The 60,948-nt window shown below is 38.0% G+C and overlaps 2 protein-coding genes across 6 annotated transcripts; both read right to left on the reverse strand.

Moving 5' to 3' along the window:
• Positions 1 to 15,845: 15,845 nt before the first annotated feature.
• tfeb (transcription factor EB) lies at positions 15,846 to 53,052 on the reverse strand. 5 transcript variants are annotated; one of them, XM_032550156.1, is made up of 12 exons: positions 52,807 to 53,052; positions 39,470 to 39,539; positions 33,140 to 33,244; positions 31,814 to 31,981; positions 28,667 to 28,765; positions 27,271 to 27,459; positions 26,436 to 26,525; positions 22,394 to 22,511; positions 22,183 to 22,239; positions 21,844 to 21,919; positions 19,755 to 19,902; positions 15,846 to 19,673 (listed from the first exon to the last, which is right to left on the reverse strand). In XM_032550156.1, the coding sequence occupies exons 3-12, from the start codon at positions 33,167 to 33,169 to the stop codon at positions 19,107 to 19,109; spliced, it is 1,542 nt and encodes a 513-aa protein (XP_032406047.1). In that variant the 5' UTR covers positions 33,170 to 33,244; positions 39,470 to 39,539; positions 52,807 to 53,052; the 3' UTR covers positions 15,846 to 19,106. The 5 variants fall into 5 exon arrangements, with proteins under 5 accessions (XP_032406047.1, XP_032406048.1, XP_032406046.1 ...); XM_032550157.1 differs by lacking the exon at positions 52,807 to 53,052 and adding an exon at positions 42,350 to 42,591; XM_032550155.1 differs by lacking the exon at positions 39,470 to 39,539.
• A 2,010-nt stretch (positions 53,053 to 55,062) lies between these two features.
• Positions 55,063 to 60,651, reverse strand: tmem183a (transmembrane protein 183A). The gene is made up of 8 exons (XM_032550305.1): positions 60,432 to 60,651; positions 60,135 to 60,224; positions 59,882 to 60,049; positions 59,631 to 59,790; positions 57,855 to 58,035; positions 57,454 to 57,534; positions 57,175 to 57,327; positions 55,063 to 56,193 (listed from the first exon to the last, which is right to left on the reverse strand). Exons 1-8 carry the CDS (start codon positions 60,493 to 60,495, stop codon positions 56,008 to 56,010), a joined length of 1,083 nt encoding a protein of 360 aa, XP_032406196.1. The 5' UTR covers positions 60,496 to 60,651; the 3' UTR covers positions 55,063 to 56,007.
• Positions 60,652 to 60,948: the final 297 nt, after the last annotated feature.

Here is a 60,948-nt window from a genome sequence, read left to right on the forward strand (position 1 = left end):
CAGTAATGGTTCTAATTCCAATAAAGAGAAAATCCAAGGTCACACTGTGAACTTCCTCCCCATCAGAAGACCACAAAGACTGGCTGCGAGAGTGCATAATATCCTCACAGCTATTTTTACCCTCAAATTAAAATCTATGACATGTTGAAATGACTGCAGTGTGCAAGAGGGGTATTCAAAGCAGACACTAATGACGCTTATTAATGGCGTGAATGAAGTCTTGACAGGTCGTGTGTCATTCTGCAGGCAATGCTCCACTGGCATAATGGCTAATGTAAGTGGGGATAATTATATATATTATACCCTGTCTTATGGTATTTTGGCAGGAGTATGAGGAGCCAGGCAGTTAGAAAGGAGAGTGAAAGCGCTTGCTCTTTTCGAGACAGAGATGTGCACGTGCGTATTTGTGTGCGCACACACGCACGGATGTGTTCACCCCCATCCTCGGCATCGGTCAGGCTACGAAAGCAATAGTAGCTAGACAACAGCACCAAACAGTGGCTGAACAACACTGCTGCACAAATAACGAGACAAGCCGCCAGCATGGCAGCAACAGTTTCTCTTTAGACATTTTATTCCCCTTGAGCGACTAAAACCTGTCTGACCGAGAGAGGAAAACAATCAAGCTGACTTTGACTGAAAAAATGAAGGGCACGTTGGGGGCATGATGGAGTGCTTTCATGTACATGATGTATTGTGGTTGATTTGCCTTGTCTTTGTAACACAAACTTGTAGATACAATTGAGCTGGTTTTGAGGCAGCAACATTCAAGGAAGAGCTGAAAAATATGTGAACATTGGAATGTTTTTTTTTTGTGTGTGTCTTGTTGCCATTCCCAGTTTCAAGCCTTTGCACAGTATTCTATTCACAGCTGTAGAGGTTTAGTACAAAAAACTTACTTTTATTGTCTATATTATTCCTCTAATTATGATGTTTCTACTGATGGCAGAAAAACATTTTGTATCTACAGCCATGTAATTCTTACATTATTAGAATTAATATTTACCTTTAGGGTGGAAAAGAGGAGAACGTAATTATTATTGATTTATTAATTTTGTGATTTTATTCATTATTTACTTTATTTCAGACACGTAAGCAATTTGTATTTGCAACCAAAGTTCTAAAAAAGAGGGGGAAATACAAAATGAAGCCAAACAAATGCAACAAAATTTTGAACAAGATTGCATCAACTTTATTGATTTAGTTCAGAGAAATTAAGTTCAAAACCATACTTCCATTAATTATTAGACTCTGTGTTATGCTTAAAATACTAGAATACTAAATCTGAGTAAACATAAAATGGTGACTACTGTAAGAAGCATTCAGGCTTCTAGACATATTCCACTTATTTGTATTTTATGAAGATATTTTATTTCAAACTCTTTTTGAACTGCTTTAGATTTGGACATGCTTCAGCTCCATGTTTACAATAATCACAGTTTAACTTCACAGTCAGAAAAATGTAAACCATTGTAGCAGTCTGTATATTAGCAGTTTTGAAACTGCAAACAAGTTTTAAATCCTACAAAGAAAAATTATTACTACCAGATTTTGGTCTGAAGAGCAATTGTGCTGCTTGAAATTTTAGAAAAATCGCAAAATCCCATCTATATCAGCTTAGTATGTTTTTTAAGAATACATTTTCTTCAATATCTTGAGTAGTCTATTTCTTGTGAACCACATTATATGTTTATTCACTTCAAGTAAAGAAGACAGACATAAAAATAAATAAGTGCATCAAATCTTCACTAGAGCAAAAGGTACTTGTGTCATCAGCATAAAAGGAAGAAGTTTTAAATATTTTGAGGTCTTGGAGTCTATGTCCCAACCCTCATCCCTGGGGGATGCTACAAACAAAGTAAAATAATGCATAACGCTACTACCCCTTCAGACTTGTTTTAGTCATGTGTTAAACTGGCTATGAACAAAATGTTATTTAAAAAATATTAATAGTGCGCCTGCTAATTCACAGTCACTTAAAGTTGGCATCTCAATGCAGTGGATTGCTAGGTTGATTTTCTGTAAAGGTACGTCTAAGAGAACTTTTTGAAAGTTGCTAACACAGATTCATGAAGCCTTTTCAAAGGAAAAAGTGTGGTTGCCTTTAGTTATGCTGTGATTAAAAATATTAAACATAAAATAAAAGTCACTTTTGAATTATTCTTTCATCTGTAGGAATATTTGACATATTTCACAGTGTCTGAAAAGACATCATGAAATCATGTAACTTAACCATAAAAAGAAATCCACCTTAAATGATTTATTTGTTTGTTTTTTCATGAACAGTGTTTTGATTTTTATCATTTCAATTCACCTTCTTTTCCTTTACACATTTTGAATGTGCAACATAGGCTGTGTGTTAGGGGCAGCGGTGAGAGGATGGGGTTCAGGCAACGGGTTTGAAGGTTCTGGCTGTATAGATCTAAATGGATTTCTACTTTCTGTGATGTTGTTGGGAGAGAGTTGGCTAATTGGAGGCCCAGTGGTTAAAAAAATGTAAAAGAAAAAAAAGGGGCTCATTAATGCTCCTGCCTCTTGTTCCCCTTGCTCAAACACCTTGCCTCATTTATCTTTGTATTTACCCACTTACCCCCTTCCAGCACTAAAACAGAGGACCTCAGAATAAACCCAGGGTTCAAGCTGGAACAAGGAGAGAAAGGGAAGGAGGGGAAAAAAGGAAGAAGAGACACGGAGAGACGAAGGGAGAGAGTAACTTATGCTCAGTGGGAATTAACAAAGCACTTAGTAATTAAATCTAAATTGACATTCTGGTAATTAGCCTCTTGATTAGGAGCAATAACACAATTAGCCAACCAGTCTTTGCTAATTGTTAATTAGTATAAGCAAAGTTATTGTATGTGTGGCAGAGGGAGGCATGTAAAAGAACAAATGTTAATCTGTCTTTCTTTCAACAGCCGCGTCCCCACTCTTTCTTCTTGCTGGCTCTCTATTGAGCTACCAGGCAGGTTCATTGCCTTTCTCTGCACTCAAGCCGCATTCAGAAGCAGCAGCCGGTAATTAGCTGAAAGTGTTATCGAGAACATCATTGGAGAACAGGCTGAGCCGGGGCTGCACCGGCACACCTCCATGTCCGTCTACCTTTGGTGGAACATTCCTCGGCTCCCAAACATGTCAAACGTGAACTATTTGTTCCCAACGAAGGTGTGACATGGATTAAATGTAATCATTACAGTCAGAGAAGAATCTCAGGGAGATGCAGTTCATCTAAAAAAGTTTGGCTTGACGAGGAAGAGGGATGGAACAGCTTATTAAAGTTGTGGAGAGAAGAGAGGAAGGGGCATAAACGATGAACGGGGAATAAAGATGTGCCAGAATGTGGGATTTACATTGGGCAGAGGTGAAACATGCACTCCTTTTAATTAGCATGGAAATCTGAAGTATATGCTTCACTCACAGTCCAAACTAAGGAGAGGTTACAAGTGTAATTTTTTAAAAGACTGAATAAACCAAGAGTCTCTCCACTCATCAGCTACACTTCAAAAGTAAATATGAAGACCTTGGTACTTTTAAACATCTACAAAAATGGTCAAATACAACTTTTCTGTGAAAACCTCAGAGGTTTGTTGGACAACATTAATGGACAAACAGCATCATGAAATGCAAGAAAGACAAGGAAGAGATTCTGGAAAAGTATCACCCATAAATGGAAAGAACACTAAACTCTACCAAGACATGATCGCACGCTTGTGCCTCTCATAGAGAACAATAATCAAATAATCAGACAAATAAGCAAGAGGCCCATAGTAGCTCTGGAGGAGCTGCAACAAACCACAGCTCAAGTGGGTGCATCTGTTGATGAGACAATGATTGCTTCCTCTACTTTTCTATTTATCCAGAAATACAAAGAATATAAGCTCTGCTTAAGGTTTTCCATGAGCCACATAGAAGACCCAGCGAACATTTGGAAGAAGGTGGTCTGGTCAGATGAGACCCAAAACGAACATACTAACTATAGCGGTGGCAGCATCATGCTGTGGGGATGCAACTTTGCAGCAGAACTGGAGAACCTGGTCAATGTTGATGGAAAGGGGAATGGAGATAAACAAGAGACAATCCTGCAACTAAACCTGATAGAGGCATGGCCATCTATTAAAATGGCCCAGTCAAAGTCCAGACTTAAATCAAATGGACAATGAGAAAACTTAAATACTGGCGTGGACATTAGGCTGAAGACAAATACATAACACATTTTTAGATCATGTTTTTGTCCTTTCACTGCACAGCTATATGAACCTTTTGTGGTCTGTCAAAGAAAATTCCTACAAATATGTCGGGGATCATTCAGAAAATGTGAAAAAGTTCAAGAGACACGAACACTTTTGCAAGGTGTTATACCCAAGTTCACCAAAAAAGCCCCTGTTGTTTACTGAAAGCTCTCGCTCTCTTTTTGTCCCATGTCAGGAGCATGTATATAGAACCGTGGGCCCAGCTCCAGATTAAGCTGCTCTCCCAACACAAATATTTGGCAGCAGGATGAGCTGCCTGAGAGCGCACCGAAACATGAAATTAGTCAGGAAAGGTGAACCACCCCGCCGAGAGGAGAGGAGAGGAGAGGCACACTTGACGTAAAAGGTGAAGAGGCATGTGCTCCAAACCATCTGGGGCCTCTGCAAAAACAGGAAGAATCTTTCAAAGTAAGCTTTGCGAGCAGGAAATTTACACTTTTTATATTTTCCGTAATTAAATATTCAAAGACAAAAAATAAAAAAAAGATCCAAAGAGAAAGTGTGTTAGTGGGTTTTGAATGTGCATAAGAGTAAAAGGTGTCACCGGCTCTGTCTTTGCCACACTTCCTGCAGTGTCCCACCCACTGTGGCTCTAATTGGATCCTTATTACTGAGCCAGCCTCTATCCCAGGAATGATGGATTCATACCACACAGAATTCCATTAATCATTCTTTATTCACAGTCCACTCTGAGAAGAGGGCAAATTCATTTCTTGGCGTGCCGCGCGGCCACACTGATGAATATTCATGAAAGGAAATTTGGGGTCAGGCCTAATAAGGGAGGTAATTTGTAATTTGCGCTGTTCTCGCTCGGGTCTTGTTCGGCAGGTTAACCTATAGAACATGTAGAACAGACAGCGGCACTGTAGGCACACCACAACTCACACTTTAACATGCTGTATTCTTCACTGATTTTAAATATATATATATATATATATATATATATATATATATATATATATATATATATATATATATATATATATATATATATATAAAATGTGTCACTATTGTAAGAAATTGTACATAATGGCTGAAAAGAAATTACTGTTATTGCTCAAAAATACAGACTTGCATCGAATCTCCTCAAACATCACAAAGGAGCAAAAATTGCAAATATTTCCCAAAATCACTTCAACACTAAGGTGAAGTAGTAAGTTTCTCCCTGCCTGCTCTCACAAACATTTTGACATTGACTCTGCACTTATAAACAATTAATGACTGACAAAAGAAAACTTTGAAAGGTGTACTTTTTTGCCCTACATTGTAGGAGAAATCAAAAATAATGTCAAATCAAAGATTTGCAAAAGATGGACACTGATGCATTTCTAGGTCTAACCAAACTCACTGTTTTTGGTGACATTTTAAAAATGTCTCTCAATGAACATTACCAGAATGCGTGGGGCCCTACAGCTGCAGTTAAACAAAGAATGAAAAAAATAGTCCCATTAGTTTTTGTCAAAATGATGCATCCTTTCTTCCTGACCAAATAAGTGCCGTAGACGGTTGAACACTTTGTGAGAGTATCCTTTTTAAATCAAACAGCTGCTTTTAGAGGAAAAAAGAACAAGCTCTTGCTTTCACATCACAGCACTTCCAACCCCAAAAGCATTTTATTACTCCTTCTGAAATTATGCCCACCTGGCATCACTTAAAGTCACTTAATTAATAATTTATCAATACATTTGAAGTGATTAAAATTCATGACCAGAAAGTGTTTTTAAAATAGTGCCCTCGCACCCCGAGGGTGTCCAATCAGTGAGTAGCGTTCGTTAGATCAGGGAGGAATAATTAATTGTACCTGAATGTTTAGTGGGGTCAGGCAGTGGGGGCAGGATGCCTGCGGATGTGTGTGTGTGTGTGTGGGTGGGTGTGTGTGTGTGTGCGGGGGTGTGCGTGTGTGTGTGCGTGGGGGTGTGTGTGTGTGTGTGTGTGTGCGTGGGTGGGTGTAGGTGTGTGTGTGGGCGTGTGTGTGGTTGCATGTGCATAAATTTGTGCATGTATGTTTTGCACAGCAGCACATGTGCAAGCTGAGAAAGGGATACTGTTTGTCACAAGCATTTGCTGGCTTTAGATCACAGTGCAATTAAAAAGTGGTGGAAGCTGCGGCTCACTTTATTCCATATCTGTCTGCTTATTCTACAAAACACACACCGATTTACTCCACCGGCACCATCCCACGATGTTCTCCTGCACCCTGTCATCACCTTCATGTTGTCACTGCCTTTCCTTTTTGTCTCCATTATTATTCGCTCATAGAAGAGTCGTTGAGAAACCACGATTGAGACTTGATGTCAAAGTTGTGCCACTCACCCTGAAGAAGCGAATGCAAGCCTTCAGACATGATTAACAGCTGGTGACCTCGTCATTATGGTGGTATGGCGGTCAGTGCATGGGAGGAGCGCTGTAAATGCTCAGCTTTTTTTTTTGCTTATTTTTTATTTCAGATAGCTGATGGAGTTTTTTCACACCAAGAATATATAGTATAGTACATGCAAAGAAATATGAATAAGTTACTAAAGATAATATGCCCCTCTTTATTGGCAATAAAGATGTGTAAGTCTTAACCCTTAAATGCATAAATTATGATCCTTTGTGTCAGGATTTTTTCCCAATTTTTTATTTTTATTTTCTTAAGGCATAAAAATAGGTAGGAAAAAATGTTTTGTAAAAAAAAAAGTTTTTTTATTTAATTTTTTTTTAGGTGATCAATTGTAGTTTTCTCCAAATACAAAGTTGTTATTTGGAAAATATATCAGTAGTATTGTTCTTTAGGGGTTATCTGATGTCGCAATATTTTTTTTTTTTACCTGCAAGAGTCGTCTACAGTAGAAGGAGGGAAAGGGTCGGTTGGCATGCTTTTTTGTCTGTCGGACATATTGGATTTAACAAAAATAATTTCTTGCATTTGCAGCTGATGGCCAGTAGTTGATAGTATATTTTATGATGCATTACTGTCCACTTCTGTGGTCTGTGTGCATTTATAACATAAAAATCCACAAGAAGCACAAGAAAATGGCTTTTAGACAGCTGTCCACTGTAGTGACCACTATGCATGAAAGGATTAAAATAAATTACTATTTTATTGCAGTGGCAGAAACTCACACTGAAGATTTTTTAGTTTTTGGGGGTTTTTTTCATTTGAATTTAATTTTCCATATTTTCTGCAGTTTCTCTGAAATAAATCGACATTTTCAAATTGGTCAGTGTGTTAAAGAATACTTAAATAGCAATGACTTTCTGATTCCCCGGAGCATAACGTGATTCAAAGGCCAATTTCTTTTAGCCACTCTTCAAAGTGGGAAAGACAAGAAAACTCATCCAAACGTCAGAGCAACAATTAAAACGCTTAAAGCAACTGCAGCTGTCTCCAAGAGTGTTAAGTTAGCAGCTTCAGAAGGGAGGCCCAGACTTCCCTCTTCCAGGCCACTTCTTCCAGCTCTTCCGGGGGAATCCCAAGGCGTTCCCAGGCCAGCCGAGAGACATAGTCCCTCCAGGGTGTCCTGGGTCTTCCCCGGGGCTTCCTCCCGGTGGGACGTGCCCAGAACACCTCACCAGAGAGGCATCCAAGAGGCATCCTGACCAGATGCCCGAGCCACCTCAACTGGCTCCTCTCGACGTGAAGGAGCAGCGGCTCTACTCTGAGTCCCTCCCGGATGACTGAGCTTCTCACCCTATCTCTAAGGGAGAGCCCAGCCACCCTACGGAGAAAACCCATTTCGGCTGCTTGTATCCGCGATCTAGTTCTTTCAGTCATGACCCAAAGCTCATGATAAACTAATGCAATACAAAACAAATACATTTTTTACACATCCTCTTATGACATCCTTATGCCATCAGATAAGCAATGAATATACCTTATTTATATGTTAGTTTTCCTTTAATTTCACAAAGCTACAATATGTTGAACTAATGTTACCAATACATTGATAAGACTAATGAAATGAAAGTCTAGCGGCCTATAAAAATGACATTTATGGCTATATTTTTATGTCAGGTCATTGTCGTTGATCACAGAGCTTTAAAAACTGGATTTGCTTGAGGCCACATGTCCAACTTTAAACAAGGTCAATGGTTAAGCTTAGTCATGATTGAGAAAAAATCTTCTGAACCACATTTGGACTTCAAAATATGTTCTCATGTTGACATTTTTCACCTTCCATGCTTTTCAACATCTATATAGTGCATAGATGAAAGGAAAAGCTGTCTTTTCAACAAAATGTAAAGCACAAAAATGAACATCAAAGGTAAAAAATATATATATATATATATATATATATATATATATATATATATATATATATATATATATATATATATATATATCATAATTGCATTGCAGATAATTACTAGCTTCTGTGTGTATAAGTTTTGTTTCACCTTGGTGACCTGTGCTGTATAAATGCTGCCTACAGGTAGGGCACATCAATAATTAAACACTTGAAAGGGGGAATCGTTCTGCATAATGAGCACTTGCTCTCCTGATAGACAAATATATTTAACTGTTAATGTGCCCATGCTTTTAGGAAGTTTGTTTGTGTTTAGGAAATGTGATTTTTTGGGGGGTGGGGGGGAGTTTTAGTATATTTTAGCTTTCCCAGTGTTGTGTCTGCCTGTTTTTGGACCCACCTGCATTGTTGCAGCTGGGGAAGGTTTTACACACCAGGAAAAATAATGTTGGAAGTAATATTTAATTGGGTCTTAAAAGTATTTATGTTTAAATCAAGGGTAATGTAAAACATGTAACCAGAGTAAATGCAGTATTTTTGGTAAAGAAAATCAAATCAAATCAAATAAATAAATACTTTTCAAACAAACAGAAATTAAATTAGGATTTTGTTTGATTTAGCTGTAATTCATCATGTGTGCACTTTCCTGCAAAGAATTGTGGGGTTATTATGTCCAAATTGCTTAAATTTGATTATTATGTCAACTTGGTACAAGTTCTGAACGGACTATTTACTATTAGCGCTAAAGTCAAACATGCTGAGGCGCTTGTTGCCAGTAAGCAGCACATCTTTGCTGTGGTCGTCATGGAAAAAGTTTACATGCTTTCACTGTAGAGTTTTACTTAGATTGCAACCGGCATTTACTATTTTAGCAATTGTGACAATGCTAAGGTCAAACTTTTATAATAACTGTGCATAGTATTATAAGTAAAGTAAACCATAAAACATTTTTTTTTAAAACATAGAATTTAGAAAACAGTTCAAACAGCTAAAAATCAAACAAATTAAATCAAAATAATTAACCACATCTTCACTAAATATCTGGGGACATAATACTATACTCTAGGCTTAATGTGATTTGAGTACAGGACTGTAGTGTTTTGCTATGCGTGTGCGTGGGTGTGAGGAGGGGTGGGCGTGTGTGTGTGTGTGTGTTTGTGAAAGAGAGAAGTGTTAAAACTTAACATCTATTATTATCATATAATATTGGTGAAACATTGTTTTGCCAAAATGATCATATCTTAAATAGCATTTCTTTTACATCTACTTTCACTTCAAGCTGAGAATTATGACACAGTGAGCGCATCAGTTTTTTACAATTTACAATTCAATGTGCACACATATCCTCTGGTATGCGGTGTACCTTCAAATATCATATAAATAATGATGGTGGGCCAACAGGGTCAAAAATGCCAGGGCCATTTTTTCGTCCCAGTCTTTCTCTGGGTGCAGGTTAGGGATGACCGGAGTGATAAACATCAAGGAGAGAGAGAGACGGCAGAAGAACAACAGAAAAGTTCCTCCACACAGAAAGACAGGTGCAAGCGAAGGTCTACGCGAGGAACGTGCCGTGTCTTGGCACGGAGAGAAGCAGGTTGGTCTGTGTTTCTTTGTCCTTCTCATGTTTAAAACATCTCTCACTGTTTCACCCCAAAGGTTCAGAAGCCCAGGGCCCCAGAGACCGGCACAGTCTTTTAAAGATATGTGCTCACTTAATCACTGAAGAAAAAGGCCCCTAGAGCTAGCCTAATATTATAATTAATTAATTCAACCAAAAAGGGGGTATTAAATTTCCTCCCTCTCAGGGTATCAGCTGAATACATTGACCTTTTGTGGAAATCGCCCTCTAATTCGAATCAGCTTCTACAGCCATTTGCAGACTAAACTTGTTTCTTTTTCTCTCCTGCCGCCTTTTAGCTCCCTCTGTCTTTATGAATTTGTGCAAGAGGCGTCTTTTTTTTTTTTTTTTTAAAGAGTGTAACTTTGTCCATGTTTGTGCCTCCATTTTGTGTCTTCCCACCACTGAGTTTTCTGTGTGAGAGTGTTTAAAAGTGCCCGTGTGAGAGTGTGAGTGATCCCTGGTTATATCTCCCTGCTGTAACACAGAGAAGAACAGAAACTTTTCTTATTACTGCAGTGGTAGAATAGCAGGCAGCTAAGTCTCTGTCTATCTCTGTGTCTCTCTCAGTGGTGTAGCTGACTCCCCAGTGTACCCCGGGTCTTCAGTAACTCTGACTGAAGTTCAGAGGGGTTAGGTAGTATACTCAGGAGGAAGGGGGGAGACAAGAGGAGCTGGAGGCGGAGGGGGAGGGTTAAGTAGGATTGGAACAGTGGGAGTTTTAAAACAGAACTTTAAATCTCCACCTACGAGAAAGAGAGAGAGAGGACAATGGCGTCATGTGGCGTGCCGTTATCTTCAGGTCTCTGAAAGTCAGGAGACGGGAGGATGAGCATGAAAAAGAGCTAGAAGAGGGGCGTACATGTGATAAAAAGCTGTAGGCTGCATAATCTGTGCTGCGTTTAGGAAGAGAATGTAGAAATAAGTCAAATCTTTGCAACCTCCAGATAGGGAAGTTCAACTTGCATCAACACCAAACAAAACGAGGGGAGGATTTGCAAGATGGATGGATGAATGGATGAGTGCATGGCTGGATGGGTTAAAAAACAGAGAAACAAACACAGTAGAAGAACAAATAAACCCCCGCAGCTTAGAGCCGAATGAATCCTGTGTGACGGACCATCAGCTAGTTAACAATCTTTACGGCGCTTTGGACATCAAGGACGAGATGTGAGATCATGCACAAGATAAAAATCTGAAACAACCTGTGATCAAGACATAAAACAGGATTCATCGCTTTCATAGTGCACCCTCCACCCCCCCATCAGCTGCCGAGGAAAACGATGGAGTGGTTAACCTTCAAAACGTGTCAAATTTCTGCGTCAGACGCATTATTTATCTTAATAATGATAAGCCTAATTTACCAGCTCTTCAATCAAGGCACCAACTCCGTGAGGTGTTAAATGAAAACATGTTTGTTCAGTCTTTGATCATTCAGAGAGCAGAACAAAAAGCTGGCCTATTACGTTCCCGGGCAGCCGTCTGCTGGAATTTAAGGAATGACACCATGTCTTAATTTCACAAAGGTTGCAACAGATGTTCTCTCTGTCAGACGATGACATTCACTGCATTACCAAACAACGTATTCATTTCTCAACGCTGGGAAGCCTCAGCTACTAGGCCCTGTTTGTCTCCTCGCCAAGATGTGCGTTGAGCTGTGTGGATCACTAGCTCCCCCAACTGGTGATGTAAAACAAAAAAAAAGAAGAAGAAGAGGCTTTTCAGCATCCAGGGAAGAATAAAAGACCAGCGTACCTTAGCTTCATTTTGGTAAGAAATTAGATTTCTTTAATAAAGAAGTGATGCTTTAATGAATTCTCTGTGTGGCTTTCACAAAATTTCTCTTTCATTTTTATACTAAAACTGCTTCAATTAACTAACACGCAGCCAGTCTATACAGCAAAGTCCCATCCTCGTTTCTTTGTCGCCCGTCCTCTGCAAAAGTTAGAAAGAATGATAAATACCCTCGCCGCCCGGACCTAACCTCTCCTGCAGCTCATCTTCCCCTCCACACACATGAACTGACAGATCCGTCCATGCCACCACGCTAATGGTGGGGACATTATTCATCTCTCCAGCCAATTTGGGCTCTTTTTTTCCCTTTCAGGAACAGAGGCGTGAAGGGTTGAGAGGAGTCAGCGGAGAGTATTAAAAATGCAGAGGAATATGGACAAAAAAGGAGCAGCAGAATAAAGAGGGGCAGGGGAAGTGGGAATGAAGAAGGACAGGAAGTGTGTGGACATATTGTTCAGTCGAAGTCAGAGGGAACGAATGTGTGTAAATGGATGGAGGTACGGGGTGGGGTTGGTTATGTTTTGTGAGCTTTTCCCTCCCAATTCTGTAGAAAGAGAAGAAACTTTAGGTGGAAAAAGTATTAATACCTCTTTGGTCATTTTAGATGCCGTATTCGCGCCCCCTTCATGGCCTGGCAATGATTGTGTTCGCAAGAGAGGCAACTTTGAAACCTGTGGTACCTCTGGAGGAGCTACAGGGACTTACAGCTCTGGTAGGAGAATCTGTAGATGACTATTGTTGTCAGGCATTCTACAAATCTAGCCATGTGGAAGAAGGTGATTTGGTATAATCAGAACTAAAACTGAACTTTTTCTTTTGTTTCAGGCATCACAGAATTATAGTTTAGGTTGGTCTATTTAAAATCTAGATCTTAATCCAAGTGGAAATATGTGGCAAAACTTGAAAAACCCTCTCCATCAAATCTAACTGAACGCCAGGTGTCTTGAAAAGAGCACAAAATTGTCGTATTCATTTGTGCAAAACTGGAACAAATACACTCTAAAGACTTGGTGGTGTGACTACGGGGACAGAGGCTTTGTTGATGCCTTGTTGATGCATTTAGGTGTCACACCTTACATTCTTTTGTTAAAAAAAAACATTACAAAAATTTCACTTCACAAATAGCTGCTGTTTTGTGCCTGTCTATCAGATAAACTCACAATACGATACGCAGAAATTTGAGAATATACAATGGCCTAATGAGAATAAACCTCAAAGGATATGAATACCTTCGCATAAAACTATAAATGTGCAGCGCAAGTTTCACAGATTTTCCTGAACTTAAGGACGAACTGTGGAGTCACTGAATTATGGATCTCTGAGGTGAATCGGTGAATCTGAGAGCTACGACACAATCTTAATTAAACACTTTTTGATCGAAGGCCATGAAGTCTTACAGAAGCTACAAAAAGTGTATCCAATTTATGGCGCGAGCTGCAGTCAGAGTGTCACTCTGAGGATATACAGTACGTTCACCAGCCCCAGTCAGGAGAAATGATACCCAAAGAACGTGATTGAGGGCATCTTAATAGAGGGGGACGGATCAATAAGTATTATGAGCATGTTTTAATTTCTGGCACCTCACATAAACCTTTACCAACTTCACAATGTCACTCTGTGTTCATAAAAGTTTTCTCCTCAGCCGCCTTGGACAAAAAAGAAGATATAAATCCATCAAAAAGTCTTCTCCGTTTTATAGTCCCTCTCTCCCTCCCCTTTCTCTTCCTCCTCATCTCCATTTTGATGTCTGTCTATTAGCAGAGGGTGAGGCCTTTCCTGCTCTCCCATCCAGGGGCTAAATTAGCTCAATCAGCCCTCTTTCACCTCTCTTCCGTGGGCTTCGAGCTGAGTGACACACTGCTCCCAGGAGATATAGAGAGGACTCACACACACACACACACACACACACACACACCAAGCCCAGCAGCAATTCAGGGAGGGGGCTGCTGGAGAGCGACATGTTGGGAAGGAAGAAGAAGGATGAAAAGGAAGGTATTGGTCAGAGCGGAGGATAAAGTTTCATTCTGCCTCCCTCCATTAGAGGTTTCGACTGTGAATGAAGCACCTTGTTCACTCCTTGTTGAACTTTATTTCATCATTTCCCTCTTCCTCATGCCTTTCTAGGGTGGTGAGGTGCTCACTTCAGAAAAGGCTCCTTCCATACAGAAAAGGGAAGCCATGAGTAACTACCCCTCAAAGTGTCTCCTCTCTAGGATCCCCGCACTCTCAGCCAAAGCCAGAGCCTGCTTTCCTGAGCCAACTTTTCTTAAATTGCCCCTTCATGTTTGATTTGTCTCGACCCTTCCCCTCTTTCCCTCCCGCTAAACAGCCAACCAAGTGTTAGTAGAAGTGCAAGGCAGGCATTTCTGTAGCGGCGCATGTGTGTGTGTCTTTGGAGGAGGGAAGATGGGCGAAAAGGTGGCGATCAGAGTGAGCCATAAGATCTACTCTTTGCAGCTCTACAGGGATTTATTAGAGCGGGAAGTACATTAGCATCATAAAGACCCTGGAGAATAGGACTGTGGATGGGCTGCAGACACCATCACTGCACTCCAGCGTGCTCCTCACTATCAGGGAGCGTGTGTGTGTGGGCGTGAGCAAGCGAGTGTGTGGATGAGAGAAAAGATTACCCTGATTTAACTTAAGAAAGGCAGTTAGACGGTATATGGATCATCCTAAAGCAGCGGCGGACTAATACATCAGGAGATGATGGAACGAGCTGCAGGAGAGGTTATAATGGGCGAACTACAGAAGATAGCTCGTATTTAAACTTGACCTGATATGAACACAACATATTTTGTCAAAAACCTTTTTCACTTTCTTGTTTAGATTAGACTGGGGCGTCATGGTGCTTGATTTAAAACAGCAAAATTCAAATACGACTCTTCCGATTCATGGCCTTCTTTCCATTGAGAATATGTAGGAATCTGATTAGTCAATTGAGTGTTACATTAAAAAAAGGTTAATTACACATCAGCTCAGGCCTTTCTGTGGCTGCTGTGGAAGTAGCTGTCAGAAAACACGAGGAGGAAACTGGTTGGTGTTCCTTATTGTAAAGCTCTGATGCCCTCTGTTGGACAAACTAGGTAGCGTCATATGAAGAGAAACTAAGATCTCTAGCAGAAAATATAATGGACACAAATGCTAGGATTTATAGGTGAAACTTGTTCACTTTATTGGTTAAAGATTGCAATGGCCAGTGTGGAACTAAGACTTTTAAAAGTATTTCACCACAAAATTTGAAGAAATGTTCTCATTTATGAGAGTTTTTTTTGGTTGATTTACATTCTTGTATTTTTTTTTTTTAAAGATGTTTGTCATTTTATTTCATGACTCACTCTTTCTTGTCAGTATAACTTACAAATATTTACATGTGTTCCACCCCCTCGTTTTTCTCTTAGAGAAAGGCAAAGGTTCTAAATGAAGATTTCAAAACACAAGATTACTTTGCAGCTACAGTGGAATAATTCATCCATACAGTATGAGCTAGAATGACTCAAATACAACTGAGAGTGGGAATGTGTGAAAAAGAATATTGACAGTTAAGAACATGAGATAGAGCTGTGTAGCAAAGAAGTATGGGCAAAATTTGATTTTGTAGATGCGAAACACTTTCAGCTGTAGTTGCAGCAAATTATTGACTCTGGGAGGAGCTAAGCACATATGCACTTTTTACATCATTAATTATAAAATAATTAAAACCATGTATCATTTTTTTCAAATTTAATATACTACTTTGTGCTTATCTCACAAATTCCCAATTAAATACACTGGTTGATTATTTTTTTCCTTTTTTTAATTCGATGGGTGTGATTACTTTTGCAAGGCACTGTATAAAAGGACAAGGACTGACACGTGTTGGGCTGAAGACACTCCAGCTTTCAATGTTGTGTCTTTTGAATTAAAGGAAGTCTTACAAGTTAAAACAAACAAACAAATCAAAACTCAGAGGATGGATTCTGGAAAAACATTTTATATTTTTAGTAGAACCACGTTTCTCTGCAGAACAATTTAAATCAAATAACAAATGAGGCCCATCAGCTCTTTGGAGTGTGGTCTGGGTGACTGTGCAACATAAGTGTAGAATAAAAAAAAAGTCCTTTTCTGGACAACAGTGGATACATAATCAGTGATAAAGAACCAGAGAGACACAAAGACACTGGCCTCTGGGATTTCATGGAGTCACAGATGTGTGTGTTGGGTTTTTTTTTCAGTTCAACCAGAACCACCCAAAACTTTACATTCATTAAATAAGTCATTAGATTTCAGTCAAATCACAGAATCATGTTTAATCTCTATCTGCCAAAAGTAAAAGTTATAGCAGACCGAAACAAATAATTTGAATCATATAAAAAAAAAATCATGTCCCAAATGTACATAATCTTATCATCTTTAAAATTATTTGAAATTCAGAAGTTTATAAACCGTTTACTTTTTTTTTTTGTGGAACACTTGATGATGTAGTTTCCCAAACTGGCTCTGGGAAGAGCAGGTACTTGGAATAAAATTGAAATAGAGCTAAAACAACAAATACAAATAAAATACATTTAAGTGGCATAGTGGTATATGACATCTGAAATTATTTTTTACAAAGTCTAAACAATAGTAGAGATTCCAGTGCTTCAACAGATAAAATAAATGACAAACTCTAAAATAAAGAACACAGGTCAACATAAAAAAAAAAAATCATTAACAATGTTCTCTTTTTTTATTTTGTGTTTTGTCTAACTTAACCTGGTCTGATCAAAAGAAACAACAAATAAAAGTCAAACCCAAGCAGAGACACAACAGACTCAACCTGCTTCAACCGTTAACATGACGGCTGGAGAGATGGATCAGCTCAGGGTGGCGTGAGGTTCGCCTCTGCAGCCGTCCGTGTCTGTATGAACATGTAAAGACTATACCGCATCATAGTCCTTACACGTTTCTGTAAAGAGTGTGTTTGTGTGCATATGTTCTGATTCTGTGCTTACAAAACTTACAAATGCACGACCAAACTTTCACATTCCTTCTTCATTAAAACCTAACTTTACCTGCCTTTCTTGTTGACCTCATTCACAAACCCTTAAAACTCCATACATAAAATTATGTTTATCCCCTGGACACTGCATAGTTTAGCTGAAGCAGACAGAAGAAAGGCATGGCTGAATGCGATTATAAAATCTTAGCTGCGTATGGCCCAAAATGTATAAAAACATGCTGTAAAAAGAGACGGAAGAGTAAATGAAAAGGCACACAAGGGTGTGGATCATGGCTCTGACACAACTGAGTGATCAAAACAAATGCTGTTTTTTTGCATTCTGCTACAATACCTGAGTATTTTTGACAAATTTCTCATCAGTTAATGTTAAATCCTTCAGATTATCCAAAAAAATTAATTACTTCACTTCACATAACTTGACAATGTCTGAGTGAAGGTCCTAACTGGGGATGTCTGGATCCTATCCCAAGAATTGGATCAGGTTTCCCATCAAGGTATTTGATCAGTACTGAAGTCCTTGACTGGACTTTGCTCCCAATAATGGTCACTGTTACACTGTCTGTCTGTGATTATGGCATTTGCACCTCCAGCAAGATGTGCAGTCAGTTAAAAAAAAAAAAAAGAAAGGATCTGAATCACTGCGTATAAAATTTTATGTTTTATGAAGCTGTAAGTTTCATCTGTACACCATTAACTGAAACCGCATTAGGATATGTTTCAAGTCAAATCAAAACAGCAAGTAAACGTACTAATGGTAGCCACTCACTTTAGCAAGCTGTGCTGAAAGCATGCAGGACCAAGAGTTTATTGAAGACTTCTTCCACCCACCCACTGAGTAATTGTGTTAACTGAATCATAAGATGTGAACTCCTCCAGAGATCCCTCCAATTTATCAGGCCAACTCAGATCTTTATCAACACCTAACATGTGTGGCCAAAGCAAAATGTGGAAAAGCAAAGTGAGGAGAGCAGCTATGTCAGAAGACCGCTTCCCCTTCAGGATGAATTATGTATGCAGGACCATAAAGCTATTTCCATTTTATTAACTATCATACACCGAATCGTTTACGGTTATTAAAAGAGGTGTGCGGGAGGGGATGGGGGGGCAAATAACGTTCACGTGAGACAATGCCCCCATTTGCTCTCGCATCCAATACCGTCAATCTAATTAACTACTGGTGTTGTCCTCTGCTCAGATAGGATTCAGAGTCACCCTGCTGGAAATGAGGCTAAATGTGCTGCACAAGAGATCTGTGTGTTGGTTCAATACTGGAAATGCTCAGCCTGGTAGGTAAAGCTTCGAGCTGTACAGATCAACTTGCAGGCACTTGAGTGCGTGTGCAAAATGTTTACTCTAAACAGAGCCGGCCCAACGTAGTCTTTGGCCCTACATAGAATCTGATTTGGACCCCACTCCAGTTCACATCAAATAGTTCCAACGGAGGCATACGAGTTAAGTAAAATCTTGGACACCAGTGTTGTTAAGGTAACGGATAAAAGTAATTTCCATATGCTGCCTCATAGTACAATGGTATAAAATAAATACTTCTATTATATATGCCTTTGACGTAAAATTTATACAAACTTTAAACTACCATTGTTTCTAAATTATTTTGATATTTAATTAATTCATGTGATTTCTTTTGTTTTACTTAAGTGATCTATTATATAACGTTATTGTGCAACTTATTGATGTATTGAATTGTGGTACTTTTGGCTCTTGATGACTAAAGAGGAATAATTGTAATTTATGTATTAAATAGTTATATTGTCCTTAAAACGTGACTCTAGCACAAACACAAACAGCAGCTAGCAACATTTAACTACTGACATTAAATTGTGATCAATAACATAATGATGCAACTATGAATAAATTATAACAAATAGTGCACATGTCAAGTTTTTTGACTTTCTAAACGAGTCAAGAAAATTTTGAGGATTTGAGATCAATATTCTGTTTAAGAATCCAAATACTTCTGGGTACCTCTTGCTGGCCTGGAGGCCCCAAGCAGCAGCTTAGTTTGTTTTTGTCTTGGGCCGGCTCTGACTAACAACTTCTGTGAGACTGGTGTACCCTCTGGTTTGGACTGTACCGTTAAAGAGAGATAACTGTACCACAACGTGTGTGTGATGTTGGTACCTGGTAAATATTGATTGATTCTTTTTTGTGTATTGTGTATATTTTTGGGGTTTTCGTATTTTGTTTGATGCTGTTTACAGTTTTACTGCGCTACATTTCTACATGATGTCTCCATCCTCTATGCTAAAGCTGGATCTGCGGCTAGAGTCGACAGACGCCTCGGGGGACATGGCAGACAGCAGCGGGTCTCCACCCATAGGGGACAAAGGCTCGTCCATCATCAAGAAGCCCAGCTCGCCTCTCCTCCCTTGGACGTCCAGTCCGCCTAGGTCACCCAGCCCCGACATGCCGTCTGAGAATCCGTGTATCCCATCGCACAGGTCCAGTGACTGGGCAAAGTCAAAGGGCTGGGAGCTGCCCACGGCTGGGAACTGGATGGGCTGTTGGGGTGGGAGATGCTGTGAGAGCGGTGGCAGCTGCTGGACCTGAGGCTGGAGCTGGCTCTGAGGATGGAGGTGGGTTTGGGGGAGGAAGTGGTGCTGCTGGGGTTGAGCCTGGTTGTGGGGTATGTGCTGGGACTGGTGGAGGGCTTGTGCCTGGGCATGAGAAAAGTTCTGCTCTGGGCTGGTCTCTTGTTTTATGTAAGGAGGCATCATTTCACTCTGGTTTAGGGCAGATGGGGAGGTGCCTGGCAGGCCATGTATTTGAGCCTGCATCTCCAGCTCCTGTTGACAGCAAAATCAAACGTCATCCCAAATATCGTCTTCATTGATTTCTTGTTTGTGTATTTCTGTTAAGTGTTTCACCTGAATACGTAGCAAAAGATGTTTGTTGGCCACCTCCATCCTTTTGAAGTTATTTTCCACTTCTCTGGATCTCTGCACATCTTTCTGCATGCGTTTGATATAATCTACAGATGCGCGCAATATAGTACCTTTGTTCCAACGTACATCGCTACAAACAGAGGAAAGTACACACAGCTGGTTACTCATATGTCGTTTGGATCCATTGACACCCAATGAATCTGAATATCATTAAAAACATAGCATATTTCAGTAATTCAACTAATAAATGAAACATATATATAAATATTCATATGTACCTGTATTCATATGCATATGTACCTGTATATATTTAAGCTTTTATTTCTATTCATTGTGATTAACGTAGCCTACAGTTAATGAAAATCCAAAATTACATAAGACCAATAAAAAATAATCTTTTTAATACAAAAAATTCTCTCGTATTAAAGTGATGTATATATGCGTCAATGAAAGAGTATTAAAGTGCATATAATACTCTTGTATTATATGCAAAAGTATTATCTGCTCTTGCATATAATACAAGAGCATATTGTATTATGCTCTTGTATCTCTTTGCCCACTCTTTGGAGTGGGCAAAGAGATACAGGCCCACTCTAGAAACTCCAGGAGCTTGGGGGCCAAAACGCAGGTGACTGTATTGGATTGATTGGTCATAGGAATGAACCATTATCCTGGTATGCTCAGAACTCTGCAGAAAGATTCTTACACTTACAGGTTCCCCAAGACAACTGACGCTGGCTGACTACACCGAGGGAGATGAATGGCAACCGATGCTAGTTCCAGAACCAAGGAACAGCATTTTTATCGAGTCTGACTGCCTGGTCAAAACAGAGCTAAGAAGACACCACAATAAACCCCTTACCAAGCAATGAGACCTTTTAAAAGACCTGACCTGAGTCGTCCACATTCTGAGCTAGTACAGCAGCTAACTGGTTCCCAACTGATATAGCAAGACAAAAGCCACTTCGTCCCTCGAAACACTATTCACAGTAAGTGGTATCTGGCAGTAAAAGCTTAGGATGATCAGTTTAAGAGTTTTTATTATGTTTTTTTTTAATTAATAACTTAGTCCATCTAAATTAAAAGCATCTAACTTAGATGCCTTTAATTTAAATTAAATGCTTTTAATTTAATTTAATCTAAATTAAAAGCATCTAACTTAGTTGCTTTTAATTTAGGCTCCACAGGGAACGCATGGTACAGCTGAAGCTGATTATTGAGTTCAGACTGCTAAAACCAAGGTTGAGCTCATGTCTTTTAAGGTTATTTTCTTTCTCTTTCATTCCACTAAGTTACCTAAAGTAGCCATAAAAACATTATGAAATGTCCTGTTTTCTTAAAGCTAATGGCAGCTAAGTTAAACACGGCTGAAGGCTAATTATTCAAAACATAACTATTTACTGCTGGTAGGCAGTAGCAGCAAACTGCTGAAACTCAAACATTGAATATTGTTATTTACAATGAATTAAACTTATTATGAGATTGTTTCAACAGCAGACATCTGTTGATCTATACCCGTCATTGTTGCCCAAGACGGGTATAGATCTGTTGTTGTAGCTCTCAAAGCTCTCACTCCTGCTGCAGTTCATGCCTTGTGATTTGTCCTCGTCTTCCTAAACAAGCTTTGATTCAGGTTCCTCTCAAGGCTGCAGTTGTCCTTGTCATTTATTTTTTCTAATACACTTTTTCCCTTCACTTGATTTCTCCAATAATAGGTTCCTTCTTCAGTAATGACCATCTGTAGCTTACTCCCACTCCAAGGAGGGCATAGGTAACTGTCTGTTGTATAAATGTCAAGTCAGTATGCTTCCCAATGACTGTGCAGGCCATAACATGGCCAGATAACATCCCTGCATGAAGAATCCCTTTTTATTGGTCTTGTGTAATATGCTGAATTTCAGAAAAACTTTGGGTTTCTATTAGCTGAGAGTCAGAATGATCAAAACCAACTAAACTAAATGCTTGGAATACATCACTCTCTGAGCAATGAATGTAATATGAATGTAGCTTTTGATAATATTAAACTTTATTGAGATGTTCCTGTAAACAAAGCAAACTGAAAGACACTCACAGGTCATTGGTTTTGGGAATCATGGTGCCCAGCTCTTTGATTCGATCATTAATGTTGAATCTTCTCCTCCTTTCAACTATTGCAGAGCAAAGAGACAAACAGAAAAACAGTTTTGCATTTTGGAGATGAACAATAAGAAGTAGCACAAATGCACACAAAGTCACAGTCACAGGCAATTACTCTTAAGTGCAAGAACAGCAGAAATGATCAAGTTAACTATCCACCCACTTGTTACACTATGTCAGCTAAATCAGCATAAAGCTGTAGCAAACTATGCAAGAGGCCAACTATGTTGTGCATATTTGTCGCTGTGAATGCGTCCAGTGCAAAGATTCTTACTTAGATTGTGGTTATCTTTCTTCTGTCTCTCCTTGGCCAGCGCACGGGCTTCTGTGTCTTTGCAAAAACAAAAAATAATCAACTAAAGGCTGTCAAAGTGGCACAAAAAAGATATCACAGATTACCAGGAAGAGTCACCGTGGTTCTTAGAGCAACAACGTTTACATCATCTGTAAAGAACGAAATGTTTTAAGAACTCAGTTGTTCGCACCCGTCAGTTCTCGCTTGATGGTCAGGTTGGCGGGACAGGAGTTGCTTGTCATTCCGATAGTCGGCGCCTTCATCCCAGGACCTGTGTAGACGTCCAGGTGGCTGCTGGAAAGCGGGAGCTTGAAGTAAGGGGAGCACAAACAAAAAGACATACACTTTATTTTAGAAAACATGTCTAAATACAGACCTAATGTTAAGTGTTTGAAAAATAACAATTTCATTGCATCAACGCAAGTAATGGCGAAGTCTTTTTATTTTTATCAAAAAGCCCCCTTGCACTTCAGTATTCCAAAAAAGCAAATACGTTTAGGGTCAAACATGAAAAATTATGCTACTATTTCAATATGTGTTTGTGTTATAGTGTAAAATTACAATCAGATTAAAGTTTACAGAATACAACATATAAAGAGTACCCTATAAAGAATAATCTCATCTGTCTGCACTTCAGTTTAAATATGTTATTCCTTACCAAGAAATCTTTCACAGCTTCTTGCAACTTGTAAAATACTTTTATGGAGTCAGTGTTCGTGTTTATTGTGCTGTAAAGCGCACACAGCAGCAGATAATGTAATAACATCACACCTGAGAAGAGCTTGCCAAATGCACAGCAATGATTGACAATTGTGTTATCAACTTTATCTGTCTTTATGGCTGGATTCCCTCCTCTGCTTTCTCCTGCTCCTGAATTTACACCTGTGAAGTGCTCCAAACTCCAATATCTTGCACTTTAGACGCTATATAACAAGAGGGATTTAACTCAGTGAGGACTATTAAAAAGAACTCATTTCCCTTTAATTGTGCAGGTCAAGGAGTCAATGAGTTTTAGACCCGTCAAGGAGCCGTGTCAAACTGCCCTAAGGCAGTAGGGACGAATGTGGCCCTACTAATGAGGCCTGACAGATAAAGAGCTCAAGGAGAAAGATAACTTAATCTGTAAGCTACTGTGCGAGCTGGAGGATTAAACACATTCACAGACAAACATAAACAGTCATTTCTGAAGCTTTGCAACTAGGCTGAAAGATTTCAATACTAATATGGACATAAAGCTTCAAATTATTAGAAAGTTGAGCTGTGAAGGTGTGGAAAATGGCTTAAAAAAGCATAAATCGATTATTAACTAATTAAATTACACATCCAACAGTGTGGCTATTCATTTATAGGGAAATCTGATGTTTATTCGGGTTAATGTTTAAAACAAATCAGTGCATCATCATACACGATAAAATCCCAATAAAAAAACTTTTATTTCTACCGGTCACATTAACATTATTTCTGCTGACAGTAGATACTAGAAAACGCACGCTCCGTCTCAGCCTGTTCCACCGTGCTTCTGCACTTCACACATTCTGATCGGAAATCCCAAGAGTCTGCTCGTTTAATTAGCAGCTAATTCTGAGTCAGTGTCACCATCTGCTTGAAGACTTTCAAAACACTCTGTCTGTGCCTGGCATTCAGTGGTGTCCCCAGCTTTTGCTAAAGTTTAAAAGATTCCAAGAATTCCAAGGAATTTGCTGTCTTAATCCCCATCAGGATTAGCAGGTGAGTTTTACTCACTGTTCTGACATTAAAGGGAATAAAGAGAGGCCGGGTAAGCTGGAATCTATCCAGCACAGTTACCATACTGATATGCAGTTTCTTAGTTCTTCAACAGACATCTTTTGAAACACCGAGATTGATTGGTGTGTGCTGACCAATCTAATCACACAGTGCAGTACAGACTTATGCACAAAGACAAAGTTTAAGTGATTAAACCAATCAACCACACAGGGCGGTGGGAGATAAAGCCACAGCTGTATATGTGGGTTTCTGTCTCCACACAGCAGTTAGTGAGGTTGAACACACATAGTGTCAGAGCCTGCTTTGATTTAAGCTCAAATTGAGATTTAAAATCCAACAATATGAAACGGAATGAGGAAAATCTGAAACATCCAATAATATGCTTATGTGAAAATATGCTCATTCATCACAGAAGTTCAAACTTTTAACACACAGCATAAGAAAAGGACAATCCACTGACTCAGCTCTAAATCAAAGTCATGTTTAAGCAGCCAGGGAGCTTTTTATCTTACCAGCTGAATCTGTTCTCCTTCAATAACTTCCACAATGGCATACGTCTTATTCATCTCCTTCATCCTACACTCCTTTGCTTATAAAGGCTGAGGGGGCTTTCTTCTTCTCTCCTGGGCTCGGGCAGCACATGCAGAGTTTTGTGGCGACCGCCTCCTCTGCAGCTACTGCTGTTGAGAGAATGACCTCAGCGGCGGCGCTCCGGTTCGTCTTCTACCTCCGTTCTCCACCAAACAGGAGTGAACTTTCCCCCAACTGGACTTTCACTCTGTTTTCCCTCCAGCATAAATTGTCCTCATCGCCCCCACCCGTATACACCTCCTCCCTCCCTTTTTTCTTCCCTCCACCTCCCTCTCTCTGAATGTCTTGTAAACAAGTTGAACTCTAACTGGTGGCGGCTTAATTGTTAATTTTCTGAGTTTGCTTCCTCGGACACAAAGCGCAGCACAGTCCTCCCCCGGCATGTCTTCCTGGCTATTCCTAACTATGTCCAACACGGTTTACGGATGGAATGTTTAGTGTTTAAGCCAATTACACACTTTGTTTCGTGCACTTCACTTTGTTTGTCTATGTGTTTTTGTTTATGGCTGCATGAAGATATAACTGATTGGACGCTGTGGGTACATGCTGAGTGAAAAAAAGCCTTTGAAGGAACATTCAGTGGCTGCTTTGAAAGATTAACATACTGTGGTTTAATTAATAGATAAGCCTAATAATGTCCAATAATAGCAAACATCACTAATATGGTAATTATTGTAATATAAGAGTTCAAACTCTTTATACTAACAACTGACTTGCAATATTTAACTAGATGATTTTTTTACTGGGCTCAAAAAAGCCTTAAAAGTCGAGGAGAACAACAATGAAATTTTAAAGAAAGAAACATCAATTATGTAGTCTAAATAATATTGTTTTCTTTTTTATTCATCCAAAGAGGCTTGAAAGGGACTTTAAGTAGTATAATATGGTATAAAAACATGTCACTCAGTCCATAGTTTCAAAACAAATTGCATTATTTGAAGAATTCACGTTCTACTGAAAAAGAGGCTCATCCTGCTCTACTACAGTTCTGAGATAAATAGCACACAACCCAAAAGTATAAACATTTGAAGTATTTTCTCATTTACTAACGTCATTTTAGTCTACTCCTCTTTGGAAAAAGCTCAAGCTTTGACAGAATGGCTTGACCACATCTCTGAATAATAAATTTCAAATCTTGTCACAAACAATTCATTAGATTTAAGATCTAGTCCTTGACTAGGCCATTCTTTCACAGGTTTTCTTTCAAGACTACCTTGCATTTAACTGTCTTTATCACCATCATTAACGTTGACCAGTTTACCTTTTCCTGTTAAAGTGAAACACGACCACAGCAATGTGCTGCCTCCACTATGTTTGATGGGGACGGTGTGTTCGGAGTGATGCTCAGTGTTTCCGCTATATGTAGCATCTTGAGTGAATTTTCAAAAGCTTTCAATTTTGTCAACATCAATTGAGATTAATTTCTCAATGGGGGCCAATTTACTAATTAGTTGGTTACACTGGATTTTAGTCAGAGGTATCATAGAAAAGGGGCCTAGATAAAAGTGCATGTCAAAATTTTAGGATTTGCTTGTAAACAATTTGTAAAACCATGCATCTGTTCCATCTACTTCTGATCGCCTGTGACATTAAATCCCAATAATTTAAGTTTGTGGTTGTTCTGAGACAAAATGAACAGTTACAGTTAAAGTAGTTTGTAGATTTTACTTTGTGTCATATATAATAAAATCATGTGTAAAGAAAAACGCTACAACAAACTGCAGTTAAAAATGACCAGTAACAAAAATGCCTTAAGGTTTTACAGCCTGCAGAGCCAGTGATGAACTCTGTCTTTTACCTTCAGGTTAACTGGATGCAAAGTACAGGCGTCATAGAGAACACTATGAAAATGAAGAAATCTGTTTCTTTTTAGAAGGAGGATTCTCTCTACTCACTGTGTTTGGCATATGAACAGGGTCCATGTATCCTTGAACGTCGTCGTAACTGGACTGCATACTTATAATGTCATCAATAACCTCCTCCATCTGCAAGAAAAGAAAAAAATTACAGCAAATGTCATTTCAAGACAGTTCAGAAGACCAGTAGATCCAGTTTCAATACAGAAATAAGTTACCGAGTCCAAGTCTGTAAAAGAAGTTTAAAGATCCTTGTTTATTAATTCTAGAAGAAATTTTCTGTAAATAATATTGAAATATTTAGCCAATAAACCACTGGCCCATTTTTCTATATTTATTTTTCTTACATTTTAAAACCCCTAAAAGCATTTAGAGAGCTAAATGAGAGCATTTACTCTCTGCGGCAGTGTAGAGTAAATTTTCCTCCTTGAAAGAAAAAAAAAGAGGAATTGCAGAGTTGAAGGCAGAGTGTTGGTCAAAGTCTCCCAGGTTCAAAGGCCCCAATGTTCTGCTGTTCCTCTGTCACTTGTTAAGCTGTAATTACAGCAGGAAGGCCATTATGGAGCATTTAAATTCCACTAATTGCCTCTCTCAGTTAGTCACCACTTTCTTCCAACTCACCTACTGTTCCTTTGCAAAGTGCTGCTCCTGCCCACCAGAGTACAATTAAAACATTATGATGCGTTCATAAAAACTGGAGATCATGTCGCTTCTGGGCTAATTTTCAACCCTCGTAATTTCATATATTGGCATAATTAAGTTATATATTTGTGTTGGGTCCTTGCAAACTGAGCTTTAAAAGAAGACCATGAACCTAATGTTTATGGGTCTATGTTTATTGCGCAGTCTGCCCAGCACGCTTGCAGTTGCCTACCTCCTTCTCATGGCTAGAGCCAATGTTGAGCATGGCCATGGGGCTGTTGGGGGCGCTGTTGCCAGGCATGAACTGCTCCTTACGCATGTGTGGGGAGTGGAGCGGTGGAGGTGCAGATGCCGAACCCCCCGAAGGTCCCATGTTTGTGGGAGGAGATGGTGGCATAATCCCCGCCACTGCATGAACCGTCTGGAGACACAAAGAGGAAAAAAAGGTGAAGGTGAACTGAGGATGCCTCAAACCAGTCACTGAGACTAGGTTCTGTCTTTCTATGTATTGGATATAAATGAGAGATACAGTACCTAGCAAAAATATTCATGTGTCTTAGAACTTTCTCATATTTTGTCACATTACATTTTTTGACATGACATTACATAAATTCGGTCAGCATTTTATGTGACAGAGGGTAGTTGAAGAGGAAAAATAACACAGTTTTAAAGTTGTTTACAAATTTAAATTTATGTTTGGTTTTGTTGGGCTGCACAGTGGCGCAGTTGGTAGCACTGTTGCCTTGCAGCAAGAAGGTCCTGGGTTCGATTCCCGGCCGGGGTCTTTCTGCATGGAGTTTGCATGTTCTCCCTGTGCATGCGTGGGTTCTCTCCGGGTACTCCGGCTTCCTCCCACAGACAATGACTGTGACTGTCCATGACTGTTAGGTTAATTGGTCTATCTAAATTCTCCCTAGGGGTGTGTGTGTGAATGGTTGTTTGTCCTGTATGTCTTTGTGTTGCCCTGCGACAGACTGGCGACCTGTCCAGGGTGTACCCCGCCTCCCGCCTGGAACGTAGCTGGAGATGGGCACCAGCAACCCTCCCGACCCCATTAGGGACAAAGGGTGAACAGAAAATGGATGGATGGATGGTTTTGTTAGAAAATAAAGCTATCTGTGGTAGCAAACTGAGTGACTAACATAACCTGAACACACCATTCCCACGGTAACATTTGGGGGTGGCAGCATCATGCTACTTTTTTTTTCATTATGATTCTTTTGGTTCACAACTAAAGCTTATTACAAGGCGTTCCTAGAAGAAAACATATTAGAAGCTGCAAAGACTAGAGATTAGGACAGAGGCTCACCTTCCAACAACAGAAAAACCCTAAATCAGATGAGTAAATCTGGTAGAGACATACCTAAAAGACATTGTGTGCCGTCACCGAAGTAAAAGGTGGTTCTTAAAATAACTGACTCAAGCAGAAATAAATTCATGCACACACAATACTTTTCATATTGTTATTAGTAAAAGTCATTACAAACTATCATTTTTCTTTTGTTCCACTTCACAGCCACATACTACTTTATGTTTTTCTATTATATACGTACCACTAAAGTACATGTGAAAACGCTTAATACTTTTGCAAGGCATTCTGTACAGCAGAGCGTTCGACAAACAAATACCTGTTTGTTAGCATAGGTGGTTGAGAGATATTCTTTCACTTGTTGTCTCCGTGACTGACGGATGTGATAGTCTGTTGGATTTTCAAGGTGGGTTTGCACCTGTATGAAGTAAAAACATAATAATTCAGTTTAATCATTAAGCAAATTTGACTTCTTTCATTGCTTCAAAACTGGAAATGAAAATCTTAGCGGTAATAACACAGACGTATACTCATATAAATCAGTTTGACAATTATCTCTATATTGTTCATAAAAGCCAGTTGGCTCAGAATGGTTTACCATTAACATTTAAATTCATGTTTAGACCACTTTTTATCTTAGTGATGTGATGGCACAGGATACATAGCAGCATTAAATCAGTGATGGCTACAGAGGCAAAGCTGCACAAAATCCCCAAGTGTGGCTCCACAGAGTCATGAGCTGGCCTCATTCCTTCAGATCAAAGGCCAGAGCTGAGGAGGGAGCTGCCCCCTGCTTCTTTAATCCACTTTAATAGCTAAAAGCTGGGTTATATTAGAATAACCACAAACATTTCAGTAAATAGATGCTTTTGCTATTTTCGATAGATGTTTTACAACTCCCTTGTCAAAGACATTACTGTTGCTGGATCTCCTTTTATCTGCTACCCACTTCTACGCAACCCTACATACGGATATTTTTTTTATTGGTACATTAAAGTGTTATGTACTGCAAATACACTCCAACCTTACTCCCTTTTATTTATTTTCTCACTTAAAATAAAATTTGGTTAGGCTTTTACATGCACCAATCTTTGGCAGGAATTTCATATTAACTTTGGGCATTTAGTGAATGCATTTCAACTGCACTAAACAGTCGGGCTGAGTGCCCGACTGTTCATGCTGGACTAATAATAAAGGAAACTTCAAAAGTTTATTTTAGAAACAAGAGCCAAGTGCCCAATTTGAACTTAATGTGTATTTTCTCTGATTGACACACTGAAACATTAGTGGAGGTGTATGTAGATATTTTAGCATAAATGTAATGTTTAGCCTGAGGCCCACTTAATATTTTATAGCTATTAACAAGTGCCATTTATAGGGGCAGTATTATTTAAAATTGACTTTTGTTTTAGCTTTACTTTGTGTTATAAAATTATTTCCTCATCAAAATCTTACCTATAGTGTTGCCTTGATTCGTTCATGCATGTTTGAGAAATCCTTTAATCTCCCCTAGCGACCATTCAGGGGTCAAATTTACGCAATAACTCCAAAGCCCCTTAACCTGGTGGTGCCAGTTTCTGAATGGGCCCAACCTTTTTTTATTTTAAATATACTTTATGCTTAAAATGAAGCAAGTGGCAGGAAGCAAAGTAATTTAAATGGGTGCTCCCAATTCTACTAAGAAGAGTGGTCAAGGGTAATAAAATAATGCCAAGACTTTGTTGATGGTTACAAAAGTATCTGATTTCTCGCAACATTCTTAGGGGCTGTGATCAAAACATTTGTAGGAATGTATGCATTTTTGTGCTCGTATGTAAAATTTTGGCCTTTCTGTAGAAATGCCACAGTACATTTAAACTTGTGCACCCAATTCTTATTTTCAGTGATCACTGAATTTATAGGCTCTATAATCATTTTGCCTTGGAAGAAAATGGTTTAAACGCATCATTAAAAGCCTAAATCAATAAGACATTCCTGCTGATTATCAGAGTGTTTGCAAACCTATGACCTGAACAGTACACAGATGCACTGAAGTTGAGTCTGTGTACATAAACTGATGATGGACTTCTGGAAGGAATGGTTAAGTAAAGACATAGCTGGACGGGAAAGAACAGCATTAGAAATAAAGTTCATTCCTCTGAAGTTTTAAATAGAATGATTGACATGCACACAAAACTCTATGAAGTAATTTCTTTAACAACAACTACCATGAAATTTGTCTTTGCTGGTTATTGCATAACCTTGCTGACAAAAGGACAATGAACACAAAAGATTACATTCCTGTCTCTCAGCTCCTCACCTTGCCGGAGGAACAAAAATCCACGTTGATAAACAGATACAATAAAAAAAACATCTAGCAGTGAGGACGAGCAACAGGACCGACTATTTAGTTCTGACAGCTTGGCCCAGCAGGCCGTGCAGTACTGGAACTGACAAACTCCAAAGAAATGTGCTGCAGGAGGTATGACAGCCTCAGAGGGCCTGACAGACAAGAGAGCTTCCTTTATCTACAACAGGAAAAATGCAGGTTTCATAAACACCATTCCATTCAACCACACACACATAAGCAGGCAAAGTAAACAGTCAATACAATACAGGCATGTTGCCCCACACTGTTAAGGCTGCGTGGATGCTGGAAAGATATACAGTTACAAACAGGACAAAAAAACAAAGCATCTGAAGGAGTGTTGCACACTAACACAGATAAGGACAAACACAGGCATCTGTGGAATCAGGCAAAATGTCACTTTGCTTTATCAGTCTCTGATAAAGCAAAGTGCTATCTGCATCTGCATCACCCATATCTGGCCTATCACAAAACATGTCAAAAGTCTGTTATCTCCCCATTCTTTCTTCTTACATGATCATTGCTCCCCTTTATTCTTCTTTTTTTCCTCCTTTCTCAAACCTGTCTCTGAGTCCTGGCTACACAGCAGAGTTCCTGGTCAGAATGCTCAATGGAAACTTCCTATGTGCCGATCTGTCACAGCATTCAGCCATGATTAAATCCTCTGAAACAAGACTGACGGTACTATCTGTTTAGTGATTTTTCTTTTGTAATGTTGTATTTGGGCTGGTTACACAAAACCCAATGAGTTATACCCAATTCTAAAAACAGGTCGTGGAAGGAGAGAGTAGAAATTCTGTTCAGAGTAAAATGATCAAACCACAGATCTGTGTTAGTTTTTCATTTTTCCTGCCTTTTTTTTTAAGTCAAGATAAAAGCAAAAATTAAATCCAGCCACAACTTCATGAAAAGACATGCACAAATAATTTTACTGATTCTGTGTACAATTTCTCCAGTAGATAAGTAAAACATTTTCCATTTTTTTAAAAAGCAGAATTTCATCAAACAATAAATCAATAGATATTTCCCCATCTACAGAACAATATGTTCTAAGGTTTTTTGAGCACTGAACATAAAAACAGCGGATTGGTAACAATCACTGACTGTGGCCTCACTGACCTTCAGAACCTCCACAGGAACCTGCATGCTTTGGTACTGCTGTGGGGTGCTGATAGCTGGAGTAGGTGCAGGTGGTCCAGCCATGTGTTGCTGCATGTATTGCATCGCCGCATTCTGCTGCTGCTGCCGCTCACGCTGCTCCTCCTGCTGCAGCTGGTCTCGCATCAGCTGCATGCAAACAAACACAGACATCTCAGAATGCTTAAGAAAACCAAGAATAGAGCAAGGTATTAGAAAATTATGGAAAAATTTAATATTTACATCAGAAAAAATAGTCAGCTTTATATATACAGTACAGACCAAAAGTTTGGACACACTTTCTAATTGAATTCAATGAGAAGATGTGTCCAAACTTTTGGTCTGTACTGTATATAAAAAAAAACTAAATGATTGACTAAATATACAGTGCCTTGTGAAAGTATTTAAACCCATTGAACTCTTACACATTTTGTAGCATAAACATTAATGTATTTTATTGAGATTTTATCTGATAGATCAACACAAAGGAGCATGAAATTCTGAAGTGAAGGGAAAATGATACCTGGTTTTCAAATTATTCAACAACAAAATCTGATTAATTGTGTTGCATTTAGGGGGACTTTGATACCCCTAAACAAAATTCAGTGGAACTAATTACCTTCAAAGTCATCTAACTAATTAATGGTTAGATGACTACATGCAAAAGCTGTAATAATACAGCTTTTATAATAATACAGCTTTTGCATGTATTATTACAGCTTTTGCATGTGGGCTCAGGTGAAAGAATTTGTTGACAGGACAACTCTGAGGCGTTCAATCCACAAATCTAATAGAGTGGCATTGATCAGATCATACCAAAAATGTTACTGTATAACCTTTGTGATAGAAAACTAACACCCAGCATCACCTTGAATGGTACATCCCCACTGTAAAACTTGTGTCATGCTCTGGGGAGGTTTATTGTTAGATACATAGAAGCTGATTAGGATTGAGGGGAAGTTTGATGAAGCTTTGTGGTCATTATAGAAAAAAAAAATCTCTTTTGGGCATTAGAAAACTTCTGATTGGTGGTTATTTATTTATTTATTTTACAAAGGAGAATAGCCAGATTGGGTTTTACATAAAACACTTGATATAAACTGAAGTTTGTTATTGCAATATGACAAAATCAGAAACAGTCAAGCAAATATGAATACCCTTGCAAAGCACATAGCTACTGTTCAATTAAGAATAATGAAATTGTTAAGAGGAATTTCTTAATTAAATTTAGGATGAAGACAGCAACCAAATATACTGGCAATCGCTAAAGGGGAACTTTCTGAATGCTTGAACGAATCTGTGTTTTACCTGCATTCGCAGCCCGATGCGTGAGGCCATCGCTGGGGGCCGAGGCGGCAGGGGAGGGCGACCCGACGTTAATGCACCACAGTCCAGCCCGAGAGGTAGAGGTATCTGTGCAGGAGATAAAAAAAGGAGGATGAAATCAAAGAGGGGAAAAAGACAGAGGCAGTGGAACTTTTCAGAATTTTGCAAAATGTAGAGAACCCAATAAGAATTTACAAGACATACAACCACTAGCTGATTATCTTCAGTCAACTGGGTTTCATGTGAAACAGGCTGTTTTATCAGAAATGCATAAAGAAATTGGCTGCAGTGGGCAATCATCCAATTTTTGATCTGTTCTAAACGATGATCAGCCAATAAGAAACTAAAATACAATCCCTTTTCAAGTCAGGAAATTCACCACAAATAAGCACTTTCAGGCCTTACTGGTGGGAATCTTCATTGTCAAAGTTAGTACTACATAAAGCATAAGACGGTTTTCTATCAGCTGTTCATTGATGACATGTTTACAAATGAAGTTGGAGGAAGAACAAAAGTTGCAGGAAGCTTTGCGAAAGTAAACAGTATATTACAGAAAAGTCGCTAAGAAATATAATTCTACCTGTCAGTCAACATGATGGATTTGGAAACGTCCCCAGTCTTTTGGGATTCTCTGAGTTAAAGTAAAGGTCTACATAGTTGAAAAGGGAATCACTGCAAGCAAAATCTTTTTGTAATTTCTGACCAGGTTTTATATGCATCCACTGAATTTTGACAATTCATCTTGGGTAATAAGCTCAAAGTCTTAGAGGGTGGAATGCCTCCTTGCTATCACCTTTATCTCTTGTCCACTACCAGATATTCTTTGTTAGATTCAAGTTGGGACTCCAAGACTCCCCCTAACATTTTTTAACATTACCTCCAGCAAGAAAAAACATGTTGGTAAAAACCTTAAATGCAAACATGGCAGGAGTATGAATACTTTTAACTGTGTAAACACATCACTCTGGTATTTTACTGTTTTTAGATAAAGATGCAGAAAGAGGTAACTTGGCAGCCTCTTTTTGCTTTAACTGAGAAATAACTCTTGCTCTGGTTTAACTGACAAATAACTCTGATTTACAATATAAATTTAATTCTTAAAATTGTTCAGACATTTTAGCTCAAATATTTTGTTTTATTTGTAGTGTTATTTATGGTTCTTAAAAATCATGAGTTATAAGTAATGTAAACACATCAGCATTGAAGTTTCCTTCCTAACTATCTGTTGCATTTTATCCTGCTTATTATTATGAAATCTATATTGTAAATCAAAGAGTGCACAATACATATTGTTAAATAAATATTGAGGGAAAACTATACATGCTATCCTATTTTTTACAACAAATCCTATTAAAAAAAGATTATATTGGCATTATATAATTACCTATAATCAGACTGACTGTTCAGTTGAGTTCCTGGATAATCTGATTTCACACAGACAAAATATCTCATGTGAATGCAATTATCCATTATTTGTTTCTCGGTAATGAAAGCAGAAATTGGTAAGTATTATATATAAATATCATCCTTTAATATTCTAGCTAAAAAGTATAAAGCATGCTGCATTTTATGCCTACAAGTGTTTTCCAATTATTTTCTTTTCAATCAAGTCAGCAGAGGACAAAAAAACCCCAAAACAAAACAAAAAAACAAATGTGCACATAAGTATAATGACCTAAAAAAGGAAGCACCATTTCCAAAGCAAACATCTTTACATTCACTCTATAACAGACATTAACCACCAAGAAGACTTCCTCTATCATGTTGAGGAGGTCATGTGGAAGTCATGTTATCCTGTTGTCCCTGTGAGATCATGTGAGTTAAAGACCAGGGGAACACCCATCACCCCCTGGCTACATCTCCTCCTCTTTACTCGCATGCACACATTACCAAAACATTCAGAGGGGAGTCCCAGCGCAGATAGTTCCCCTTCTGCAATGACTTGTGTTAATCTCTGCATGACTAAGCCCGCCTGGACCCAAAAGCATAATGAAACGAGAGCCTGCCCTCTGCTCCGTTCAGCTGCTGATGCAGCATGTGCGGGGGAATGATAGACAGCACGGCTTCAGTCAGAATCCGATTCATCGGATCTTTCATCAAAAACGCTGTCTGTATATGGTCATAAAGAGAGAATGACCCAGAGAGAAAGACAGACAGAGAGAGAAAAGCTCATTGTGAGTGAGGTACAATAAGAAGGACAGCTCCTATTGAGAAGGACTGAAGCCGCCTGTTGTCCAAAGTGTACATTTCAGCACCCGAGGGGGCACACACTGCCCGCTTTGTGCCAGTTAGAAGGCCTACATGAATAACACACACCCATGCAGAGATAAGACATTGATACGCACAGGCATTCCAACACAAACTTGGACCAGAACGTGGATTTCAGCAAACAATAACTTTGCACTCATAGCTCCATACTCCAATGAAGTGATTTAATCTAATACTAATGAGAATTTATCCTTACATCTGGACTCCCACCCCTGTAAAGTTAACTGTGAGTGTCCACATCATTGTAACTATGCAGAAACAAGTCTGCATGTAAACACACGCAGTAGGTGAAATGTTTATAGTTCTTTAGGTGTGTCAAAAAATTAACTTAAAGATCTTTAATTTTATGACTGAACCTGCATCTTAGAATAATAATTGTATGTTGCAAGGAAGAAGCAGGGATAATAGCATCATTATTTTATTGATGCTATTACTAGCATCAATAAAATAAACATTCTCAATTTCACTTTATAGATCTATGCTACTTTGTTCTGTATTTGTCCTGCTAAACAAAAAAGACTGACCAAACTCTCCTAAACCTCAGATTTTTACTTAAAATATACACAAATAAGTTTCAAACTCAAACATGATGACACTGAACACAAAATCAGCAATGAGGGCTTTATTCATTACCCACCAAGAACCAAACTGCTGCCATGTGACTTAATCATCTCACAGAAAAATCCAGACACCATATGTGGCACTCAATGCATAATGACTCAATGGAGAGGTGTAAATTAAAGGTAGAATATAGAGAACCTTACTTTTTCTCTAAAAATTAAAGACTTCAAATTGAGCTGGCTAGCATGGGTAGAAGTAGTGGCACAGGTAATAAATAGCTAATGTACATAGTACCTTAGATCTTGAAGCTCATGGAGTGATGGGAACATAATGATAAAGAAAAGTGCACGAAAAATTTTGGTCAATCATAATTTCTATCTTTGTCATCATTTTTAACAATAGTATCACAGTTAAATATTTTTCTGATATCTTACAGGAGACGTGTTATTTATGTCCTTTCTCTGTCATTGATTCTAATGTTAAGCCTGATCAGTGTATAGGAGTTATGAGCCCAGATCATTATTTCAGTCTTATACGTATATATGTGTACAGGATCAGTCTCTAAACATTGCTGAACTGAATACAGGTTTTAAATACCCTTAGCATCACATTCAGTGGTGATGAAGCTAAGAGCTCTCAAGTCAAAGATTCATCTTATCTATTAGTGCCAAGTTTCCTGAAGTACTGCAAGGAATGAAAACCACAGACCTTGTCATCCTGATTCTTCCCCTTGCATGTGACCTTTCACAATCAACTTTTCAATTTCCAGTTCAATCATTTCTCACTTAATAATTTCAATTCACTATGACACAGTGTAAACAAGATGTAGCAGAATTAGAACGAGGGGATCCCCATTCACTAGATAAGAAAAACATTGTGAAGTATAACTCTAAGGCGCTGTGGGGTCACCAGAAGTTGTTGGAAGCAAAAACCAAAATGGAAATTGGAGTTCTAGTGAACTGCTTGGCAGCTTGGACCCAGTTTTGAGAACACTCGACCAGTTCCAATTCAATTTAAAGTTGTCTAAACATTTCACAAACAAAAGGAACGTTTGTGAAATGTTTCTTTTTTTTATGAGGACAAAATTAGCCAGTAAGGGAGAAAAAACAACATGTCACATGACAAATCAAAGATGAAACAAGCCAATTTAGCACAATGTAAAAACCAGTGTGCATGCTAAAAATGATTATACAAAGAATAAAAATAGTCAGAAAATTAAACATTGCTTCCATACTGATCTAGACCTGGAAAGCGATGATAGCAAATTCCAGACTTTCTCAGATTTATGGTAGGACGACCTCAAGAGATCTCTTATCCATGGTGCTAATTTATTTTATGAATAAAATTGCTGCTGGAGGCAGAGTGTACAATGTTTGCATATTAAAGCATCTCTCCCCAACACACCTGCATCATACAACATCCAGCTCCCACTATGACTCAGCCATGAGGCATATTGTATTACACTTAACATACATAGTTTCGATGCAGCTTCCTAATATCATACGGAGACTCACTACTACCAGACTGCATGATCCCATACATGGGCTCTCCCGCTGCCTGACAACCACTGGGGACATTTGTGACGCAGTCGTAGCACACAGCATCTATTGTGTGTCCAGTGCTGTAATGTCATGGCCTCCTTCACTTCAAACGCTGACAGCCAGTAGGAGGATGCAGAGCGGAGGAAGCCCAGGTCAGAGGCCAGCTATGGATTGTGCCATATGTTAGTCACGGACACACTGAATAGGCAACAAATACAGAAAGCACCGCTTTAGGTATGTTGCGTGATGACAGCCTAACTTTTTCAGCAAAATGTACATGATTATAAACTCAAACGTTCACACACACAGACACACGCCCACACACAGAGGAAGTATGAGGCCATGGCACCTGTGCTTAGAGACATGGTGTTAATTTGTGGAAAGGGTATTTTTAGATGTGACTGTCCAGTGCCAAAAAGAGGCCTCTTTGACAGCCAGCACTTAAAAGTAGGATACATACACACACATTATCCCCCTTAAACAATGCATATGCACTCTGAGTTAGTAAAGTGTGCAGCGTGAAATGCAGGAAAAAACATTTAAAAAGCATTCAATGGTAATTTAAGAATAATATTTTAAGAAAGAGACTTTGAATTTAAGTTTAAACAGAAGGAAATCCTCTAAAGTTATATAAATATCTTCAGAGAATAGTAGATCAAACCTCAGCAGTGCATCCACTGGAATATAATGAGAGTTTAAATCAACAAAGTCTAAGTCTGTGTTTGAGTTCCTGTTTTATTATGCAGTGTGATGATGCAGTCCTCATACCAGTTACCACTGACCTTGATTTGCCCCCAGCACCATTTACACCCCTGGCAGATTTAGGTTACAGAAATATTTTAATTTTACAAACATGTTTCTTCAACTGGAGGTGATGTTAATGTTTTGTAGCAGCCCAGCCAGACTCCTGTCTTAGATCTGATAGAGAATATGGGGAGGGAGCTAAATGTCAGGGTTATAAGCTTGAAGCCTTCTGTTCTGAAAACGTTGAAGCCCATCACTAAATACGCAGTCAAAACACTAGTGGGCCCTTGCAAACAGCCATTTTTTCATTGATCCTCCTTTTATACTTACTATCTTTTGGGATATGTCTGTCTCATTTTCTGTCAGAAACAAAGTTCTTGGTTAAATGAACATATTTTCTTTAGCTTTTTAGGATAACCTGTAACCTAAAGATTATTAATTAATCCACCATTCAAGTCCATTCAAAATTTACCAGATAATACTTCAGTTACTGCTTTTCTCTTGACATTTCTAATAACAGAAACAGAAATGTAAATGAGCACAACAGTAATTCAAGTGTAGTGAAACAAAGCCTTGGAGTACATTCATTGAGACTTTTTTTTGTGAAAGAAAATCCTCTCTTATCTTTAAACCAAGCTGTAATTATTATCTTTGATATAGTTTTGGTCTGTATATGTCAAAACGTTTTCTCAGCATAACAATCACTGACGAACAAAACATTTCTGCACTAAGCTGCCCGTCTGCCTGCTCTGAAGACTAAAATAACTCTTTGCTCTCTGTTCTCCTTTTCAGGAACACCCTGTTCCCTTGAGGCTTGGTGGATCTTTTATTTTTATTTTTTTTACATGCACATGCATCTGTGTGTGTCTTTGCATGGTTCGGTGGGCAGGATGGTATGAATCTAAGGGTAGGCTTGCATGGGTAATCCCTCTCTAGAGCGGTTTGGGTACAGCACATGTCAACTGGACTATCAACTTGCAATAAATGCAACTAAAATAGACGTAGTAAGCAGAGATACGAATGGAAGTGTGACATTGTGGTCCCGATATCACCCTAACACAAGAAGAAGCCAAGCTAATTTGTCAGGCTGGCAGAGAGATGCGATCAATTTCACATGCCGTCAAGTCAAATCCAGCAGGTGGACTTCTTTGATGGCCTATTTAAACATTAAAAAGTACACAGACAAATGAACAGTTACCTGTTTTAGAGGAAAAGAGTTCACGAAGAGGTGTACACCGTGTTTGCGCTGCTCGCTACATGTCTAGTTGCTGCAGAATGATGGTCAAGGGAAATCACGAAGCAAGCAGAGATGGAGACAGGTGGTGAAAGTCCGACAGGAGAGAGAGAAAAACAGAACAACATGTAAAGATGGAAAACCAGTGACTGGTGATGAAACATAAAAACAGCCAAAAATGGTAAATCAGCAGCTGTAGATTAAAAATAAATTAGTTTTGATCTAATAAAAGTAGAAAATAAAACAGCATAGACAGTAAAGTTTTAAAGAAGGGGAAACTGCAGGTGTGAGCTTACAAGTGAAGAATTTCCACAGCGGAAGCAAAGGAAGCAGCAGACCGTGATAAAAGCATGAACATGTAGGCAGTTGGCACAATGAGATTCTCATTGTGTATATCAAGACAAACATTTTAGCATGTTTAGCTTTGATTAAAAAAAAACATTCATTAATACTTATATTAAATTAGCACAATATATTGATCATCAAAGTTGGAAAGATGGTATTTATGACATTTTTTTTTTGTCATAAAGTTTTCCCCTCATCAAAAACAAACCCAGAGCTTTGCTTTGATTCTTTCATGAGTGACTGAGAAATCCCTTCATCTCCTGTGGCAACCATTCAACAGTGCAAAACAGTTTGTGGGACTGAGGACGAAGATCGGAGCTGCTGCATTACAGAGCACCCCTCCTCCATGACTCCCTCACTAGCCAGCATCAAATAATAAGCACCTGGTGGAACTGCACATCAGCTGAGTTCATTATACGAGCTACTTCACAGTGCAATGCTAATAAAAACACTGTTAATAGAGGAGCAATGTTGTGATGACTTCCTGAAGGCAGTGTATTGGAAAGAGCATCACTTTCTTAAAGAGACAGAGGCCCAATTTCAAGGTGTTAAATTTGTCAAATTTCTTTTAAATCATATTTGATATATGCAGCTTTTTCAAAATAACTGAAGGAAACATAGTTACTTGATTGTGCTACAGAATGGCATTATGTGGATGGAAAACACATAATAATGATCCTTTGAACTAAAAAAGTATAAAAACCTGCTAAATTCAGAACTACAGTAGATTCAAAAGCTTATTTTACAGAATTTTGTTATGCATAATTGTAATGGGTTCCATACCATGACTAGCTTTTATCAAAACAGTTTAATTTGTATTTCTTGTAAAAGAAAAAAAGGTTTATTCTGATTTTACTCTGTAAATTCAAGCCTGCTGTGAAAAGTTGTTGCAAGGTTATTTATAAATATTGTAATGTAATTAATTGTATTTGAATAGATGTTTTGACGACACATTTTAAGAAAGTAACCTATTTGGTCACACCTTTCTGAGTTCCCTAATTTCTGAGACCCTGACACACACTCCAGCCTGTTAGGTGGCGGTAACTTAAGAGTTCAAAAAGCTACTGGAAAGATTCACAGCAACAAAAAGACAATTTAGTGAAAATTATGAAGACAAGATTGCATAGCTTGTGGAGCAGAAGGTTTCAGCATTTCATCCATACAATACATCTCAGTGTGAGCACAGACCCCAGAGATAAATGATCAACAGCAGCCCACAACATACAGGATAACAGGTTTCAGAGCCAAAACAAGTAAGCCTAAGTCTGAGTTGAGTTGAAAAGATGTGATTTTCCAAGATTAATAGAGACCCCTAATCGACCACACACAGACTAGATTTTACAAACTACAGGGTAATCATTGCTGCAAAGCATCACCTTTTTTAAAGATATTTTAGATCATAAAAGAGAAAAATACATGAAAAAGATGTTTGTTACAGTATTTGTTCTGTGAACCAAGAGGAACACAAAGACTGATTGGGTAACAGAAAGTTGCCATTTCTTTTGTTCATTTGAACTTTTATCTCTACCTGCCATAAAATATGTAGGGCTTAGAAATGTAAGGAATCAATTGGAAGACTAAGGTACAGAGTTAGTAATGCAAACTGTTCTTACTGTTAATGCAAGTTTAGTGAAGACGACAATAAATGCGTCACATGATCACCCTGAGATCTTGTGTAAACAGAATTAAAGATATGGCAAAAAACAAATATGCAGCACTATAGTTAGTGGATGGATGCAGAGCCACTGGATGCAGGATGCTGGGGAAGATGGAGTCAGTAGCAGCCACCATTCATTAACAGGTGGGGTAATCCCCGGGAAGATCTCTAGTCCATCACAAGGGCCTAAAAATCCAGCATTAACTGACTAAAGCACTGCTCAGTAAGAGATTGAATACAACGTTATCATCAATAAATACCACAATGCATCACTTCCCTTTTCCTTCCATTAGTTTTCACAACTCCTAGTTTTGTTAGCGGTGAAGCAACTTCCTCTGCAGGCAGCCCAGGAGGGGGAAAAAAGCTTTATGTCATAACATGAGTTCAAGAACTGGATATTACTTTAAATCAAGATTCTTGTTGCACTGCACTAACAGTTCTTGAAATGATTCACTCTAGCCAAACTGGTTATACACCAACTATACTACTGTGCACTACATCAGCAAGTATGGAGTTTGTTGTTGCTAAACATGTACAAACAGGTATTGAAACTGACGAGACACACTACTGCTCCTAAAGCAACGTATGGAGGACATTTAAGTGTGGCTCAAGCTGCTTAGGTTAATGTCACATAGAAACATCTGCACAGGTCTTAAAGATGCAGCAAGTCTAGATTATGTTTGTTTCTGAACATTCATAGGAATCATCCCAGTACTGTTGTTAGCAATTCAATAAAAACTGTTTGCTACTTGTTATATTTCAATAATGCATTTAAGTCTAAAAGCAGCATTGTATTGAAATCACAAAACAAAATGTGTTCAAATATTTCCAGAGACTCTTACCAGCAATTCTCCTACTATCCCAAAGACAACATAGTGAATCCAGGTGAAGTCTGATCCTCCACGCTTTGCTGTTTGAAACTGACAACTGATTGCTTCCTTGACCCAGCTTTTGCTTACAGCGCGTGAAGCCACTCCCCTCCCCAATATACTGAGGCACTTACAGTGGGCTGAGTGCAGTCAGTATTAGTCACCTTCTTCTTCCTCTCTAACTGCACGGTCAGCTTCCAGCTCGTCCTCAGTCTCCCCCTCCTTCTTCCCCTAAATTAGTCGGAGTCTGGGCAAACAACAAGGACAGCGCTGTTTTCCAGTAAACTCATCTGCCACTTTTTTCTTTTCGTGCTCAGTAAAGTGTAACTCCTCCTTCAGTGCAGCCCCTCTGAATCTCCCTCTGTCTCAAATCAGCATTTACATACAGCAACACTTACCCATGTGCGTGTAGAAGCACACGCATAAACATAAAGCCAATTCCTTATTTTATTAGGTCGCAGTGGAGTTTTACAGAACAATGCATCAGCATATTTACTTCTTTATTTGCACGCCCACATATTATCTTCCCATGCACACAAATATTCACACACAAATCTGTGAAAACAGATAGCAACTGAGAACTAATAGAGATTCACTTTTATTGCACTCTCCGTCAGGTCAATGTCAGTTATTCCAAAATGTGCTTTTTTACATTAATAAAGATAGGATCACTTCATCAGACAATTTTTAATTTAAAAAAAACAATCAGAATGCCATTTAAACATACTAGCAAAAATTATCAAGGCATATCTTAACAAATATGTCTTACTTCTAATGTGTGTCATGGATTAAGGGATTATACAACTAAAAGAATACAGCTGTAATTAGCACAAGTCAGAAATTATGAAAATAAATTAACAGAGCAAAAAGACTCAGAATAAAAACTTATTTTTGCCTTCTTTCTATGTTTTCATTTAAAATATACAGAAATTATCCACAACAGAATCACAATGATATAAGAAAAATAAATGTAACTACATTTTTAGGTAATTATTCCATAAACATTGGAGAACATAGGAAGAATAATGATAATTTTTTTTTGTTAAATATTTGATGTTTAGTATATATTTATGTGATCTAAAACAGAGTATGACTTTGTTTAGTCAACTGTTAAAGAAATAAACAGTTGACTAAACAACTGTTTAAATTTTATAAGAGACATTTTAAAGGGATGTTTTGGGTTTGCAGCTCTGAACAAATCTTAATAATTTGATATAATCTAATTGGACTGGGGCATTACCTCCTTTTGTTGTTTCTCACTTCTAGTAACTAATCAATGGCATTTCACAGTAATCTACGCTCTCTTTCAATTTCCTTTACATCAAGACATGATGAAAATCATCTGCTTCTCACATGTCAATATCTGCCTCCAAAACACCATATCAAAAATGGAGAAGCAGTGTGTGTAAAATCAACAACAGCCTCTCAAGTTAATGATTGGAGCGATAAACCCGGGAACTTTATTCCAGCTACACCTTATAAATGTTAATTGTTATATGAAGAACCGAACCTGAAATAACTGGCCTAATAAAGTAATTTATGTGCCAATTATTGCATTCAAAACAACACAAAATGAGAACTTTAACAACTTATTCCATTATATATTGTAACATAAATTAATATTTGTTAATCATTTACAATAGTAGTTTAGTTTCATTTTTTATTATATTTTTATTCATTTCTAAAAAAAAATTCTATTTATGTTGATCTATTTTTATATTTATATTTTGTATTGTTTTATTTATTTATTTCCTGACATTTTATTTTCTTTTTTTTACATATTCAGAATTTAATATTTTATCCACTATCACATTTAATTTTTTTCTTTCTTTCTATATTCAGAGAATATCTAATATTTATTTATTATCACTATTTTTAATCATTAATTTATTTACTTTTCCTCTAATATTTTTTCTCTATGCTTTTTCTCTCCTCCAGATTTCTACTTTGTTTATTTTGCAGATTTATTTTTCCTATTTTTGTCATGTCCTGTTTTCTTTTTCCTTCTGACAGGATCTCCCTGAGATTGGCAGGGGGAGCCTGGTGGGCGGGGATTCTCTCCTATTGGTCAATCTCAAAGAACTAGAGATGAATAGATGAAAATCATACAAGACAAATTCAAAGTTACAGAGAATGTTAACTAAGAGAATCCAGTTTTTTTTTTAGTTACTGTTACACATTTAGTCTACAAAAAGACAATATATTATGCATTTTATTGTATTTGTGCAGTTAGGTATTATTACAGGTAGAATGTCCTGATCACTAAAACCTTGACATTGGAATTTACAGTAAGGGTTTTAAAGACAGGTCAGACTTTCAGTCAGGCCTCGCATTGTGAGTTTTATTGTAATTTGGAATAACCCTGCAGTAAACATTTTTTGCTGTGCTTACATCCAACATCCCTCACATTAGGTTAACTCCACAGCTACTTTTCACAGCTAAGATTTGTTGAACTTTTTGATACTATCTGCTTTTTAGGAAAGCCTGCAAAGCTGCTTAGTCATTGAGATGACTAAGCATTCATCTCAATGACTGCTTAGAAGTATGATGAAGGCCAAAAAATAGAAATATACAATCTATCCTTTAAAGAACAAAAAAGTAAAATAAAAAATAAGCCAGGTTATTTTTCTATAAACTAAACTAATTGTAAATACTAATTAAAATTAAAAAGTCAGTAAGAAAATAGCATATGTAAATCATGTTAAATTAAAGAGAAGTATATTTTATGTGTGCAAGAAATCAATTTAGTTACCACATCCACCTGCATTTGTTGCAGGTTGCCAGTGTGGGTGTGTATAGTGCAACATGTAGCATGTGAATGTAGCACAGAGGTGAAGCTGCTTTGATGGAGTTTTAAAACACGATACCTATCCCATAATTCCAGGTCCTTCCATTTACCCTCTGATCGCTCTGGGTTGTTGAATGAAGAAACACAAACCACCGCTGCTGTTCCTATCACAACGGAGGAGAACAGAGGCCAGCGTGGTTCAGCAGCACAGAACTGACAAGAACCCCTTGTTTGCACACAAAGAATTCAGCAGTGGGCTCGCTCCAGCTCTCTTATAGCATACAGTGCATGTGCTGGCTTATTTTAGACTGGGAGGGGTTGGACCCCAAATGCTGCCAACGCATTGGTTGGAGAAGGTCGTGTTGCTGACCAGTCATAAGGGGGAAAAGAGAGTTCAAGACCATCTTAAGGACTTCAACAACAGACTGTCAGAAACCCTAGATAAGTTGAAACACACGTCTTAGAAAGAACTTATTTTCTACGAGTATCCCTCCTTTATCTCGTTGGGTTACCATGGTAACCTGGAACCAACAAACAAACAAGATGTTTTAAGGGTCATTACTGTGGTTCTACTTTGTTTATGTCGTAGAACTGTGCTAATCTGAGGAAAACACTTTCTATTTTACCTGGATAAAAACTCATTTAGATTAGAAACCTCCTTTTCAGGGGAGTCCTGGCCAAGAGGCAGCAACAAATACAACACAAAAAAAATTAAACAGTTAAAAAATGTCAAGCCATAGAATCAGCCTTAAGAACTTTTAGATGAATCCGCTGTAGTTGTCATGTTATTTGTATTACATTAAAAATGAACTGCAATATTTTTGTGTTGTTTTCAGGAGAAATCTATTTCACATATTTATGTCACAAAGTTAGTGAATGAGCTAAAAAAAAAAAAAAAAAACACTTGCGAGAGTGTCAGAGACGACAGACCACCTGCAAAAATAAACAATTCTTTTTTTAGGAATTAGGAAAAACACTGAGTAAACAATGTCTTGAATTTTTAAAAAGGGCTTGAGCAGTAACAATCCAACCAGCCACACCACTTTTCTTTATGCATGAGTTAGAATCATCATATACGGGACAACTGAATGGAAGGCATTTGAGAGATGAGTTGAAAGATAAGGCACATACAGAGAAACAAACTTACAAAAAATTCTGAATAACACTGTTCGGTTTTCAAATCCTGTCACAATTCCTCTCATTCTCCAAATTCCTGACACTTCTCTGTCCTATTTGTAAATTAGGCAGCATGTAGTCTCTCTCTCCTCGAGTTTGAAAAAAGAGAAAGCAAAGGGATTGGAAAGAGGCTGAGAGAGGAAGAGGTAATGAATGAAAGTGTGTGCAGAGTTTAAGGAGGTGAGGGATTAAGAAGATGCTTATAAAAATGTTTACACAATCACATTTTTTGGGAAGAAGAAACATTTCATTTCCTTGTATATCAAAGTGTGTCGGCATGGTTGTTTGTCCTGTGTGTCTGTGCTGTCCTGCTGGCGATCAGTCCAGGATGAACCCATCAAGAGATCGCCAACGTTCATCCTGGTGATCTGTCAGGTTTAGGATATTTGAATGCAATGCACTCCAATAAGGTCTGAAGGACCTTCAAAACAAAACCTCTTTTCCTCATATTTCCTCATGTTGCTTTTCCTCATATTCATCCTCTGTTCCACAACAAACCAAAAAAAAAAGTTAGTATCCCAGCCAAAACAGAAGACTTGACATGTATGCTCAGAGTAAACGAGGTAAAATGAAACCAAATGGTTTCTAAAAGTTTACATATATTTGATCAGTATTCTGGATAAATGTCTTTTGAATTGCATGATATGGATAAAACCATTTGGACTCCTTCCACAAACGTCTGAAAGGTTAACTGATACATTTGAGATAGTTGGAAGCACACTTATGGATGTTATTTAAGGTCACACCTGAAATACAATGCTTTCTTGTTTAATACAATGGTAAAATCAAAAGAAATCAGCCAACATATGAGGAAGAAAATTGTGCAGCTGCACAAGTCTGGTTCATTCTTGGAAGAACCCTTTACTTCAAAAGAAACAAGAGAGCGAGATTGCAGTTTGCAAATGCACACAGGGACAAAGATCTTCATTTCTGGACACATGCCCTGTAGTCCGATGAAACTAAAGTGAAACTGTTTTGTTACAGTTGGAGGAAGAACAGGGATGCTTTCAACATCCTGTGAAGTAGGAGGGTGGCAGTATCATGTTGTGAGATTATTTTGCTGCAAGAGGAACTGGTACACTTCATAAAATAGATGGCATCATGAGGAAAGAACATCATGTGGCAATATTGAAGCAATATCTAAAGACATCAGCCAGGAAGTAAAAGCTTGAGCACAGATTGGTCTTCCAAATGGAATATAACCCTAAGCAAACAGCCAAAGTGCTTATAAATTAGGTTAAGCACAAGAAAGTCAATGTTTTGATGTGGCAATCACAAAGTCCTTATGTCATTCCTATGGAGAAACTGTGGGAAGATCTGAAAATGCTCGTGCGAGTGAGGCGGTATACACTCGCACCAGTTCTGTCATGAGGAATGGGGCAGAACTCCAGCAAACTATCCTGAGGAGTTTGTGGAAGGAAACCCAAAAGGTTTGACCCAAGCCATACAGATGAAACTTCAGACACTGAGAAAAAATGTGTTGTGTCTTTTTTATTCAGTGTATGGAAAAATTAAACTTTCAACTGTATATAGCATCCTGGAAATGGCATGTTCTCTTTTCCTTCCCATGAGCATCAGTGTCATGTAATTTTCAAAAAACAGAGAAACAAGAAGCCACTGATTGTAATAAAGTTAATTGACTCTATGTTCAATTAAAGAAACATGGAGTTTGAAAAATACTTGAATTCCATTTATTTTATAGAAAAAGAAACAATTTCTTAACACAACTGAAGGTTCGATTTTTCCTAAATTTTCAAAGACAGATTATGCCGGATTAATTGTTTATGTTCATTTTTTCCCAAACCCATGAAAGAAAACTATGTTTAAGCTTGCTTCTTAATCAGCATTACTTCACAGGTTTTTTTATTTTTTTTTTATTTAAACAAACGTTTTAGGTTAAATTCATAATAATTCTGCTTTGGATTGCTCTAGGAAAAATATAGAGCCCAACATGACAGTTTGTGATCAGTAAAGCATTAATTTACTAAATTAAAAACAAAAATAGGAATTACAATGTTTTGTTTACCATCCAAACCAAGCCCAGTTCAAAAACCATTCGATCTGGTTCAAAACCCAGAAGTAACAATCTAGAGGCCAAAAAAAGCATGACATCTCCCTGTTTTTGATTTTATTTGAACAAGATAGAGAAGAAAATCAAAATAAATGTAAGGAGATAAAACATAACAGTGAAACTTGTTATAAAGTTCTGAGAGCTATGAAACTTCACAGTCACATCCGAATGATCCCCGCAGCTCATCCTAATAAGCAAATTGTCCAAATATTCACAGCTGGGCAGCAGCAGTACAAGGTTCACATAGATGACACAACCTTCTTATACAGAAAAGAGACAGACCTAGACTGTCACAACTGTCTGTTTCTGAAAAGAGGATATGAAACTGTGGAATGGAGATATGATGAGGAAGTGGAGTCATACACTCAGCACATGCTCTAAAATGGCCCACCCACACTCACCTCTGATCGATCATGGGTCATGTTGTCATATAGCACATGCCACGCTGTCATCCCCCTGGTTTTTAAGAAAAAGTCCAAGTTTTGCTGACAGGGTTGTTGTCGTTTGTTTTGCCTAATTGTGTGTCCCCAAGGGAACTCCAGATTACCACTAAGACAGTTCACAGTACACCTTTGCTTAGTCTAATCACAAAGCAGCAAGAAAACTGTTCACGTCACGGAAGATGTGTCCATATGGCAAACAGATGAAGCTGTGTTTACACACACCTGATGCTCTTTCACACTAGAGTACATCCACTGAACCAAGCAAACCTGCTTGTCTGTCTTAGCATTTGTGTGTGTGTGAGGGCGTGCACGCCCCTCTGCGGATACGGTGCGGGTCTTTGTTTACCTGAAGAAAATTAATCACTGACACTTTCAAGCAGGCAAACTCAATGAAGATGAGCGTTCATAAAAACAGCATTAAGACAGAAAATGTGCTTGTCAGGATGGAAGCATACTAACAACAAAATCCTGCTAAAAGAAAGAATGATCTTCATTGATATGATCACCTCTCATGTAATATTCCCATCCTCCTCTGTATTCTCTTAATGTCTGCTGGCCAGCTGGGCCGGTTGCAGCTGTGCAACTGGAAAGAGTACAAGTCCATCAGCTGTCGACACTGCTCTACATGCTCGCCTGTGACCTCTGACTTTGCTGACAGTCACCTCAAAGCCAAGTGTGTTTATGACACACACTTTTTTCCTGAAACCCTGGAAACATACCTGTTTTCAGATCAGAAAAACAGAAAGCTATTATGTGCAGAACAAGCCTATTAACACTATTTAACTATTAACTAGTATTAACTATTTAGAGAATGTCATTGTTCAGATTCAGAACAGCTTCTCTTGCTGCAGGAAAAGTTCTGTTTTCAACAGAGATTATGACAAACTTTATGGATGATTTGTATGATCAACTGCTAAGAAAGCAACCCATTTGATCTAATGTACATGCAAGTAATGAAGTGTTCTTGGATAGAGGATAGATTATTTACAGTTGTAAGAAGTACCGCATTATGCACAACCCATAACAAGCTCAATGGCAACCTTTCTGAATCCAGCTGCACGTACTGGTCGGGCGCAACAATCGTTTTATCAAGACAAGACAACAGGAATAAGCCAGCTGCAAAACCTTTATGCAGATGTTGTAAATATCTAATGGCTGATAGATATAGATTAGTTGCTGTAGCATTGGGATTCACTGATATTTGTAGTTATAGCTATCCTGGCTTGTACACCCAAAATTAAAAAACAAAGTATCATGATCAATTTTTGCATTAATAGCAATTTTAGTCCGTGTTTATTTCTTAGAAAATTAAGATACTAACATTTACTCCTATGTTTCCAAAAGATTGTCCACATTTCCTATTTAAGCATGCTTCACTGCAGATGGAAAGCAACTTTTTGATAATATACAGAGTTCTGCTGATTTCTTAGGGAGGCCAGGTGCTGTTCACCTTCCCAGCATCGTTTGATCATCTGGGGGAAGAAAGGACTCTCTCTCTATCCTCCAAGCAGAAAACCATATATGACTATACATGACATGTCAAAAATTTACTTATTTGTTAGGATAAAGAGAATGTTGAATTTAAAATGTCCAGGGACAATATAATACAGTTTAATTTGAGAGAACTTACCATTTGTTTTTATACATATTATATAAAGGTTTTTAGTTTTTTCTTCCCTCTGTGAAGCTTTTCAAATTGTCATTTTAATTTTAAAAAAGTAAAGTAAGAGGGTTTACATTTTTCATGCTGTAATGCCATTTGTATTATCATGTACATATTTTTTTTTTACCAAGCTCTATGATTTCATGAATAATTCTTGCATTTTACAGTCATTCCTATGATCATTATATAAACTCGCCCAGTGTAACATGATTAAGCTGTGCGAAAATAATCTAATTAAACTCATTTATTTACATGTGAAATTTCTGGATTTGTTACAGCTAAACTCTGAGCCAGTGCTGCTACGATGTGGGCCCATCTCTGTTATTTGGTTACATAACAGAGATATTTTCATTCATGGACTAAATAAAGAGCAAGCATTGGATACAGAGAGTAATGTCAGAGTTTTAAATTACTCTAATGCTGCAAAGTATACACAAGTTCCTAAGACTAGTGGGGTAAACAGGCTCTCTTCATTTGTGTGCTATTACTACTCAGTAATTGAACACAACCCCCAGCATTGAATTTCTGTCTGATTATTTTTTTTTACATTTTGCAATGACAAAATGCTATGTGCTTAATTAGAAGTTTGATAGACAAGCACAAGCAGAGCATAATTCTGAAGTGGAAAGTAAAAGATATATGGTTGCGAATATTGTTAGAAATAAAACTCCTACCCATGTGGTGTGCATTCATAATATATTCAACTTCCATAATTTAATCGTTTGCCAAACTATCTTTTGCAGCAAATGTAGCTGTAAGTCTCTACCAGCTTTGCCCAACTAGAGACACAAGAGTGTGTCCATTCCTCTTGACAACAGCTCAAATTCAGCTAGATTCAATGTTAGCTGCATACAGTATATGTGTAGCATTAGACTTGACCATTAAAACACATAAATGTGCATTGACCTATACTCATTGTTCTGCAGGCAGGTGAACCTTCACCCCAGTTCCAAAATTTCTCCAGCCCTTAAAGTTTCCTTTCAGAAAGGCCTTCCAAATATCTGCATCCATGCTACAATCAACAGCAACCAGTTTCCCTGTCTTGGTTTAAGAAAACCCTCCACACAGCAGGCCAGGTGACTTCCAAGAGCAATTGGTTGCAATGGATTTCACTTGGAGGAATCAAGTTCATAAGGAATTTGTTATTTTTCAAGACACCGCATCCATCATTTTAAGCACGCTCACTGAGACAGTTAAACCCTGATCACTGCAGATTATGCTGCTCTGTGCAGCACAACATGTCTGATGACACAGGTCAGACACACAGAGGTGAAAGATCAGAGTGAGACCTAATGCCACTTTGCTGTTACAATGCAAGTGGCATGCAAGCTGAGAAGGCAAGAATTCACCACAATGGAGGGAAAAAGCAAAAAACAAAGACATATGAAGAAATCTATTTCAAAGTAAGATGCATATTCACTGAAAGATAACAAATAAAGCGAGCTTGACATTTGCTGGCTGATCTCAAATATTAACAATGCCCTAACAGGCATAACCCCACGATATACACTCAATAAAACACACAGAGACTTCAAATAAATTCTGGCCAACAAAGGAGTGCATCTAGTCAGCATTGCCTTCGTTATTTCTGTGTTGGCGCCATGCAGGACTGTCAGGCAAAGGGCTTGAATAAGCAGCAGAGCATTACACACTGTACAGTTTACAGTCACTGCTTATACATAGCAGCATACTCCACTGCTGAGGTGTTGTCACTGATACCAGCCAGACTATTAGCTTATAAATGGCAAGAAGGGTTGCTCCCTCCAGACTCACAAATGACAGTAAACGGGAAGCATGTACTGTTTAATGCCTTGTCAGTGTGTTTTACATTTATCTTGTTTTCCACCCATAATTACAATGACAGAAGTAATAAATCTGGCAGTGGTATTTCAAATAAGCTGACGAAAATGACTAGGGCTTCTTTTTCTGCGAATGTAATAATAATTTATTTAATCTGCAAATAATGTATTAAAGCTCACTAAGAAATTAAAGTGGTCTACAACCAAGATAAAACAAATTGGAGCAAAGTCATGACCAGAATTGCATGACTTGTAATGCTTAATATATGTAGGTATGACATGGGTGGGAAAACCCATGGAGTAATATTCTGGAGTTAGGGAGAAACATGTGTGACATAAACTGAAGCAGTACACTTTACAGCATATTCCTTTATATGTCAATTAACGACATTTCTGGGTGTAAAGCAGGAAATGCGCACTTAAAATCCCCTCCGCGGGAGGTGTTTTAGCCTGTGCTTTATTCTAATGGTGCCGCTGAAATATAACTCACCCGCTCTGAAGGTCAGGCAGAACGAGTCAGGTTGAAGAAAAGTGCGCGTCCGCTTCCGTGAGCCCGGATAGCAGACCCTCCAACAGCTTTCAAACAGGAACGGGGAAATAAAAGTGCAAAGCAACACAGAAACAAAAGTTCAAGAGTTGTAGGTGCCTGTGTATTTTCACATACTGACAGCGGACAACTGCTCGCACTTCGGTTCCTAAATTGTTTTCGTTTTGACGGTCGAGATGTTGTCACAACTCAGAGCGTCTGCGGTCACCTGTGCCACCACCAATAGAAAAACCGCTAATGGGATTGTGGGAAATGTAGTTTTTGCTCTCTCAGCTGTTCGTTGTCTTTTTTGGACGAAAACGTGTGTCAGGTAAAGTGAGATTATAGGCTATGCCTATGTTGGAAAGGCCCAGTCAAAGCCGAGACCTAAATACAATTATTGACAATCGTTGGCGAGATTTTAATTGATGTTCCCAGGTGTATTTCGTCAAAAATCTCACTGAGTAGCTTGAGCTATTTTCCAAAGAACTGGGGTGAAAAAAAATCTAGTTGTGAAAAGCTGGTACAGACCTCTCAAATATATTCTGCTGTAATTGCAGTAAAAAGCAACTGTAAAAAGTATTGACTTGGGGGACCTGAATACAAATGCAACCCACTTTTGAGTATTTTCTGTTTTTATAAAATTAACAACCATGCTTCATGATGGTAAAACATCAAAATTTGTAGATATGAAGCACTTAAAAGTGAAAAAGTTCTAAGTATGAACACTTGCAAGATTCTGTTTTTGGTTTTCTTTTAGGGTGTATGACCTACTTTTTTATAGAGATTAGGTTATTTAAGACGCATTTCATTGGCCACTATGCTTTTTATTACAAAGTTGTATTTTATTAGTACATCTCAAAAATGTTAATGTTGTGAAACGATTAAATACTCTTCTGCTCATTTCAAAAGGTTAAACCTATATATTACCGTAATCAAATTTGTTACACACGATGAAATATTTCAAGCTTTTGTTTCTTGTAGTTTTGATGATCGTGGCTTGGAGGTAATGAAACCCCAAAATTTGATTTCTCAGAAAATCAGATATCAAATGTTAATTTAAACTGAGATGTTAATTTCTACGTACTCAGATTTAGCCTCATTTTGCAAAAATTAGTGCATCAATGCAGATGAATCTGGTGAACTTTTAGAAGATTCACTTTCATATTTTGACAAAAAATATTGAACTTTTTCACAATATTCTAATTTCTTTAGATATACATGCATAATTTTTTTTGGATTATGTTTTGCTTTTGTACTCTATACATGACTGACAGCTAGTAGAGTTATATTTTAGTTAATATGGGTGACAGAGAAAAGAAAGCTTCAATATAAGAATAGAAGAAGGTTCTTTAATAATCGGCCCTGTTAGTAAAGGTAATTCTGGTATTTCCATTACGTTTTTGCTCTTGCTTCCTATATTGTGAATATATAAATATTTTATATAAAATAATAGATAAAATTAAACATGATTAAAATATTTTACACTTTCTTTTCAAATTTCTAGGGCTAGCAGAGAAGACCCTACTGGCCCTGACAGCCACTCACTGAATATATAAAATTCTTCCTGTGCTATTTTTACTTGACTGGTTTAATACTTACTTTGTTGCCATCAGTCCTTGTACACAGAATAAATCAATGCTGCCAGGTTTTTAGTGAGCAACCTTTGGGGGTTGGGGGAGGGTGTTTCAGTTTCACTGAGAACTCATTGAACCACATTGGTACATGTATGGCGGTTATGCAATATGCACTCATATCATATGTTGAGCTCAAGCTCTGGACTTCACAACACACAATATGTTGGCACACAACATATTGCTTTCAAGGCATATTGCAATGTAGAGCTTCCTGTTAGCAAAACAGTTTTATCTCGGTTTATTTAACAAATAAGCCAATCAGATTTTAAAGGATAATATTGTCTTTTGTCATGAAGATACCAATTTGCAGCATGTTAAAGGCATAAGCAAAGTTAAAGAAAAATGTGAACAGCTTTCCTAAATATTTATTGCATGTAATACCAAGTGTAACCATAGGAGGGAAGCATAAACATTGAATTGTTCTCCAAAAAGAAACCAATCTATTCCTTAAAGTTGCTATATGTGCTTTAAGTTAGTGGGGAGGTTAAATTACCTCCCGCCCACCATTAAAAACAGCATTGTTATCCATCAGTGGCTATACCTTTATAGTTCATTTTCATTTAAGAAATAAGATTGAAGAAACTTGAGTGAGCAGTAGTTTTATTGAAATACAATGTGTACATTATCAAAGTCACTTTCATTTGATAAAGCTAAATCACCAAACCACCACTAACCTAAACATCCAGTTGTCCTTTTGTAATTGATAAAACATCTAACAAGAATTTTAATACTACAAGGACATGTTGTTGATTCAATTACGTCTATTTCCTTGGCTGCAAATCAAGGAAATATTTGACTGCAAAACAAATATGGTCAAACCAATGAAAATGGTAGCACTGTCCCCATCATATAGCATAACTGGTCCAACTATAACATTCTACCCAAATGCACAACACTGCCTGCAGCAGTAAATGGCACAGTTTGGTCATGTGCAAGAAAATAATTAAGCATTCACCAAATAAACTGCTAAAAAGAAAAACCTGTTGAATCAGACGACAATGTCTAAAGTAAATTATATATATTGCCCCTTTCTTGTAAAACAAGAGATGAAAATAGTCAGATGTGTCTCCCAGTAAAGATAAACCAGAAACTGATTGAAAGGAATGAAAGTCCCTTGATAAAATGTATCAAATCTCAAAGAAAATCTGCCAAATAAGTGTAATATGAGAAACAAGCATGAACCAACTGCTGAAATAATAGTACTAAATACTGCCCTGTTGATTTAATATTTCACCTTAAAGGAACCTTAAAGCAAATTTCCAGATAATCATCTGGAAAATAACTATTTTCCAGATGATTATCTGGAAATTTGCTTAATGGTCAACACCAGTCGATTCAACCAAATAAATCTCTCTCTTAGCCATGTGGCTACAGCTGAAATATTCACATAATTTCATCAAGTCAGCGCTTCCTTTTTATACGTATAATAACCAAAATGTCCCATTGATTGTGATTTGGTTTTCTGTTTTATGATCAGTGTAGGATAAACAGCAGGGTCCCTGATTTGCTGTGGTGGGTTCCAACAATCTTATGTGAAGGTTAACAAAGGGTACAGTGGATGCCACCAGTCCATGAGCTTCACGCTGTGCACGGGATCTAACACAACCTGCGTCCCGCCTTGATCCCCTCTCTTCCTTCCCCGCTGCACAGGCGAGTCCTGGAACACCAGACGGACACGGTGGTGACGCATGTCCGTGCTCACATTGATCGTGAACTGTTAAAACGAGAACATCCGATTAGGGTGGTTAGTGTTGGAGGGAAAACTTTGTGGGTTAATGTCCATTTTTGAAAATAACAAAATATTACAATCTGCAGCTCAGAAACATTTGTTGTTCAGACTGCACAGAGAGCTTATCAATGTTATCAGGATGGATTCAAATATTGAATTAGTCCTTGTGTTTTAGTGAAATCATGTTTTACATCACATACAGGCACGTCTAAAAAGTATAATAGCACACAAAAGTTTCAATAGTTTTTGTCATTCATTTTAGAAAGTGAAACTAATTTATTCATTTCACAGAGTGAAATATTTCAAGCCTGTATTTCTTGTCATTTTGACGACTCTGGCTTACAGATCAATGATAGCCAAAAACTGTCTCTCAGAAAAATCAAACATTGTGAAACTGAAACACTGGAAACTCGTGGTGTCACATCCTAATGAGCTAATTAACACGAAACACCAGTAAAGGTTTCTCTAAATGGTTTCTCAGTCTGGGTCAGAAGGCTACACAATCATGGGGAAGACTGCTGACTGGACAGATGTCCAGAAGACAGTCACTTTACAAGAATGGTGAGCCACAAAAGGTCATTGTTAAATAAGCGTGTTGTTCAAAAAGTGCTGTATCTAAGTACAGTCATAGAAAGTTGAGTCAGCATTATGCCCCGTGAGTCTGTGTAGGTCATAATACACCCATATTATAAAATGCTGTATTGAACATAGATTTTATGTATTGTAATATATGAAACTGTAATTTAGGGTTTCACCATCTGTACGCCAAAATCATCAGAATTTTATAACAAAGAAAGGCTTGAAATATTATAATTAATGTGTGATGAATCTATAAGAGTCTGAAAATGAAAAAAATAAAAATATTGAACTGTCAGGACATCCATATTAATTATCATTTCAACTATCAGGGTAGCACATACTTGTGATAAAGCACAACATATGTGTCCAGAAATAAAAGCTACTTGCCAGAGTAAGTGTGAGGCCCATGACTACAGGAATGAAGATGTAGTTAAGTGTGGTGACCTGAAGCACACAGCAGTCAGAGTCTGAATTCATATGAACGTCTTCATATTGTTTGGGCAGATGCAAAGACTTGGCACAACCATTCTTAAAGTGTCCCTGCATGGATGGAGATGAACATAGAAGAACTCAGACAGCTGTCACAGCAGGGGTCATCGCAAGAAAAAACTAACAATTTGAACAAAAAAAAGTGCGAGTGTACTTTAAAAATAGACATCCTGCTACCTGCTTTTTAAATTTGAAGTTGAACTCCCACAATGCTTCTGGTCGAGTCCCTGACACCTTTTTGACCCAGAAGAGAAAACACTGAAACAACAGAGAATAGGTATTTAAAAGCACATATTTATAAAGTCAAATATCAACTGACAAAACAGTTTTCATATTAATCTTATTCTTCTTCTAGGAAAAATCTTAAAAGTAAACTTAACAAAATCTGCCTTACATTTTAAGCCTTTACAATGCAACCTTTGTTCTGTCACAGTGGAGTTCAAACCACAAACAAATCAGGTTCAATTTGCCCTAGACTCACCAGATATTTCAAACACTGATGTGTTTAAATTCATCTTGGCCACTACTTTTACACAGAGCAAGCAGGTCACATGAAAATGCACTAAATGTTAACATACCTTGGAATTGAGCAGCGTTGTGGGCGTGGATTCTGGCAGTGCAGGACTTTTTGAAACACGCAAGCTAAACGGCTCGTACAAATGGAAAAGGGAGCGAATCACACAAGCCCGTAGACAGCGCATCCTATCTATACAGTCAGGCTGAAGGCGAAACGGCAGATCAACTTCAACCCTGTAGTACCTTTAAGGAAAAAAACAGCAAATGGGAAGGTTTGAGAAAAAATATATTTACGTTTTTAATTAAGTGACAGGTCCATTTTTGCCATTGTTTTATTGCTCTACTGTTTTGAACAGACGAACATGAGAAAAATTATCGAAAAGACCCAGCAGGTGGCTCCACTTGTTGCACTTCAGCTACAGCTCTCTGCTGTCTGAATTTAAGCATTACACAAAGACGGGCAATTCCAGCCATTAAGAGCCAGAAACTGGTGTTTTCATGACTAGACACACCTGATTTAAATGAGAAAAAAACTGGAAGGATTTTGTAGAACTTAAAGCTGAGAAGATTACTCGGCTGTAAGATTCAGGCATTTCAAAGAAGGGGCACATCTATACACACACAGGACACCAGACCACCACCGACCCTTTAATATGAAATCTCAAAATTGAATCAGCACCGATTAAATCAATTCAATTAGATTAAAATAGCTCCAAAATATTTTCAAACGTTGGCCTTTTTAAGATGAGTTCAAAAAGTTAAGTGCTGTTATTAAACTGTATAACTTAATTATGTTTTAATACAATATAATACAGAAACAAGATTTAGTTCTTATTCTGAATATGATGCCGTCTTAAAAGCTGTATTCTGAGAATAGTCACATCATGCATACTAATGCAACTTGGAGAACAATAAAAAAGCCAGGAAAACATCAAAGTAAAATTTTTTACTAAATTATTTAAAGACATCACATAAAGTGAGACAAAGATCTGGATGTCCGTGCCTTGAAAGCAAATAAAATTCCCCTTTATCTGTTACCTGCAGATAAAAGTCATTTATAAGATTTTATGAAGACAAATCTGTCTTAAAAGACAGAAACATGTTTAGTGAATTTAAATATATATATATTGTAGTTTCATTCAACAAAACCATAAGCAAACATTTTCTGTTTAATTTTCAGCCCCATAACTCCTCTGTTTGGCAGTAAAGTAGTTAACAGATTTGGAAAACAGAGAAAGTGAAATTTTACTTTCAGTATTTGCAAGAGACATTATACGTGCCATTTATTTTGATTTTAAGACACACCTTACATTAAAAAGTTATGTTCAAAGATTCAGTTTGAAGTCAACTAAAAACTAGTCAAACCATGAGAAACCACTCAGCCAATTTGGGTGAAAAAAAATCACCAGCATAAAAATTAAATATGACTGTACACAAACATCAGGGTGAAATCCCTATTTAAAACCTGGTTTCCAACAATTTAATTAAAAGAACTTCATAATGGATTTTAACACTTAAGGCAAGTGTCATATTGCCTGCTGCTTTGCTACAAAAGTTTGAAATCTTTTAAAAGATTGTTGTAAAAATATGGTCGTAATATTAATGGATTACTTTTATTTTTATTAAATGAATCCTATGCTTCTATTTTTTCCCACAATTTGAAAAATATTAATGATCACTCTATTTAAAAACATTTTACTAATGCATAATTGTATGGTGCATTTACTAACCTGAAGAATATGAGAATTTTGTGTTTACAATCTGTAAGTCTCTTCTCAATGTATTGCTATTAAAACTCATTCTTTTCAAAAATTTCCTAGTAACCCCAAACTAGTCACCTTCTGTAGAGTCTGGTCCAGAAAGCCGCAGTGCAAGTGACTGTCCATGCACTCCTGCAGATCAAAGAAAATTTGCACACATCCTCAGGTCGAATGTAGGAGGAAAGCACCAACCAAATATCTACTGGATAGTCCTCCCCATCGCTGCTCTCACTGCTCTCTGGGAAGGCAAGACAGGGAACACCGAATAAACTTGAAATAAGTGACCACTTTCACCATGAACTAAGTCAAAGAAATCAATGAAACTGCACCTTTCTTTCTCTTGTTTTTCTTCTTGCGGGTCACTTTCGTTTCACTTTCCCCTTCATCGTCCTCTGGGTCATCGCTGCTGCCCACAGCGTCTGCTCCGACACTCGACGCAGACGAGAGGACTTCCTCCACCGCCCCCTGAGAGGCTTCCAACCCACACAGCAATTTTACTGAAACATACGCGATTCACAGAATTAAACATTTTAGTCTTCTTCCCATTTAGGACACGGCAGTTGCTCTTCAGACAGTTTTTACCTTCTTTTTCAATCGCATTTGCGACAGCTTTCTTTACTCTACCCGACTTCACAACGGCTGGGTCAGCGTTAGCAAAATCAGCAACAGTGACTGAAAGAGCAGGCAGAAAGTCTCATAAATAAAACAATGCATTTAGATAATTACATGTCAATGTGACTAAACTGAATGTATATAATGCTTAAGTTCTTGTCCGTCCATGTTTTACGAAGTTGAACGTGACTTTATAAAGCTGAGTAACTATGCAAACTCCAAGGCTCTGTCACAGATTAAAGGCTAGCCTCCTCCCAGCTATGCTACCTGATTCGCAGCAAACGTCTCCGGCCTTAAACTTCAGCCGTTTTCGGTTCCCTTTCTTGGGCATGTCGATAGCAGTGATATATAAGCGACTAACGGGGTTGTGAGTCCTGCCATGGCTCTATGGCAAGCCGAGTTAAAGAGAAAGACAGAAAAATGTCAGGAAAATTAAAAATGGTTCCGCCAGGGTCTTCAGCCATCATGGAATGACGTCACATACTAAAACCGCGAGAGTGAAGGCTGCTCGCGCTTCTTCTTCTCCTACTTCGACAAAACAGCTGTTTAGTAGCGATACTGCTACCTTCTGGGATTAGGTGACATAGTTTATGGCCAAGACAACCACTCCCAGATACCTTTTAAATCCTCTTGAGCAAGCCTCTTCATACAAGCAGTTTAGCCCTTTTCACCAAGTATGGATATTTTCCAATGTGTGTATATGGTTGAAGTATATAAATTTACATCTGGTTTCATGTTGACAAAAAAAATAAATATATGTTTATTTTTATTAGTGGAAAACTAC

The sequence above is a fragment of the Xiphophorus hellerii genome, chromosome 20, assembly GCF_003331165.1.
Source record: "Xiphophorus hellerii strain 12219 chromosome 20, Xiphophorus_hellerii-4.1, whole genome shotgun sequence".
Classification (NCBI taxonomy): domain Eukaryota; kingdom Metazoa; phylum Chordata; class Actinopteri; order Cyprinodontiformes; family Poeciliidae; genus Xiphophorus; species Xiphophorus hellerii.

Bases quoted from the DNA above. Each gene is read 5' to 3' on its own strand.
- tfeb (XM_032550155.1), bottom strand. From the start codon at position 33,169: ATGGCCTCACGCATCGGGCTGCGAATGCAG. The intron at 27,460-28,666 runs GTATTTGTTTGT...TTGTGTCTCCAG, and splicing joins CCACCTATGCTAACAAACAG to ACGGTTCATGCAGTGGCGGG. The intron at 21,920-22,182 runs GTAAGAATCTTT...GCTCTGCAATAG, and splicing joins GAAAGATAACCACAATCTAA to TTGAAAGGAGGAGAAGATTC.
- tmem183a (XM_032550305.1), bottom strand. From the start codon at position 60,495: ATGCCCAAGAAAGGGAACCGAAAACGGCTGAAGTTTAAGGCCGGAGAC. The intron at 60,050-60,134 runs GTAAAAACTGTC...CGTATGTTTCAG, and splicing joins AAATGCGATTGAAAAAGAAG to TAAAATTGCTGTGTGGGTTG. The intron at 57,328-57,453 runs GTAGCAGGATGT...CCATCCATGCAG, and splicing joins ACTTCAAATTTAAAAAGCAG to GGACACTTTAAGAATGGTTG.